Source organism: Trachurus japonicus, chromosome 24, assembly GCF_045865225.1.
Source record: "Trachurus japonicus isolate A0001 chromosome 24, Traja_1.0".
Lineage (NCBI taxonomy): Eukaryota > Metazoa > Chordata > Actinopteri > Carangiformes > Carangidae > Trachurus > Trachurus japonicus.
The window spans coordinates 12910525-12979193 of NC_140930.1; the positions used below are offsets into that span (position 1 = coordinate 12910525).

A 68669-nucleotide genomic window follows, 5' to 3' on the forward strand; every position below is an offset into this window, starting at 1 on the left:
CCACACTGTCAAGATGAAAATCCCCTTGTTGCCCATCGAGAAGCCTGGCTGAGGAGCAATCCCTCCCACCCTGCTGGATTCTGTTACACACACATGCAAACACACACACACACACACACACACACACACACACACATATGAACACAAACTCACACACACACACACACACACACACCTGCCTGGATCTCTGTGATTGAAGGGGAGAAGAGGAGCTGACAGACAGATGTATCTGGCATATCTGTCAAAGATCTGCCTCTTGGTAGCTTTTGATTTTGAACCGTTGCGAGGAATACCAATTACCTAATCTGCTGTGGCAACTTCTCATCTACCTGTTAAATTCACATGCACACACACACACACACACACATACACACAAGCCTGTAACAGTTCCACTAAATATGTCTTGAGGAAAACCAAAAAAGAAAAAAAAAAACTGCAAAGATGATAAACGATGTTCTGGATGAGTCTTCTTACCTTGCAGCGGGTCTATGTTCCAGAGACATTGGAGCACATATGCGGCGCGTCTTCACACGATGACAGGGAAGCGGCGGACAGTCATGCAGAGGTGTTTCACATCTGAGAACGGAGGGGGAAAGCAGGATTTCTCCTCTGTTTTTCTGTTCCTTTCTTGTTATTTTTTTCAAAGCCCTAAGAGGAATGGAGCACTGACAGAGGAGGAGGAGGAGGAGGAGGAGGTAGAGGAGGAAGAGGAGGTGGAGGTGGAGGAGGAAGAGGAGGAGGTGGAGGTGGAGGAGAAGGAGAAGGAGGAGGAGGAGAGGGAAGGCTGAGGAGGGAGCAGTCTGCCGGGCTGGGCTGCTGAGGATCACCTGGAGCAGTGTTGAGCTCCGCATTTACTCCTCCACTGCAGCAGTGCGAGGCAGCAGCGCGAGCTGCATGTTGCTCCCACAGATCGCCGCAAAACAAGGACACGGAGTCTCCATCTGCTGGATTCAGGATTCTGCAGCTCTGTGGCTCCACGCGCTCCTATCCCCATCAGCATGCACACTCATGCTGCCCCTCTTCCCCTCTGGGTTTTCAAAATACATTTCTCAGTCTTCATGCTTTTGCCTCCATCTCAGGGGATTTTTTACCACGAGTCACAAACGTGTTGCCATGTTATTTGGCCTCTCAGTTTTCCTGCTCTGTGTCCTCACATTGACTGGTGCATGTGGTCATACGTCTGGCGCTCTTGGTAATAAAAGTCAAGCTCAATAAAGCCTCAGCCAACCTCACGCTCTCCTTGCGATGACATCACTCCTCTGAATGAAAGGGAGGGAGTTGCTTCCTGGTCTTGTCAGGACCCAGTTGACGTCACCAAGATCAGACACGTTTGACAAACCATGTGCAGGCGTTTTTTAAATGGCATACGATCCTTAGAGAAAGTTAAACAAAGCTGCACAACAGGAGAATACCAAGGAGTTTCCACCTCGGGTTTAATACACTGCAGCAGATCCGAGAAAAAAAACGCAACATCAGACTTGATCAGATTTCCAGCCTCTCGCGGTCCCAAGACGATCTCTCATCCAAACTAGACCCGCCAATTCCACCAACTAGCAGAACACTTGATCTCCGAGCCTGACGCCCTCTCATTCTCCTCACGTCCTCCCTCCTTCATCAGCCTCTTCTCTGTCCTACAGCAGAGCAGAGCTTCTGAGGCTGAAAGACAATCTGAGGGCTGAATAAATACAGATTTGGAAGGGATCATATTGATTTGAGGCCTAACGTGAGACTTATTGGTATTCTGGAGGAGTAGAGGTGCTACTCAAGAGACGTATGAGTGTTCCTCTTCTTGATGAAAAAGACATCAGCAATACGTAGCTGATGCAGATAGAAAAGGAGAGCCGCTTGAATAAAGGGCAAAAGAACAAAAAGCTAAAAGATGAAAAACTCTGTGTATCGAAGAGCTCAATCCTATGATGGTTTGATAAGTGGAAAAAGTAATATCGTCTGATGACTCATTTATTTGTCCAGTTCTCTACACTTCTTCCGTTCAGGTGAACATTTGGAGGGAGGCAAGTTTTCAACCCACAGACCTCCAACAGTTAAAACTTCATGACGCTTTTCGTAACACTTTAAATTCTTGACTTGCGGGAGTCATTAAGTGTGATTATAATGCGGCAGGAACAGGATAAGGCACAATTATCTTTTTCTTCTCAACTCTGCACAAGAATTTAAAGCTAATGTCTTAAATGTTCTCCATAGTCTGTCAAACCAGCTGCTTTTCTGACATTTTACAACATTATGTATGTAGATTCACAGAAAATCAAATTGTACTTCAACTGTATTTGGTCTGTATTATAGGTTGTGGATTACAGTTTATATTGTTAGTTGTTCCAATAGGCTTTAGTTCAAGGTACATTTTGAAGTTTTCAACTAACAAGACCTCTACTTCTATTCTCTAGACTGCCCCTGTCTTAAATAAAACCAAAATGGAAAGGGAAAAAAAGGATTTCACTTTGCTAGCGTGAAAACAAAGCTCTCTAGAGTTATCCAACACTTTGAGCTCTTACCCTCAGGGAGCCATTAGACACAAGTAGGAGCCATCACAAATGTGTTAAGCCAGTCATTATGGCCAAATGCAATTAAAATAGTGAATGCAGCCTTCTTATAATTTGACGAACGCTGTCATTTAGACAGTTGGGTTCCTGCCGACACTCTGCAGTTGTTCCTTACACATCGCACTGATGCACAAGCATCACGGTCATCACATGTGAGCTGTCAACCACCGTTCCCACTGAACCACTGGCCAGTCGAGCAGCGTCTGTGACCAAAGCTCCCGCCATCCACGCTCTAACTCCTCCAGAGTCACTTCAATCTTTCCTTCTTATCATTGTCACACAAAATCTGAATCAGCTGGGCCTGTTCAGCTTTTTTTTTTCATACCGACCACACATCATTGTTCCATGCTGTGTGGAAGCATCTTCATTCATTCATTCATTCATTTATTCAGGTTTTTCCTTCACATTGTCAAGCCTCTTGATGTGATAGCAGCCCTTGGGTATGTTATCAAAGCAAACAGTCCCACCCAGTGGTGAAACACAGAGCTGCAAGTATTAAAGATTCACACATGAGTGCTAAAATCCCATCATCATCAGATCAAAAACTATATAACAAACACTATAAAAGCTCATTGTGCGCGTTAAAAAGAAAAAGAAAAAACGTAACACCATCACTGCTACTTGTCCTGTTTGAATTCTGTTGCTTAAAACCATTTGGTCTTCTCAATCTTCAACATTGTGCCTCAACCTTGAGAAAATGATGAGTAAGGTGTGATCAAGAGCAAGTTTTGTGGATGACTGATAAAGAAACAATTCTTTAGGTTATGCACGTCAAACAAGTAAAGATGTTCACGCACCCACATTCAGTTCATCAGACGCCTTCGTGCTGACAAAGCCTGTAAAATCACAGTACAGTAGGAACCTACACACGATTAACTCACAGATAATCTCCCGATACGTGGTCGGGCTGAAACTCCACCGTCAGCTCGTTCCTGAAGCTTAAAAAGACAGTGATTAACACGTATGATCACTGCTGTCAAACCTGACATCCAACAGTCTTTATCTGAAGATGGTGTTTGAAGATGTAGAGCAGCATTGCAACAAAAAGCTACTGTAAGAATTAATGTCGGGTTTAAACATGCAAAAATCCACCTGAAAAACATAACATATTCTTCAATTTATTCTCATTCAAAGGTTTTTCTGTGGTATTTATAACCCCCCTACCATTAAAATTCATCAAATTAAAATTTAAGATACCTCTGTCATGATTTCGTCTTGAACTTTGGCTTCAAAAGCATCACAGGAACAGCGATAGTATTTGAGGTTTGTGCTGATGCGAGCCAGTTTTTGATCATCTGCTATGCCCAAAAAATGCCAAGAGAAAGGCAGCAGACCCCTGCAGTGCTTTTTTCCTTGGACGGCTTTCTGTGCTCTGACCTCTGCTGAGTGGAGGAGCCGTGCAGAGTTTAACTAATTAACGACTATCTCCTTTTTTATGCTCTGCGCTCAAACTCTCCACATATCAACAACAGCCAACACTTTCACTGCGGTTGATTCACCTTTTTTTTTTTTTTTACCTGCCGATGCATTTAGGGGATAGCAGGGTCGTCCTCAGTCGTATCAAATGCATCACATAAAACATGCTCAGCAAAAATACCCTAAAGCAGAAAAACAGTGTGCGTCGCTCATCATGCGACAGTGCTAACAACTGGGCTTGAACTGTATTGTGGTTCAAAGCTGCACTTGTCAATATTTTTAAATTATCAATGGACCAAATGAGAAATATGCCACGTTTAGAGAACTCAGAAAACCTAAAGTATCTGTGTCTTTCAGCTCCTTGTTTCGGTTTTGGCCGGCGCCACTTTACTGCTTTGGTTCAGTCTCGTAGGCTCACCATCATAGGTTCACACTGAAACAGAACCAGCATATAATTTAACAGAGCTGCAGGAGACGGAAAGAGACAAAGCAAAATAGATAAATAAATAAATAAAATAAAAGCAGCCAAAGTGAGAAGACGCTGAACTTACCTTTGATTGAATGCTTATGTTGCTCTGTGTCTGATGAATGTGTAAATAATCAAATTTCAACTGTATATCAGCTTTATAAGGTTATATTTACAAAAATAAATATTTACAATTCAGATACAGTAAATAGCGTTATATATTTATCTAACACCCTATATGCCATAAAATAACAGTGAGAGCCACTTAAATATGCATGGGTATTAGATGTATTGCTCATGATTTTGTGTTATTTTTTAGTAATGTTAAATTTTTTTGTATAGTTTTACTAAACAGTGAATTAATTATTAAAGGAGTGTGCAAAAAATATGTTCATATTTAGTATTATTATGACATAACATTTTCCTAATATGTAGAGCAAAGTGCAAACTGGGTGATATTGGTCTGATAGCTTTTAATACAGAATATAACATCAAGAACTTGTGCAAGATGCAAATTCTTCTTCTTGATGTATTTTTAATAGTTTTCTTACATGAAATTGAGACATCAGACTTTGGCTACAGGGTAAAACTTAGCTTCTGGGATGAATACGGTCTTATTATGGGATTTATTGATGATGCAAAAATATAGAATAGCCTAAAGTCAACGCTGCCACCACTACAGAGTCGTTGCTTTAGATCCAGTCCTACTGTAAAGCCATTATGCAGCATGTGATGCCGTTCCTCATTATTGTGTATCCTGAATGTATTTTATTTGATGTCCTCCTATGTCTTTTTTTTTTTTTTTGCTCAGCTACATTGTAAATGAGGTTGTTATACCTCTAAATAAAGGTTGATGAATTATGTTTGACACAGCCGCCCCTCCCACCTCTTACCTGGATCCTTCTCAAAGAAAAGACAGCAGTGAGTCTGTAGTAGCCATGGTAACACCTGTGACAGATGAAAAGATGGATGACAGATAGAGTACAATACAGCTGAGTCACTCCAAGCACAAACACACACACACATATACACATTTATACACACATACACATTGACTGAATAGAGGGGAGTAGCACAATGGGAACATGTGGGCATTTTAACAGACAGAAGAAACTTGAGGGAAGGAGCTGTGGGTCACCTCCATCCACAATGACACCCCCAACCCTAACCAACCCACGAGTTCAGCCCACCCTCCACGTCCTCTAAACACATGTAGGTTCCTGGCCACAGTCACTCCACAGCTCACCCACACACCAAACCAAACCAAACCAAACCAAACCACGCCATGCATGCATACAGCTTAGTGCTATTGACTGATATTTGGAGGGAAGACAAGGAGCGGTGAATAATCAATCAGTCAGTCAGTGACTCATTCATGCTGGGGAGAACTTCTTCTGACATTTTCCAGGTGTGATCAGCTGCTTCACATTCAGATCCCCCCACACCACACCACCCCCACTCCCACCATCACAGAAAAAAACCCCACAAAAAAAACAACAACCTTATGAAGGTGCGTTTGATATCTTGTCCACTAAAAAAACAGCAATCACAGGCATCTGCAGGCTCATGTTCATGCACAAACAACACGACAACACTGAGCGTCTTCCTCCTCCGTCCCTGCTGTACCTACCTTTTTCAGCGCTGACATCTTCCGCCTCAGAGAAGGTCACTTCTTCCTCTTCTTCTTCGATAGTGAACGGGCGATAAACAAGCGAAAGGCGATCATGTCCCCTGGCATCCGTGAAGATGTTCATTGCTTCGTTCGCTGGAAACATCTGCAGCAGAGCGGTCGTAGTTTCCCATGTTGTTGATGATGAGGATGATGATGGTGATGGAGGCGGCTCGCGTGTGTTTTCTTGTCCAACAACGCAAGTCCCGATGCAGCTTCAGACTTCATGCTGTAGAGAGATGACTTATATTGCACGGGTGTTGTTGTGGTCACTGATAGCACAGCTCCGCTTATAAAGGCTGCCTATATCAGACGCCATTTTTACAAAGTCTGCACCTACAGGAACAGACACACACATAATCAAATAAAAAATAACGTAACACGTAACTTGTAAATACGAACTTTTACAGTGGGGGAAAAAAAGTGCTGCAAAGTTAAAGCACTCTTTATTGTGGAGGTTGTGGAAGTTATTAGACATTTGGGTAATAAATTAGCCTATAGGATTATATAATTACTTACATTGAAAATTAATATTATGTGATAGATAAAATATGATCATTTAATATGAAAATATTTTTTCTTCTAGTTTCCTAACGTTCATATTTTGATATGCATACACATTTTATGACCTCAGTTGAAAAAAAAAAACGCACTCATTCATTTTCAAATCCTTCACCCTGTCAATTTATTACATTTCCTGTAACATTTAATCAGAACTTAACCTCAGAGTTCAGTAGCAAAGGGCTTTACAGTACAGTGAAGGCCTAAAAAAAGTTAAACAACAGAGTAAAACAATTACAATAAACTGTTTAGTGTTAATGAAGAGAAAAGTGTTTGATAGAAACTTCATTTTGTGCAGCCATGTTATTAGAGCACCAAATATCTGTGAAATTCTCTGCTGAAATAACTTTTCTATTTATGGGATGTGAATGATGAACACCACTCTGTTCTGTCCTTCAAGTGCTGCTGTTAAAAGCGCTCCGGGGGAAAGGCACTTCACTTCATCAGAGCTTCATGACAGGCCGGTGCAGGTAGACTGCTGTGTCACTGGACAGCTCCTGGAGGGAGGGGGGGTCAGCAGTGTACCAGCAAAACACAAGCTCAGCACATACTTCTGTAAAATAATGTAAAAGAATAAAAAAATAAATAAAACGACTGAGATCCAGGGGGTAAAGTCACACCTGAACTGCACCTGCACGTCCAATCTTGACTTATATTCACTGCCATATAGCCTAGATCTGTCGTCTTTTACTTGCACCTATCTAAGACAGAGCCAAATTAACAAATTATAATAAAACTGAACTGTTGTGATGGTGTAGTTTGTTAGTTTATGTTTTTTAAATGGAGACTTGCCTTAGGCTTTGCAGACAATGTTTATTATGGGTGTATATAGCGGGGAGTGGGAAGACGCACGGAGAGATTGATTTCAAAGGAACAGATTTTGCAGTGAGGTGTAAGGTCACCGAGAAATCATGTGGGTACATTTCATAAAATAGCCAGAAGCTGAAAAGCATCTCCAGATCTCTGCAAACACACAAATAGAAACAAATAGATTTGACACTGTCCGAATCAATCTGTGCTAACAATATTACAAAGCAATGATAATATAACCTTGACAACGATAAGAATAACACCCTGGTACTGATCTGTGCAAGTCAATTGTAGTTAAATTAAATCGTCTGGGAGTCTGGGAAGAAGAATTATATCTGTCTGAAAGGTAAAAGAAACACAGTAAAGGGTCTGAAAAAACACTAAAATAACGACATATTTTGCATAATTAGACAAATAAATCACAACAAAAACACAGCTGTGGTACATTATAGCTCACAAAACATAGTGTTACAGGGGCGGCGTTTAGCTCACTGGGTAGAGCTGCCGCCCCATGTTGAGGCTCAGTCCTCGGTGCAGGCGGCCCCGGTTCGAGTCCCGCATCGGACGGCCCTTTCCTGCGTGTCATTCCCCCGCTCTCTGCCTCCTCATTTCCTGTCTCTCTCGACTGCACTATCAATTAAAGGCAATAAAAGCCCAAAAAATATACTTTAAAATAAAAAAAAAAAAAAAAAAACATAGTGTTACAATTTGAACGATTTTCCACAATCAAGAGTTTGTGCTTTTGTTTGTCTCTTTGGTTTTCTTTCTTCCATTTCATTCATGGAAAGCTTTACAAATTGTTACATACTTAAGAATAAATCCAAATTTAATTGTTTCATTAATAGTAATAATCTAGCAGCATCAAATTTGGACAGGAGAGGGCGCCAGATCTTTCTCTCTCTTTCTCTTTCACTGATGCTCTGTCCTTGGTCCTGAAACATTAAACTCTACAGTCAAATCACAAACTACACAACAACAGTAGCTACACAACAGTCGGGTCTCACTCTGCCCCTCTCACTGCTGCTGAGGTCCCTGGTCCCAGATCGCCTGGTTGTATCAATGGTCCTGAAACAGTTAACTCTAGTTTCTTCCCACTGGCGTCTGTCTTCCTCCATCCAATTCGCTGCATATGAATTGCTTAATTTTCTGTCTTTTTCACTGCAGCAATTTTCTTTTTGTTTGTATCCCTGTTTCATTAGTCAGACTATAACACAGCCCAACAGACTAACACAGTGAGCCTCCATCTCTCTTTTTCTTTTTCTTTACTTTCTACCCGACACACAACTTCTGCATCTACCATGTTGATCATAACTCCATTTGAATTAACTGCCTTGTCTGTTAATTTTTTTCATTTCATGTCTTTTTTGTTGTTGTTGTTCCATGCATGGACATTTTCAATTTATACATTATTGACAAAATGATTGATGATTGTAAATGCGGTGTGCATTAGTCAGGAGGTATTATGGGCTGCCCTCGTCAGCCTCCCTGACCGGGAGAGTGTTGGCCTACCAAATCGGAACTGGGTCACCAACAGGAAGCCTAAATCAAAAAATTAAAGCAGAAGCAAGCAGAATGTTTGTGTTAATATAAGTCTTAAATAGTTATATCTTCCGACAGCAATCACTTATATAGAGTGTTTGGTCCGAAACACGGGTCTGTCAGTCACTCTGCTCTGCTGTAAGCCGAGGAGAAAACTTTCCTTGTATCCTACAACCTTTATCCAATGAGGAGAGAGAACGGCATGAAGGGGCGGTCCTCTCTGTGTGTGCAGCCAAGGGATGCGCGTGAATGTGGTGACGTAGGGACGAGGACCAATAGATCCATGACGAGGGCGGGGACTGCTAACTCCATCGGCTGACAAGAAGTTAGCCAAAACGACCGGATCGCTTACTTCTGCTTCAACCCGTGATCATAGAATCCCGTGATCGTCTTTCCCCTTTTCATTGGAAATTGCAACCAAACGCAGCACAATGTGGCATCGTGATGATACTACCGGAAGGTAAACATACGCCGGCGCCAACGGCTCTTCTCCCTAGTGCAAACTTTTTACATCACTGCCCCCAGGGTGCATTGCGGAGGTAGAATAATGGCTGCCTCCGTAGGTAAAAATATGTACTAAACAATGAGGATTTTTAAAGCAATGACAATAGTTTATCTGTTTCTAAAAACATATTCATGTAGAAGAGAACAATCAGATTTATCCAGGCTTATAAGTCATCATAGTCTGGAGTTCCTTTTAAGAAGGTGAATTAAAAAAAAAAAGTATGTAAAAATAGATAAAATGGCCTTAGACCTCAGAGGGTTAACACATAAACATGTCTTGTGTGTCTGTTCATTCAGTTGTAAGCAGCTGTGTGATTTGGTGTTTACGCTTGGAGTGTTTTGGGGGCCACAAACAAAATCTTGATAGGGCCACCAAAATCTCAGGGCCGGCCCTGAATAAGGGGTACCGGAAGCTGGTTGCTTGTTTTGTTTGTTTATTTTTTGCGAAATTGCAGTCCTGAAACTGCAGACCTTGGTGTGCAGTCCTTAAAGTGTGGTCCGAAGAGTAGCTACAATCCTCAAACTGCGGTCCACTTTGACCCACTCGTGCTTTCCTTGGGCGAGTAAATTCACTCCCAACTGTAATAACTCCCTCCTTTTATGGTAACAACTTAGATCCTGTCTGTCACTCCACAGTCAGTGAAACCTGAATAACCAAATAACACAAGTTCATTCATTCATTATAAATACAGAATGCCATACCTTGTCGCCCGGGGCGGGTTTTTTTTTTTTTTGCCTCACTTGTTGTGAGCTGTGACAGATATGCTATGCCGCGTGACAAACCGTCAGACCGTCAGTCCGAGGCGACACGGTAAGTTACCTGGCTGCCAAACACACCTGCAGTTAACTACAGGTAATTACCCTCCAGCTGGTGGTGGGACCGCTTTCCTCCTCGCTGCTTTCCCATCGCTCCCTCTCTCGGCAACAACACACACACTTACACAGTATTTCTATTTCTCTGGCCTTTTAAAACGTGACTTTGTGAAAAACACTGCTTCATACCACTTCTATTTAACAACAGTCATGTCGGTGCTAAAACGTGGAGCTGCTGCGCAACCGGTTTATTTCTGCCTTCGCCCTTTGTCGCATTGGATTTAAAGGAGAAGTGTGCGGTGCTGGGAATTGGACTTAACTTATAGATACTGTAATGGTTGTCGGGATGTGCGAGGGAGGGAAGAAAAAAAATGATTGTCTCTAATCCCAGTCGTGTCCTGCGGTGAATTTTTTGGAGACGGGACTCACAACTCACCCCCCCGGCAGCGGAGGAAGTCTGTGCAGAGACCCGGAGAAGGAGCCCGCCGGACGGCTGAGAAGCGAACTGGAAGTCGTCCAGCTGGCAGGCTGAGCAGGTAGGATGAATGAAACCGTGGGGTAGCACAGCAGCGATGTGCGCAGTGTGTGGGGTGTGCAATTTAAACAGCGTGTGTGATATAAAGCCAGACCAGTTAGTATAAGATAAAAATCTACTTGCCTCTGATAGGGCGGTTTATTATGGGGAGGAAAATGACATAAAAATGACTTGATTCAAAACTTCATTCACCAAATGGGCGGTTTAAAGTTGCGTGGCTCGTTGAAGACAGCAGTGTTTAGTAGCCTATGTTTAAATTTCGATATATACGGCATACCATTCATCAAGCTGCGCATATATCTCTAAATAAATAAATAACAGCTCAGACTGCAGATTTAAGTTATCATCCAGCCCAATCCTCAATACTGAGGAAATCTGCGGTGATGACTCAGTAGTAAAAAATGAAATCATTATGAAACATCATTGTATCATGGGACATCATGGGTATGCCAGATTTGTCTGGGGACAACACCGGCGTCTTATCGGTGGGTTAATTATGACTTTTAATGTTTGTGTGTTATTTATAGCCACGTCAACCTTAAATCACTACATTGTCCAATGGGGTTTGGTGTAGACAATTGATACCTGGGAATCGGCCATGTGTGATAATAACGTCCCAGCTGTACTGCAGGGGAAGTGTCTGCACCTTCCTTCTTTCTCTTTTTTGCATGGATGTCACTATTTTAACACGTCTGCTCTTTTTTAAGACTTATATTTTTGTTACTTAATGTTGTATCTTGTGAAAACTTAAACTGACACTTTGATTTTTGTGTTGTATTTGTTTTTTAATCAGAACATATAGCCAAATCTTATTCCTGCTGTTTTTTCTAGCTTGTTGTCATATCATGGAGCTCATTAAAGACTTCCTGAAAAGAAGTCTTGAGGCTCTTTTCTAGACATGTTGCACTCCTTATTTTCTTCTGGAGCAAAAGTTCAGTGGTGAGTCATACTCACTGAGGATGTATGTTTACCCCCCCCCCCCCCCTCCCCCCTTGTCCAGGCAGCAGTGGGCTTCACAAATCAGAGGACACAGTGAAGGACACTGGGGCAGCCGGTCCACACGTCTCCTCCTGTTGGATCATGGGTAACCACACTGGCAAAGACAGTCATGGCCCCACAGGTACCACAGCAACACAAACCCTCACACAGGTGTTTCTGTTCTGAATGGCAATGATGGATTTAATATTCTTTTATACTTTTTTACTGTAAAAGCTCTTCTTCAAAGTCCAGGTGACTGAAAATATTGTCCTTAGTTTGTTGCACAGCTCCTGCCCAGTTTTCTCTCACGATCTTCAACTGATACATATTTTATATACTGTATAGCTACTCGACTATTTTTAGGCATCGTCTTCCTGGCGGCAAGATAGAAGATAGTTTTTTTGTTTGTTTGCGTGTTTCATTATGTGTAATTCCAAGTGACAACAAACTGACTCACACTTGGATCAAAAGTCCTGTGAAGATTTTATTCTTTTGTGATGTGGAAGAGTAACAGGACATTTTACACTGAGGACGGCATCAGCTGAAACTAGTGACTGCAGTAATATCATCCTAGGCTACTTGTAGATGAGAGGGGGGGAAAAAAACTTCCTCCAGTGAGCTTCTGTAGATTTACCCAGTTTGTCCAAATGAAATCCTGGCATGAGGGGCTGTATGATGACAGAAACATCTCTTGGCACATGGGAAGTGTTGAATCAGAGCTTTCAAAGGATTCAGTGAATGTTGAATCAGCTACGTCATATTTTTTTTTGGCTCCTCTCTTGGTTCAAAGCATCGCAGCCCAGCTGTCACTGGTTTAATGTGTGAAATTGCCGCTGTGCAGCATTAGACGGCCTGTTTTCTAACCGGAGACGTTCAGTCTTCCGGCCGCTCTGGCTAATTCTCACTTACAGCTGTTTAAAATGCTGCTCCTGCCTTTGATCTCGGGGCTGTCAGTGCACAGGAAGTGGGCTCAAACCGGAGGATGAGAATAGCTCCTCTGCCGTAGCTGAACAGACTACATAATGCTGCTGCTGCTGCTGCTGCTGCTGCTGCTGCTGCTGCTACCGGGGAAATGATGAGGCTGCAGAATCCTGCAGCAAAACACAAGGGCAAGGAGGGGAAGCAGGGAAAAGATCAGAGTGGGAGCAGGTGGAGATCCGTGTAGCCCGCCGAAGTCTGCACGAGTTAATCAGTGCACACCGTGAACAGCATCCTGTCGGCAACATACAGGAACCACATCACGCTGACATTAGTTGTCAAGGTGAAACTTTAGAGACTGCATCACCACCTAGAGACCGAGAGAAACTGATAATAATGATAATAAAAATAATGCAGCAACATTACGCTTAATCTTTGAATATATATTTAGAAAGATGATGATGGATGTTTTTGCCTGGTGGAAACAGAGAGAGCAGCTGTTGGATAGTAGATCTGGGTAAATTTGCCTTTCTTCCTGGACCTTGCCACATGGGAGCTGTGTGTGTGTGTGTGTGTGTGTGTGTGCCAAGACATTGGCAGGACAGGAGAGGGTTTTTGCTGCATCAGTCAGCCCAGGACAGTAAATAAGGGAGTGGACACTGAGGGCTTACATCTGCATCGAGGGAAAGAAGAAGGAGGGGGGTGGGGGGCTTTGAACTCAGCACATTTTTCATTTTGTAGTAGATGATTTTTAAAGCTTAGAGCTGTGGTCCTTTTTTTTTTCTTTCACTTTGATGCCTTTTCTCTTTCTCCTGCTCCTCTTCTGTTGTACTATTTTTCCCCCCTCTCAGGTTCTCCTCTAGATTTCTTTCACACGCCTCCCACCACGCCCTCGGAGGCAGAGCTGAATGCCATGGCCTCCTCTAATAAGCCACAGACGCCACCACCGGCCGACAGCAGCACCACCCCCTCCTCCGCCACTCCGGTCGGAGAGTGGACGCAGAAACCGTCCGCTCCCGCAGAATGGGCTGTGATAAGCGTAGACAGCGCCACGTCCTCGGAGGCGAATGTGAGCGATGCAGCAGCAGCAGGGAGGCTGGCGAAGGCGGCGGCGGTCAGCCCGGGCAGCCCAGCATCTCTGCCCCCGTCCAGAGGATCGCCCTCGGAGCAGAGCTGGCAGGAGAGGGACAGCGGACTGGAGCCGCAGCCTGCAGCAGAGAGAGTCGGAGAGGAGATAACTCTGGTGCTACTCAGTCTGATGGAGCACTACAGGGCCTCCGTGGGCCTGACCCCCACCGCCGACGTGACCACCGGAGCTGTCGGTAGGCCGTCTGTTGTCGTTGGTGTCCTCTGCACCTTTTTAAAAAACTATTGACTTCTTCTGTCTGAGGAAATCAAAAGCAGCACCATCTGTGTCCTGCTCCCACTTAAATATAAATGAACGGTCTCCTCAGAGAGACATGCTTTAAAAAAAATGTTAACTTGTACTTACTTAAAGCAGAAGTAAGTGATATTTTTGTGTTAATATAAGTCTTAAATAGTTATATCTTCCGACAGCAATCACTTACATGTGTGTTTGGACTGAAACACGGGTCTGTCAGTCACTCTGCTCTGCTCTGAGCCGAAGAGAAAACATTTATCGTATCCTACAGTTTTTATCCAATGAGGAGAGAGAACGGCATGCAGGGCTGTGTGTGCAGCCAAGGAACGCCGTGAATGTGGCGACGTAGCGACGAGGACTGTTATGGTGCGTTCCAGGAAACTCGTATTTTTCCGACCGTGAAGTGGTACCAGTTCGATCTGGTACGAGTTCACCGGTCGGAAGTTACGAGTGGCCGTTATAGTGACTTTCACCGGTAAAACAGGTCGGAAAAACACGAGTGGGTTGCCTGAAACGCTACAAAGTCGTAAGTTGTGACTTGAAGCTGTAATTTACGATTTCAAAAGCCTGCCTGGAACGCAGCATTAGCGAAAACGACTGGACCACTTACTTCTGCTTTAATGTCCCTTTGCACTCAAAAGTGTATTTAGTTTTTGTCACTTCACTTTGTGTTCGAGCTTCACTGTGCAGAAAGATGTGGAGTTTGACAGTAAAAGGCATTTTTTCATTTATCTACTGAAGAAGAAGGGTTTTCTTTAAAGTGTTTTTTAAGTCGCTATTGAGCCGTTAACCCACAGATGAATTTAAAAGCATTAAAAGTCTTTGAATTTTATAGTTTTTATGAACTGGGTGTGTGTGGTTTGCCTCAAGGGTCACAACAACAATTCAGGTTCAAAAACAAACCTGCTAAACCATTTTACCTCTTAATGTGATGAGAACGTCCTGTCAAAAAAAAAAACTATTTAACCTGTTGTGAAATGGTGCTATATGATAGTAACAGTGATTAATATAGTGATTATAGATGTCAGCCTTTGATTTCACTCAAACTTTCTTGCTGTTTTGTTTGTCAGAGCTGCTCAGGAAGTTGATCACAGAGAGAGATGAGCTGGTTGAGGAAGTGGACACACTGAAGGACACACTGAGGGTGAGATGTTACTCCACATCACATGGTACTTTCACCTCTAGACATAACATTTCTTGAACCTCGTTTTTTTCCCATGTAGCTTAATATTAGCTTTATTTTAACTTTGAAGATAAAGGACAGTAAATTGCTTTTGTGTTGGAGTAATAATGAAATTAATAATAAATGTCTAATTCAGTTTAATTTGCATTTTTAGTCACTGAAGCAGACTTATTCAAGTAGCTGAAAAAAACGTTGATTACTTGCTTGTGCCTTGAGTGTTGCATTTTCACAGTGTATATAGAATAAGAGATCAGAGGTATCAAAAACTACAAAGGACACAGAGAGCCTCTCTGAGAAATATCATCTGTTAAATTCATCTAGCAGTGTTTCTTTTCTCCTCCACAGATGGAGAGGCTGGAGTGGCATCAGTTCCAGTGTGACCTGCAGGTCGCCGTGTCGGTGGCCGACCGGCTGCGGGGGGAGGCGGAGCAGGCTCTGGGTTCGCTCCAGCAGAGCCACAGGGCCGTGGAGGAGCAGCTCGCCCGGGCCCTCGGCAGACAGGAGGAGAGCGACAGAGAGCTGGAGAGTCTGCGAGCCGAGCACGGCGACGTCTGCAGAGAGCTAAGTGAACTCACCCTGCAGCAGCGGCAGGAGCGAGCCGAGCTGGACGCCCTGAGGAACGCACGCGGGGTGAAAGACGCAACAGATGGCGATGGTAAACGGGCGGAGAGACGAGACTCTGTGGAAGAGCAGGGGAAGGAAACAATGTGCAATGTTGTGGAGGAAACTGAAGCAGAGACCGAAACTACAGATGCGGAAACACAAGAGGAGCATGCGGAGAGTACAGACGTGGAAAGTGAAGGTGCAGGTCAGGACGACCCTGAGGACGGATCGGGGAACATGCAGCTGACGGGGAAGGGGGTCGCCGAGGGATACCTTCGTAGTTTAGCTGCACTGGAGAAAAGGAAAGAGGAGGGACGTGGGCAGAGAGATCCCAGGAGGATTGTGATGCTGTCTGAAAGATCTTGGTGAGTCTACTTTTACGTACATGAACGTTCAGCCTCGCCACTTCACAGCAGCATCTTATGAAACAGGCGCTTTTTTTTTTTTTTTTTTTTGTCTTTCAGGAGTTTGTCTCGTCTTCCGCTGCCCACCGACTCCTCCAGTCAAAATGGGACCTTAAGAAACACAAGCACAACACTGCCACTATGCAAGGTGCAACAGCCGCTGATGAACAACATGTTTCATTACATCACCACAATAACACGTCATCTTTATACGTAATCATAATGTATCTTGTTTCTAAATGACTTTACTCCAGAAAGAGGCGCCAACAAAAGGGAGAAGGATGGACCGGATCTTACAGCGGCAGGACAGTTGGTCCAGCTTTTATACAGGTGAGTTTAAGTCAACCAGTGCACTATTGTTTAAATGTATGTCTGTTTGTTTGTTTTTTTTACAGCTGAATAATAATATGTAGATGTATAATATGTATTTGTGTCCTGCAGGAAAACAGGATGAAGACCAAAGTTCAGATTCCTTCAAGTATGTCACTGCTAGCTCCTTTTTATTTATTTATTTACATTTCATCAAGTCACATTCAAACCAAGCCACAATCTTAGCACACTTGAATCTGCAGAAAGTTTTTTTTCTTGCAGTTCTTAAGTTTTGATTTGCATTAAACTAACTTGCATGACTCCTCATCTCCTTATTATCATTTAAAATCTCATTATATCGGGTTTTACAATGTCATTTTACTACTGTTAATTTGTTTTTTTAGGAGTCTGTAGTTGCTGTAAACTGATCCTTAGTTGAAATGTTTTTCTCGACCCTCAGACCTCAGGATGGTTTCAGTGCTCTGCTGCGGCGACACGGCGGCTCCAGAAGAAACTCCCTCCTGCGCTGGTGCCAGAATCGGACACAAGGTTATAAGGTGAGAAAAGTGTAATTTTTTAACATCAGTGGGATCTTATTGAGATAAATGTCAGAAATCCATTTTACACATAAAATCTGATTATCATCATCATCATCAAATGTGTTTTTATAACAGAATATTGACATCACCAACTTCAGTAGCAGCTGGGAAGACGGTTTGGCGTTCTGTGCTGTTTATCACACATATTTACCAAATCACATCCCGTATGACGGCCTCAACCCAGAAGACAAGGTAAAACTGCTGGTGGCTCTCCAAGCAAAAACATGTAATATACAGATCAAAACCATATCAGCAACCCAGGCATAAATATTGATCGCATCTAAAGTTGTGAAATGAGGCATACAAGTGTAACAAGTTCATCAAACCTCATTACCAGATTATATTATTCAAGCCAGTGCAAAACAGGAGTTCAAAACACTGTTAAGGCAGTAGCTTATAATATTTTATGAACTGTGATTGGTTTGTGTGTGACCAAATTATATGAAACACCCTTTTCTTTTTCATTATGAAATACTGTTAACTTGTATTTTCTTATATATTTTCCTGGGTGGATGTATTTGAGAACTTTGTAGGCGAACTATTGTGTCCATTGTATGTTGTGTAAGTGGTTTGTATTGGACCCCAGGAAGAAAATCCACGCCATTGGGCAAGTGTATAAGAAAGATCCAAAAAAATCAATAACTCACTGCAAAACTACTCCAGATGTGTTGGATCCTAAACTCAAAGAATAAAATGAAACATCACACTGTTGATCATTTGTTGAAGACCAAACACTGTTAACAGAGTGAGAACTGATGATTGACTGTGCAGGTTTGTTTGGTTCTTTTACAATAATCCACACCTGAACGGTACGTCTCCAGAAATGTGAATGTGAGTCGATACCAAAGCTGCTTCTGACTTAACGTTAACGTTGTTTCCACAGAAGGAAAATTTGGACCTCGCTTTTAAGACAGGAGAGACTGTGGGAATCACAGCCGCACTGGTGAGACTTCGGATTATCTAAAAATATATACATATTTGGGAAATTACAAATTGTGCAGTTTAGTAAAATGTAACACTAGTCATCCGTTCCGTATGAACAGAATATTTACTCACAGTTTTGTGCGCTCTGTTCTTCTGACCTTTTATCTTTCCGTGTTCACTGTGACAGACAGTGGAGGAGATGCTGAAGGCGGACGGACCGGACTGGCAGCGGGTACTGGGTTATGTTGAAAGCATTTTCCGTCACTTTGAGATGTGAAGTCGACTCCTCTCCTCTTTGCTCTTGGTTCTTTTTTCTTTCTTTTTCTTTTTTTATAATAATGACTGATTTAACTGGAAGGACTAAACCACTGTTGACCACGAGAGGGAGCTCTCTTCATCTCGAGCTCACCAGCCAGGATTTCCACTGTAGCAGCAATATTATTAGACTTTATATGATTTTATGTGTTGATACTGTCTCCTCCTCCACAAACACACAGTAATGGCTGTTGTGTAATACTTAGATGAAGGAAGCTGGACTGTGTTTTGGACTTTAAATAATTTTATATTTCTACAAACTGTACATTACAGTCACACTGGATTCAAATGCTGCTGGGTGAATATCCACAGAGGACAAACAACTGTTTTCACATTTGCTACTGGGTGCTGGGTACACTGGTTTTTGCACTTTGCCTTTAGGGGGAAAAAATAGCACTTTATGATGTATATTTAAGTGAATGATTTCATAATCTGGGACACTTGTGTTGTATTTATCTTGACTAATAAAATACTTAGTTTTAGTCATTAACCTCTCCTGCCATGATGCAGTGCCGTCATATCCGCATGCACCCAAAGTTAAACAAACAAAAACAAAGGGAGGGGGAGGACGTGAAACCATGAATTTTTATATGCTGTAATGATATTTTAACCTTAAAAACTACAGAATGTGTAAAGAAAGTTGCCTTTGAGTAAATGTATATATGTAAATGTGTGTAATCGCTTCAGTATTTTTAAAACATATGACGTTGTTGCTGCCAAAGTCTGATTGCAATAATAAAGTTCTGTATAATGTAAAAATGTTTTTAACTCCATTATTAACACACAGGTTCACAGAAAATCTTTCAATTTTAATATACAACAAAAATGACATTTGACAACATTTGACAGAATATAAAAATGGTATAAAAGAATGATATAAAAGATGGCATTAAAGGAAATGTTTAATGTTCAATGACAAATGTAACCGTGTTACATAACAAATAAATATTGAAACATTTCAAAGGCAATAATTTAACAAGTTTTACAAGGATGCTTTAAATGAAACCATGGTTTAGATAAAGTATGTGTTTAATCCTCGCTGGAACGCATTAGTGTGATGAGTTTTCCTAAATCTCTAAGACACGGTAATGGTCACACAGATCCAACGCAATAAAAGAAAAGTAACCCTGCAATTGAAACAGTGCATGTAAATAGTTTCTATGAAGCTGGAATGGCGCCTCCTATAGGCGGCGTTGACAGAGGAGGCAGGAGGAGAGACTTGAGCTTCACTGACATGGCTGCAATTTCAGGGTCCTGGGTTTCATACATCTTCACCAGTCTGGCAAATTTTAGGACGCCTGGAAGTAAAGCAGAGGCGAGATGATAAACTGTGTGTCATCTGTCTTTAAAGGGATAGTTCACCCAAAATTCAAATTTCACTCATTATCTACTCACCCTCATGTCGACACAGGCCTGGGAGAAGTTTCAGACACAGGCAGAGCACTAAACTGAGATACTGGGAGCTTCCGCTACAAACAAGCTTAAAATATAGACTTATTCAATTTTTTTCGGAACAATTTCTCATGTTGGGGCTTCAATACAAGAGGGACATTACAGACGGGTACTATGGAGGTATTTGGATGTTTTTTGGTGTGTCTTTTTGGACGAAGAAAAGTGAGCCCCGTTCGCTACCATCATATGGACATGCGGTGCTGCACGGAGCCCCGCTGTAACTCAGAGAAGGCACGGAGGACTCTGAAACTTCTCCCAACCCTTAGTCGACATGAGGGTGAGTAGATAATGAGTAGTTCTGGCTTTGCTCTCACACGAAAAAACTATGGGCAGACCTTAGCAAATTTATTATTGACTCTTTTACAATAGATTTTATTTTACTTTGGGAAAATGTTGTTTTTGGTTTCCATAAGTATCCCAAGAAAGAAGGAAAATGTTACTTTTTAATAAATCTGTTTTTATTTTTTGCAAAATTTCATATTCATGAAAGTAAATTTTCTAAGAAAACCCCTTGCTTTTATGTTTTTCAAAAAGAAATGGAACTTTATTTTAAGCTAATCACCAAATCAGCAAATGAAAAGGCTATTAAAACCATAGACCGTTGTAATATGTATAACCTTGTTGTATAATGAACATCACCCCTGGCACATGTTCTTTGTATTTTCATTGTATACTGTTCCCTGTATACTATTTGTACCTGTCAACTTCTTTTAAATAAAGCTAGAAACAAAAAAAAATTGAATTTTGGGTGAACTATCCCTTTAATGCAGTCCATTTATCAATATTGTTTATTTCACTGTGATACACAAGCTCCTAAAGTTATGTGATTGAACTGTACTGCAGTATTTATGACCCACTTCCTAGGAGTAAATAATATCCCCCTTTTCAGAGTGGTGTTTATGCAAAAGGATTTATCTGCATAACACACAGTCGTATAAATTAATGACTTGGCACCAGAATCTACAGGTCAGAGCTGAGAAACTGCTGCTTTACCCTCTCCCTCGTTGTTGAATCCGTAGGCTTTGATGACCTCCTGCTGAATCTGCGTGGCCACAGGAAGCACGAGCTGCAGCATCTTGCCCATGTCGTTGCAGGCGCTCTCTCGAGCCTCCTCCATCCTCGCAGCGTTTTCTGGCACCGAGAAGGCCTGGATCACCTCACTCAGCACCACTGTGAAGCAAGAACAACATCAGGTACTCCGGGTCTACACTGTTTATATATTATACAGTATAACTGTTAGGCTATTTAAAGGGATAGTTCAACATTTTGGGAAAATTTGCCTATTGCCATAATCCGTATTGTCATAGGAGTCATAGTTCATTACCTTTTATTGTTGGTGCAATGGAGGTGAATGGTACAGGTTCCCTTTCCCTCATCAAACTCATCAAATACACAATCCAACAACTCCAAAACACTCTCATGGAGAAGTTGTGACCTGCACATTCGTCACGCTATGAAATAATCATGTATAATTACGTAACATTACGACACGCAAAGCAAATACGCTTTTGAAATCACTCCGCCCAGCAGCCGTGTCTGAAATGTAGTTCCGGCTACGCATTTGCCTTGAAAACAACTCGTAATAAATGTTACATGATTATTTCATAGCTCGGTGAATGTGCGGGTCACAACTTGTCCACAAGAGCGTTTTGGAGTTGTTGGATTGTGTATTTGATGAGTATTGAGCTGCCATTGTGTTCACTGAGCAGCTCACGTCTCTGCCCCGCAGATCTCAAAACAACATGCACTGATAATTGAAGGTAATGAACCTACTGCTATTACTATGGGGATTATGGCAATAGGCGAATTTGCCAAAATGTTGAACTAACTATCCCTTTAATATTACATAAGAAACAGACTTGGTGTGCCTTACAATAAATGCAACCTACACAAAGACAATCATAAGCCCACATCATTGCACAGAGGTCAAACTAAATCATCAACACACACGTTCATTTCAAGCATTAAAAAACTCCAAAGATGTACTGCAACGAATTAAATCTTGACAGTTAAAAACACCAAATGCCTGAACATTTATTCACAATCAAGCACCACCTCAGAGAGAAAGAGAAAAAGGGAAACTTGCTCTTCTTACCTCTGGTCTGCTCAACCGTCAGGGTCGGCTGCTGCGCTGGAGCTGAGGCCATGTCTGTAGAGGAACAAGCGACAAAACAACAAGATATTTATACAGTGATCAAAACAAATGAACCCAATCTGCTGCTGTTGGTGGCCAGCTGGATTAGTAGAAAATCTCAATAATACTGTACAAACATAATACTCGTCATTCTCGGAAAACATTTCCCAAATGTTCACTAGTTCCCGTTTTGCACAAATAATTTGCTGCTGAATTCAAACTTAAATTTCAAAATTATCTGTAGGTCTTGTACTGTTACGGACATTATGTTGAGCTCTGACAAACTGTGACTCACATTTTTCAGCTGACTTGTTGATATCTTTGTTAAATTAAGCGATTGATCTGTCAATCCAGAATATCACTGCAGGTTAATCAATAACAAAAATGACTGTAACAAGCTGTATTTTCTATTTTTCAGATATATAAACAACGCTGGAAACAGTGTGGCACTGGCAACAAGAGTTACATTAGAGTTAAAGATACTTTGTTGTTACAGCAGCAACAAACAAAAGACCACATACACACAACATACACAGAATACACAAACACAAACATATTATACGACTCATTCAAAGCATGAATAAATAGATAAAAGCAGTAATAAAGATTAAAAAAGGGCAGTGCCACAGATAAAAGGAAACACAGGTTACTGTAAGTTAAAAAACCAAGAGGTGAACCTGGATCCAGCTGTTACACAGTGCTGTCAGGTACTGTAATTAAGTAGTAGTACTCCTAGGTTACTTAAGTATATTCATCTTCTTAACCAAACGTGAACTAATGATCCACAATAACGAGGCAGCATAAAGGAGACGTGGTGTCGTTGGTGTCAGACGCTGTTTACGAGCTTTCATCGTTTACTTCCCTTATTTATAGATTACAAACTAATCTAATCTATTGTTCGCTTAAAAAGACAGATACACACATCGATACGATCCACGCCCACGTATATTTATAAGATGAATTATCAGCCACTGACAGATTAAAGTGTGAAGGTGAAGAAACTCACCGGTGATGATGAAAACAACCTAGCTTGTAGCACAGCGGTGGAAACCAAACGACGCCTTTTACGACAGCGGAAAGCGGGTTTACGACAGACGAAACATTTTTTTTTACGACATGACCTCCCTCCTTCCGGTAAACGCTGACGTAGAAGGTAAACAAGCTAGTAGAACGTGGAAGTGGTGTAAAATGTAGTAATTTAAAGTTAAATACAGTCGATATAAGCGTATTGGATGTGTTTTAAATCTCATCTAAAGCGAAGGGGGTTTTATTTTAATGAGCTCTTTTGAACTGACGACAGGGAATATTTATTAGTGTCGATGGAGCAGAAACTTGCAGACTTCAGAGCTCGACGAAAGGCAGAAAATGTTCCTAAAAAGGACGAGGAAGCTGATTCACAGCTCAGTGAACCGACAGGAGCTGCTCAGCCCGAAACAACACCAACAACAACAACAACGACAGCCGAGAGACAAGAGGCAGAAAACAACCGAGCTGCACCTCCGAGCTCCACAAAACAGGTAAGATGAACGACAACACTGTGAATCAAGTAGGAAGTTGGTTATATGATTGATCATTGTAATTTGCTCCAGTGCATCTGTGTGTTCAGATTTTAAACTTGGCAGTGGAGAATCAAGCCATAATTTAAGAACTAATAACTCCACCTACAATATGGTTTTGGAGGCAGCTGTCAATCGTAACAATGTAATGACTCAAAAAGCACAAGGTGTAGTGAAATAGTTAAATATGTGCTCCAAATTTAAAGTGTTTTTATAATCTTAATAACCCCTGGCATTGTATTTGCCCCTTTTTTAATCATTATTTTATTTATGTATTGTTTATTTGTGTTATTTCCCTTTCTAATGTTATTCCAGCACATTACTAATAATGTCATCTCAGCACTGTTATGATATTTGTGTAAATGATGTGCAACAAATAACGTTGAAGTATGTTGGAGAAAAAGTAACTTTGCTGATTGTTTTGTTTTTTTAATTTGTATTTGTATTTTATTTTCATTTGAAGACATACAACAATAAACACAGAATCAACAATAACACATGACAGCAACAAGAACAACAATCACAACGCTGCTGATTCATCAGTTATTCTGATTCATAACTATTTGTTTAACTTTTTTTTTTCTCTATCTCTTTCCTGTCCTCTTAGTTGTTGTTTGTTGTTTTTTTTATACCTTTAATTACACCATACCACTTCATAGGGGTCCTCATCCCAAGTACTGAGCCGGATCATGAACTTTACATTATTTCCCCTCCAGGACGGGACCGACTGGCTGCTGGACAGCGCTCTGGGAAGGTGGCTGGCATCGAAACAATCTGTGATCTCAAACGTTATCTTGCTCAAAGTGCTGCTGTGGCTGGTCCTGCTTGGCCTGTTTGTTGAGCTGGAGTTCGGCCTGCCCTTCTTCGTCATCTCCCTCTTCTACTGGCTCTACGAAGGCCTCCGCAGCCCAGCGGCCCGGGAGCCCGGAGAGCTGAGCGCTTACTCGGTCTTCAACCCAGACTGTCAGCCGCTGCTGGGCGCCCTCACTGCCGAGCAGCTGGAGGGAGAGATGGGATACAGACCTCTGGCAAACAGGAGATGAAGTGCTTGTGATATGGACATTTATATGAAATAATCAGGGATGTTTTTTTCACCTGAATGTTCAACTTGGATTGACTTCAAATGTTAACATCAACTACTCTTTGTATCACATAAAATTTTACACTTACCACTACTCCATGCTTCATCATGAAATATTGGTTTAAATTAAGATTTTTACACTTAACCCTTCACCCATGTTTCTCTTTTGAAGCAGTCTAATAAAGTCTAATTTGAGGCATGAAAGTTGGAGGTGACAAAACACTGATGATAAGATGCTGTTAATTTAAATGAGAAAATACTGTTTACCTGACAATAAGGTAAATGTAAAATGTAAATGGTTAATAAATTATTTTTGAAACTGCCAGCATTTGGCTTCTAGACTGATATGTTTTTTACATCTTGTTTGGCAGTGATATTTTCACTTCTCTACTTGTTGAAATGAGTGTTGTGTTAATTAACATTAATTAAACAAACAGACGTTTCTAAATAAAAATGTAAGGATTTGGGCTTCAGATGAAAGTGTTGTAGTTGCTCTTCATCCTCGCCAGCCAAACACAGCGGGCGCTTGGACCCATTAGCCGCTTTTTCACAAAGAGTAACTGTTGAACTGAACGAAGCGAGATGGTTCCCTCCTCGTACTTCCGCATTTGCTTCAAAGCTGCCAAGCCTAGCTTTCATTATGTAGTCTAAAATTAGCCCACTTAAATGTTAAATGTATCGGTTTTACCAAAGCTAAGACACGAGAATAGCGGTTTAAAGTCTAAGTTTGTGTAAAATGTACAGTGTTTTAGTATTTCTTAATAAATACCAGAAGAAGCGATCTTATGAGCCAACACTTTAGCTTCGGTAGCGGAGTGAGAGAACTATCTTGTCGGTGCATTTATGGTCTTTGGAGGTCGAAGTTTACGTTTCCCACTTCTCCCAATTTCAAGTTGACTGAAGCCGGTGTCTGTGCGTGTGTTTGTTTCTGCCGCTCAGTAAGTAATGACCACTGGTCACCACTTTATATGACTCTGTAGATTATATTTTGACATTTGCTAAGTGATATTTCTGCTTCAGCTAGCTACCATCAGTAGCATGTGAGCTAATTAGCCAGAGTTGTTGAACGGTTTCAGTTCATTCAGTCTTTACAGGCTGTTTATTTTTATTCACCTCTGGCCCCATTGCTGTAAAACACAACAGTATCTACTCCATGCTTATGATGACAATTGCATTAGCGACACATTTAGTTAAGTTAATTAAAAGAGAGAGAGAGAAGCTAAAATTCTTGTTTTATTTGAGTATTTGCAAAAGAGATGATGACATTTGTATGTTCAGCACATGCAGTGGTGTAGTTTATGTGATTAATGTTTCAGTATACCTACTACAGCAAAACTATCTAACTATAGTCTGTGATGTGATACAGGTATGAACAACTACAAAGCAGTAAACCCACTACAACAAATTAGACTACATGATCATATCAGCTTCATTAACAACCATTACATTATAGTGCAAAAGGGTATTAGTGATGTGCTTGAATGTGCTGGTTAAATGTCTGTCTCTCACAGTAATGTCTGGGAGTCCTGCTGCTGTGATGCGGCTGGTGGCCTCTGCCTACTGTGTGGCTGAGAAGGCCGGGGCCATTGTGAGGAGGGTCCTCCACAGTGGAGACCTTGGCATCGTGGAAAAGGTAGTTAAACTCCTCTATGCACACAGCCTGTTGGCCATAATGCTCTCTGCCTTGTATGTTATTGTATTAACCTTTCTTCTTTCACCATGAACCCATGCACAGACAGGAGCTAATGACCTGCAGACACTGGCGGACAGACTCGCACAGCAGAGCATCTGTGCCTCACTGTCCAGACGCTTCCCAAAAATCACCATCATTGGAGAGGAGGTGGGTCGAAAGAGGACACTGGGAATTATTCTGGCTTTTAATGCTGAAGATCAGGGGTGTCGAACTCCTGATGGGCCCAAATCCGCCAACCAATCGGGCCCCGCAGGATGAATGAGACAAGAGACATAATATTATTTAAATTGTACATAAGTTTTCTCAAGGAATTCAAAGTCAAAGTGCCTTTATTGTCATTATATTGTGAACAATACAACAAAATTAAAAGTGCTGCTCCGTTAGGGGCCACAAATAACAGATTCACACATCACAACAATCACACTACTCAAATTTCAGGTTGTTCCCAATGTTTTGTAAAAGGATGGTTCATTAATAATGTACTTGGACTTCTTTGCACTAAAACAAAGGTAAAAATAAAAAGTTCTTGTTATTTATTGGTTAATATGCTGTTGTTTTACTGGTCGGGTGCCAACTGGAGATGAAATTGCACCGTATGAGGCTCCTGAACTAAAAATGAGTTTGACCCCCCATCTTCAGATCGGACAGTGAGGACAATGGCAGGTGGTGATTGAACGTGTCATGTTGTTCATGCAGGAGCTTCCGTTTGAGGAGGTAAAGGAGGACATGATTGAGAGCGGCCAGTCGGAGGAAATCCTCCAGAAGAGCTGTCCAGCAGAATACAGTGGACTGAAAGAGGAGGAGGTACGTACCTGTATATCCTCAGGAACAGTCAGAGGGGATATCTGAATAACTTAATCGAATAAACACATTACAAAATGCAGATTTTAATGTATCAATATGACTGAACTGGTGCAGCACAGTTGTTTAAGGCATATTGTTGTGTTCACTTTCACTGTGTTTGCTTCTGAATCTCAGCTCGTGGTGTGGGTCGATCCCCTCGATGGCACGAAGGAGTATACTGAAGGTAGGCTCTCCAATGTGCTACGTGTGTGTGTGTGTGTGGGCATTACAACTGCTTGCATCTTGTTTTCTGCACTGTGGGCTGAGGCTTCATCGTGAGCTATCCAGATATCTAACTGAACAAGTATATGCAAACATCCAAGTTCCTCCACCTGCTTTTCAACTCTGCTGCATGCCGTCGCTGCCACTCCAACTAAACTAATATTTGACCATGGAAGTTAACACGTAACAGTGTGGTTGTTACAAAGCAATAACCAATGAAAGGTGCATTTACAATCTTTTCCTTAGCATGAATTAAAACCACAAGCAGCTTCTAATTTAACTCTCAGGCAAAAATCTGTCAGAAATGTTATGGCATTGAAACTAGTCTCTATTGCCATGAAAGTATCTTTTCTGGGCAAACTGAATCGTAGGCAACTGGACCTGTATTTGTCCATTTCCCAGACAAATACAGGTCCAGTTGCCTACGATTCAATTTGCCCAGAAAAGAACGATGACCTGGATGAATGAGAATATCCATAGACATGAAAGTATCGTAACATACTTTAATAATGAGTTGATCATTTTTAGTAACATTCTCTGTTTTTTTTTTGCTATTACTCGGTATTATAACAATATATCATGAAAATCAATGATTAAAGGAAGAGTTACGGTAGTTCATTTAGCAAATATGTACTAATGCACAATGGAGCATTAAAGTACACTGTAGATGACCTATGTCATTTTTTTTATTTTATTTTGGAACATCTTGCACATTAATCACTTCTTTGTTTGGCTGATAAAACATAGTTATTATTATAGTTATTCCATGTTGTTATTCAGTTGCAAAAAGCTTCTTGTGCATCAGTTTCTTTCTAGCTCTCGTTGCTTCACTGTCACTTTCACCTTTTTCTTTCCTTTCTTTGTGTGTCCCTGCTTCTGCTGCTTCCCTCTCTCTCTCTCTCTTCCTCTTTCACCCTTTCACTCTCTTTCTCCCTCTCTCTCTCTCTGCTGACCCCAGCGTCGAGGTGTCTCCATCACCAAGCTGCGGTCCAGACACCACACAAAGACTTGACCAGCACAGCTCTGTGTATGGGTGACAGATAAAAGGCAGCAGCAGGAAAATGACAGAAAAAATTGCTCTGTTGAATATTAATTAATCTAAACCACGTTCTCTGCATAAACATTTACACATCAACTCTTGATTAGCCCCAGAGCAGTTTAGTTTTTTTTTTAAGTTTACTTTGTGAATTAACAGTAAAAGATCTGACTGTGTTAAGCTAACATCCTGCTGTTGTATCGGCTTCAGGGCTCCTGGATAACGTGACGGTGCTCATAGGTATTGCATACGGAGGCAGAGCTATCGCAGGAGTCATCAACCAGCCTTTCTACAACTACCAGGTACAGACCAGACTAAGTGATGACGTCATACAGTACATCTGTGTTGTGTTACAGTGGAAATCTCCCGCTCACTGTCTTAACCTGCATGATATTTAATAAGATCACTGGGACCTTCATCAGGTAATGTTACGGTGTGATAGAGGAAGCATGTTAAATACACTCCCACACCATAACACATCACAATCAAAAATACAACTCGATCATATAAATATACATAGATGGGCAATTAAAGCAGAAGTAAGCGATCCGGTCGTTTTCGCTAATGCTGCGTTCCAGGCAGGCTTTTGAAATCGTAAATTACAGCTTCAAGTCACAACTTACGACTTTGTAGCGTTCCAGGCAACCCACTCGTGTTTTTCCGACCTGTTTTACCGGTGAAAGTCACTATAACGGCCACTCGTAACTTCCGACCGGTGAACTCGTACCAGATCGAACTGGTACGACTTTACGGTCGGAAAAATACGAGTTTCCTTGAACGCACCATAACAGTCCTCGTCCCTACGTCACCACATTCACGGCGTCCCTTGGCTGCACACACAGCCCTGCATGCCGTTCTCTCTCCTCATTGGATAAAAACTGTAGGATACGATAAATGTTTTCTCCTCGGCTCAGAGCAGAGCAGAGGGACTGACAGACCCGTGTTTCAGACCAAACACTCTATGTAAGTGATTGCTGTCGGAAGATATAACTATTTAAGACTTATATTAACACAAATATATCACTTACTTCTGCTTTAAGTAAATTAGAGTCCATCAAAACAACTGTAAATACAAGACATGTATATATACAGGTGCATCTCAATAAAATATAATATCATTGAAAAGTGTATTTATGTCAGTAATTCAATTCAAAAGGTGAAACTAATACATTATATAGATCCATTACACACAGCATGAAATAGTTAATATCTTAATTTATTTAATTTCTCTTATTTGTAACGATTATGGCTTACATTTAAAGCAGATATCAGTGGAATGTTTTTGTTAATATAAGTCCTAAATAGTCCTATTTTCCGTCAGCAATCACTTACATGAAGTATTTCAGCCTAAACACGAGTCTCTCCGTCACTCTGCTCTGCTGTAACCCGAGGAGAAAATTTTCCTTGTGGGATACAAGTGTTATCCAATGAGGGGAGAGAACGGCATGAAGGGCTGTGTGTGCAGCCAAGGGATGCGCGTGAATGTGGTGACATAGCACGAGGACCAATTGATGCCTGACAAGGGCGGGGGCTGCTAACTCATGGTGCGTTCAAGGAAACTCGTACTTTGTGTTTTTCCTTCCTGTGAAGTCATACCAGTTCGATCTGGTACGAGTTCACGGGTCGGAAGTTACGAGTGGCCGTTATAGGGAACTTTCACAGACAACAGGACGGTAAAAACACGAGCTACGGGTTACCTGGAACGCTACCAAGTCGTAGTTGTGACTTGAAGCTGTAACTTACGGTTTCAAAAGCCTGCCTTGAACACAGCATTAGCCGAAACGGCCGTGCAGATGATATCTGCTTTAAGGAAGACCTAAAATTTAGTATCTCAAAAAAATTTGAATATTACAAAAAACCAATAAAAAAAAGCATTTTTTAACATGCAAATGTTGGCCTTCTGAAAAGTATGTTCATCTATATGCACTCAATACTTGGGGCTATTTGACTTGAACTACTGGGAATTTACTTTTCCATGATATTCTAATTTATTGAGATGCAGATGCACCAGCAGTACGTCTTGTATTTACAGTTATTTATAGTTCTGTTGCACGTCGTCGGCTGTTCTGGTCCACTCCCACGCACCCGTCTGCCTCTGAGGGTGTGTGCATAAGTTTTGAGTGTTTGATACGTCTGTGTGTTAATGGTCGACGCTCTGGTTAATCCGGTCTTTTTCAGCTCGGAGCGGGAGCGGACTTGGGGAGGACGATGTGGGGGATGCTGGGACTGGGCGCCTTCGGGTTTCAGCTGAAGGAAGTTCCAGGTGACAGACGGATCGTCACCACCACCCGTTCCCATAGCAACAAGGTGGTAACAGACTGCGTGGACGCCATGGAGCCGCATGAAGTTATAAGAGTGGGCGGCGCTGGAAATAAGGTGAGATGGATTTTAGTTTCAGCGCTGCCTGTGAAAACAGCACGTGGGCTGTTGTTGTTGTTGTTGTTGGTCGTCCAAAAGCTGCGTCATGTGTTTTTGTGATTTGTGCATGAAATATTTATCAGATGCATTTGTTTTATCTGATCCTCACACAATCAGACATGTGGACTGTGCTGCTCTTTGTAAAAGTAAATGCTGTGTTTATAGCAACTGACCACGGCATCTTAATGCTTCAAAATAATTCATTTTAGATTGATGGAAAAAAATCTGTTTATTTGTAATCAGCATTTCTATGGTTATCATGTCGAATTTATTCTCTTTTCAAAGCCACGTGAATGCAATTTAATACAAGTTTGACACGACTTCACACTGTATTGATCTTTTCTGTACTGTACAGCAGTTTGTAGCAATAGTTCCTCACAATGTAGTTAATTAAATTAGTGCACATAATGTAGCCATATAAGCAGCAGAAAAAAAGTTTAAAAATAAAAAATTGCAAACATCTTCGTACAGCCCACAACCTGATACAAGTATTTTTACGTGCTATATTGTAATATTACTGTATAGAGCAGGTGAGGTGACCAAATTCAATGTTTTTCAACACCTGCAGATAATCTAAAAATCACTTTATCTTCCTCGAAGTTACACAACACAACATTTTAGAATTTGATGTTAGCAAACTATCAGATGTAAAGTAGTTTTACCGTAACTTAATTATCTCTGTTAATGGTCCAGTCGATTAACTGGAATGATATTGTTTTTAATGGTTTGTTTCAGCAAGTATTTCTGTAGAGAGACGTGTCTTGTGAGCGAAACTGAGCTGGGAACTTAAATTGCAGAACAAGAATGAAGCCATTTTGGCACAAAAACAAGCAGAGGGCCAGTTGATGTGTGAGGAACAGCTGTTCATCCACTCGTCTCTCTGCAGATAATCCAGCTTGTTGAGGGAAAGGCGTCCGCTTATGTGTTCGCTAGTCCAGGATGCAAGAAGTGGGACACCTGTGCACCTGAAGCCATCCTGCACGCAGTTGGAGGTAACAACTGTTCCCTTCATCTTGTTAATAAAACTAGCAGAATATATTTGGTAACCCTTTCATTTACAGGCCGCTAATTGCGTGATAATTACGGGATAATGTCAAGAAATAGCCAAGAAATAACGGTCAATTTCATAGTAATGTCATGTTTTTCATAAAGGCAAAAGATTCACATGCTTTTCATGCTTTGAATTTTTTGGGAAAGGCCAGAAGTTTTCTCCACCAAGTCCTTGCAATTGACCAATTTCTACGCAATCAATCGTTATTACAATTGATGGTTATTTCTGGGCTATTTCTATGAATATATCTTTTCTATGATTTCTATTTCAATCGTTACTTCCCTGTTATTTTTCTCGACATTACGATGAAATTGACCATTATGTCTAGGCTATTTCTAGACATTATGACGCAATTACTTGTTATTTCTTGGCTATTTTTTGACATTATGACGCAATTACTTGTTATTTCCTGCCTATCTTGACATTATCACGTAATTAGCGGCCTGTAAATTAAAGGGTTACTGAATATAAACTGGCTGAACACTTCACCTCACTGCTTTCCTCCTTTTTGTCCTCTACAGGTAAACTGACCGACATGTACGGCAATGCATATTGCTACGATGCCAACGTTAAGCACATGAATTCTGCCGGTGTTCTCGCTACGCTTCGCAACCACGAGTACTACGTCGGCAGGGTGCCTCAGTCGGTGCTGCAAGCCCTCAAGTCTGACTGAGGTCTGTGTGTATCGGGAAACACTAATGCTCCTCCGCACAAAAACCAGCACATATCAGTTTCAGATCCATCCAAAGACAGGGAGGGTCCTGTTTGTCTGAACACGTCATAAAATCAATTTTTTCTTTTTTACATTGAAGCTACTTTTTTGTACTTCCTTAATACAGGGGTGTGTAATTTCAACCGAGGGTAAATGTTATGTTCATAGACTATAATGACACTGTGTTTATTGTCCTGTTGAAGATTGAAGATGGCGATTTGAACACACAACACTTAATTTAGCAGAAAGAGGCAGGAACCAGGCTCAACAGCACTTCCATTTATTTCACTCGTTTGAAACAAGCTCGTACGAATCTCAAAACGTCTTCACACACCGTTTCCAACTCGAAGACCAAAAGATGTACAAGGCAAAAGGCAAGATCCAAAATAAATAAAAAATACATCGGTTAAATGTTCATTAAGTGGAAATGATTTACTGTACTTCATTCAATAACCACTAAGTCAGAACGGTGTGATATAACTAGCATAATGCCAACAACGAACATTACTGTATTGTATTGATGATGAGTTTGACCTCGTTACAAAGTCATGCGACGACTGGAAGAGCAACATGAGAGAGAGGTCCACGATTACTGATGCGAAGAGCTAACGGGTTTCCAAGTTGTAAAAATGAATTTACTGATAATAATTGGTTTTTAGTCTTCATCACTTCATCTCACTTCCCTCTCTTGTATCGGCACATATTCATCTCTACGTTTCTACACAACTACTGAACTCACCAGACTAAAGGACACAAACTCAAAGTTCTCACTGATGTTTGGTTCCCACGTTTCCACATACATTTAATTTACACCAGAACAAAAATAAAAAATAAAAAAGAGGAACCTTTTACACTACTGCATTGTTTTTTTCCCCCTACGTCATACCAATAATGGAAACTCTGCTCTTCAGCAATCACAAATGCCTGTTCGTAGATGTGAGAGGTAAAAATAAACGTTGAGAGCTGAGGCTGGAAACACTTATATAATGCAGATAACCTGTTATCTATGAATGCCCTTGTAAAGAAACAGTAAGAATCGTCAGCTGTGACAAGTTTTTAAAGTTCAAATAGGCTTTAACGGCCTTTACAAATGGTTTTTCTTGCCTTAAGCAAGATGTCTGGTGTTATTTATTGCACTTTTATCATCAAAATCTCAGGATTTTAGTGATATCTCCATGTGGAGGAATAACATTCTTAAGTCGAAGCAAAAGCAAATTAGCTCATTTCCCCAAATGTCAAACTATTCGTTTTCTCGTGCCGGCCAATATAGTAGAGAACAGTGGCAGTAATTAGGTAAATTACATGGATATTAGACGAGTAAATAGCTTGTTTTTTTGGGAGGAATTTACATTAGCTATGGCAGAGAGCCCATCTCAGTCTCATACATGTGCATGCATTCACAAAATCACAATGGAAGTTGTTAATCTAAAAGGCAGAGAATCATCTTTTCTGAACACCGTGTCCACTCCACAAAGGGTTTGGTTTTAATATCATATGAATGGACGAGAGTAGTAGAAATGAGAGCTGAGTTGATACATACCATGGCGTCAAAAAATAGCAGAAAAAAAGAAGAAAAAGAATACCACTTGGTTCATAAAAATACCCACAGAACAAGCAAAATACACTCCTGGAGTTTCTGTTTACATGAACAAGCTTACTGAGAGAAGGCTGGAGTGTTTGAGGCAGCCTGGAGGGACGAGGGCCAGAGACCAGCCAGCAGGGCGGGGGTGCAGGGGGGGGAGAGCAGGAGGGTCTGGCCCAGTCGCTCACCTCTTCTTAGGTGCCTGAGCGGTGCGAGGTGGGGTGACTGGGCGTCCTGAAGTCACCCCTCCGTACTGGTACTTTGCTTTTTTTTCTGACGGCTTCAGAATCTGACAGACAGGAACGACGGCAGTGATAAAATACACTAGACAGACACATAAATCAGAATTAATGCGCCGCAACGACAAATAACCGAGGCGTGTTACCTGAAAGGAGCACATGAGGGACTCGTCCACACTCATCATGCCGCCCGCGTTGTCAAACTCCCCGCAATAGTTTGGGGCAGAAAACAGCGTCACCAGCTGTCGCTTGGCAAAGAACTCGTATCCGTCTTCTACGACCTGTAGCGGGAAAGATTAGAGCTGAAATGATCAGTGTATCTAGAGAGAATTCATTAACAAAAACTTTAATTAACTATATTTTAAAGCAAAAATAAACAGAATATCATAACGATTTGGACTGGATCATAGACCATTTCAGGTCTGGCCTCAGAGCTGACTTCTCTATCTTGTTATTTTATCACAATTTGTCTGGAACAGAACTGTGAAAATGAATTTCCCCTCGAGGACAATAAATCATGAACCTGATTCTGAATCTGAATTCCTCATCCATCTAAGAGAAATGCATGTGTATTTTAAATGAACAGAAGACTGCCTTCATTGATGTTCCTGTTGAAAACCTGCATTAAAATGTGTGTCTTTTTATCACATGTAATCAAATCCATTAAACCAAACTCAGTCATTATGAACACTATTTCTTCTATATGTTTCTGTATGTGCTGTGAATGTATTCTTCAAGTTATTTGCCTTAAAGAAGTAATAATAAAGTTGAATTTTCCACAGTATCATGTTGAAGTCATAGTCATAATAAATCGCGAGGCAGCAGGAGTGTTACCTGATGTGCTCGACAGATGAGATCCAGGTCGTGGCGGTTGAGGAACTTGCTGACCACGTCGGCCCCGAAGGTGAAGGAAACTCCCCGATCGTTCTCCCCCCATCCCTGCACGTCTTTGTCTGGGTCCGACCACAGCAGGTCACACAGCAAGCCTGGAATCAATCAGGCACTGGTGAGCCAAAAACTCAATACTCAATGACCAACTCCAGGTATCCCACTAACACTGATGCATCCAAACAAAAGGCCTCTCAAACTAAAAGGTACCATTTATTGTCATATGCTAGAAACCCCTAATATTAAAGCAGAAGTAAGCAGAATGTTTGTGTTAATACAAGTCTTAAATAGTTATATCTTCCGACGGCAATCACTTATATACAGTAGAGTGTTTGGTCTGAAACACGGGTCTGTCAGTCACTCTGCTCTGCTGTAAGCCGAGGAGAAAACTTTCCTTGTATCCTACAACCTTTATCCAATGAGGAGAGAGAACGGCATAAAGGGGCGGTCCTCTCTGTGTGTGCAGCCAAGGGATGCGCGTGAATGTGGTGACATAGGGACGAGGGCGGGGGCTGCTAACTCCATCGGTTGACAGGAAGTTAGCCAAGACCACCGGATCACTTACTTCTGCTTTAAAAGATATATACCAATTCAAGTAATTCATGTAAAAGAAAGAAACAGAAGAACAGACCTGTGTCAGGAACATCAGTGGGTCTCATAATGCGTCTAATTTGTTCCATGGACTGTAGATCAGGTGAGAGTCCTGAGGAGAACAGTGATATGTATTATTATCAGCGACAACACACTGTAAAATGAAGCAAAGATATAAAATTAAATGGCTTTAAAATACATTTTGACAAGCAAAATGACAATGTAGATGATATAATGTGATAATAACACCTGAAGTACTTTTAACAGATTATGTTTTACCAATGTGGAAAAATAATAAAATATTAATAATTACTAATCATTCTCTTAAATACAAATGATTCAACATTTTTATTACACAAAACATTACACCCTGTTATCAACATTGTAAATGGTGATATGTGCGAAGGTAATATCAGATTTTAATCATCAGATTTTTTGGCAGCACACTTCCATCACATAGATAATATACCACATTTTCTGAGCAGTTATAAAACAGAGAGGTATGTCACAAACCTCCATGGCAACAGAAGATCTTCTCATCAATAATCGCAGCGATGGGCAGGCAGTTAAAACAGTCTGTGAACGTCTTCCAGAGCTTTATGTTGAACCTGCGCTTGCCTGAGGAAAGAGAAATGAAAGGCTATTCAAATATATCAGCAGATTCTCAGTTTCCTAACTAAAGAACATTTTTTAACATTTGCAGATAATCACAGATCTCCCCTTTGTTAAATGCAAAACTAATAAGGACTTCAAGGTGAATTATATACTAAAAAAACAGGCATGGTTTTCAATTTACACTCATCGTAGAAGCCATAGATGCGATTGATGGAGGCACACTCATGGTTCCCCCTGAGCAGGAAGAAGTTTTCTGGGTATTTGATCTTGTAGGCGAGCAGCAGGCAGATGGTCTCCAGCGACTGTTTCCCTCTGTCCACATAATCCCCCAGGAACAGATAGTTGGCCTCTGGAGGGAAACCTCCATACTCGAATAACCTCAGCAAGTCTGTGTACTGTCCATGGATATCACCTGCAATTATATGTGCAGGTATCGTGTTATACTACATGTTCAAGTGTCACCATCATTTCAATAACGACTGTATTGTTGCAAATATGTTCTTACCACAGATTTTGAGTGGAGCCTCCAGTTCTAGCAGGATCGGCTGACTTAGGAAAATCTCTCTGGATTTGATGCAGAGCCCCCGCACCTCCGTCTCTGACATCTGTACAATCTTCCCTGGACGGCATCCTCTCACTGCAAGGTAAAGTACAACGAGGTCGAGGTCAGTACCCATTATGTGTTAATCTTTTAACAGGGATGAGTAAGTATTAACCACCAGATTCATGCATGAAATTCAACACACAGTAACAACAAGTGAATCTTCTGATTGCAGGCTAATTCAGCATCTTTTAGGCTGTATAAAATGTGTAGTCAAATATATAATCAAGGTTTGTGTTCAGCATTTTGGGCATTTCTCAACATACATACATATCGCAATTATTATGAAAGTGATAGCAGTTTCCAATTGTGTTTTGGTGTTAGCTAGCTACCCCTTTGTTTACATTTGCATCACATTCAAGAGAGCTGACTATTGCATCTGCTTTGCTACCGGCCAGACATGTCATTTACTCCAGTCAACACGAGTTGTTGTGAACTGGCAAGTAAAGGAATGGACAGCTTGTTGGCTCAGCTGGAAGTGTGTGAACATGGGCGGTGGGGTCCAGGAAGGACACAAAGTCTAGAGGACAGATCTATGTATAAAGAATAAACAACAAGCTTGTCGAGTCATGTGGTAGCTGTGGGCATAACTTCATGCTGCTTATCTTTTAGATACTTAGAAACAATTAAAGCAGAAGTAAGTGATATATTTGTGTTAATATAAGTCTTAAATAGTTATATCTTCCGACAGCAATCACTTACATAGAGTGTTTGGTCTGAAACACGGGTCTCTCAGTCCCTCTGCTCTGCTCTGAGCCGAAGAGAAAACATTTATCGTATCCTACAGTTTTTATCCAATGAGGAGAGAGAACGGCATGCAGGGCTGTGTGTGCAGCCAAGTGAATGTGGCGACGTAGGTACGAGGACTGTTATGGTGCGTTCAAGGAAACTCGTATTTTTCCGACCGTGAAGTGGTACCAGTTCGATCTGGTACGAGTTTACCGGTCGGAAGTTACGAGTGGCCGTTATAGTGACTTTCACCAGTAAAACAGGTCGGAAAAACACGAGTGGGTTGCCTGGAACGCTACAGAGTCGTAAGTTGTGACTTGAAGCTGTAATTTACGATTTCAAAAGCCTGCCTGGAACGCAGCATTAGCGAAAACGACCGGATCACTCACTTCTGCTTTAATTTTCAAATTGTTAGGGTCATCATCACAACAGCAATGGTTGCAAAGGAAAAGAAATTAGAATTGAACTAACATTTAATAATGAAAAATATTACAAAAAATGTTATAAAATAGATTCATACTATTCTAAAAAAAAAATAGCAACAAATACAGATAAAAAGTCATAATAATGCAAAGTGAATAAAATAACTAGTTCTGCCAAGAGAGCAATGTTTTTTATCCTGTTTGTTTCTAACATGCTATTGATAAAACTATCAATAAGAAAAACATAGAGTACCTCACGTAAAATAAACAGCCCTATTTAAATAAAATGTTTCACGATTCAGTTTGTTCAATACATTCAGATTTTCAACCCATACATTCAGGTTATGAAATGTTTAAATTGCTCTTCCATATAAGGGGGTGTGTCCGGCCGAGGGAATCTACTAGCAACCTGCCATGCCAACGAGAACAGTTAATGTTACTTAGCAACAAACAGCGTTCCAGAATTCTTTCTCGTTTCATTGCATTTCGTCGAGAAGCGAGAGAGAGAAATTAACGAAATTACTCGAAAACTTTCATTGTCACGACGTTACGGTTTTTTTTTAACTACTTAACGTAGTTAGCTCTCTTTGTAGGGAAGCAGTGAGATGATTTTTTTGTTGTTGTAGTTGTTTTCTTCCATTTTTCGACATCATAGGTCGAGAATAACGTTAGAATTCAAGCATAAAAGCCGTGGTCGCTCCTAGTTACACACTGTGACATCACTGTAACGTTTACATCCAGAGTGCAGAGCTTTGAACGCGACGGTTAGCTTCACTGGTCGCTGCTGATAGATAGACACACATACACACACACATAGCTAGCGATGCAAAAATGGCGAGATTATATTTTATTTTCAACACGTCGTAAAGTTACTGGTTACATAGAAAAACGCAAAAGTCGGTCGTTTTCTCTACGAAGCAACACACAACAAGACACAATAACACAAAGCTCTCCAACCTTCAAGTAATCGAGAGATGAGGCTGTCAACGTTCAACTCGCTCTCCGCCATGTTTCTCATACTCGAGCAGGCAGAGACGTTGTTGTGGGCGAAGTTGGCCCCGCTAGTTGACTTGAAGGCTCACAGGAGTGCCAGCCTTCGGGTGTGTGCACCATACATATAGCAGTGATATTACGAACCATCTGGGTAAACGATGGTGGATATATTATTTTTCTCTCTTTTTTTCAATTTAAAAGTATTTTCTTCTTTTTCTTTGCTAACTCCCTAAATTTAAAGAGGAACTAGGGTTTGGAGATCCTATTCTGGAGCATTTTTTTTTGCTTTATTGCTTGAAATCCTCTTAAAGCAGAAGTAAGTGGAATGTTTGTGTTAATAGTTATATCTTCCGACAGCAATCACTTATATAGAGTGTTTGGTCTGAAACACGGGTCTGTCAGTCACTCTGCTCTGCTGTAAGCCGAGGAGAAAACTTTCCTTGTATCCTACAACCTTTATCCAATGAGGAGAGAGAACGGCATAAAGGGGCGGTCCTCTCTGTGTGTGCAGCCAAGGGATGCGCGTGAATGTGGTGACGTAGGGACGAGGGCGGGGACTGCTAACTCCATCGGCTGACAGGAAGTTAGCCAAAACGACCGGATCGCTTACTTCTGCTTTAACACTCCAACTGCAACCAATTAATTGAACCCTTTTTAACAAAAATGATAAAAGTCAGTCACCTGTGGAATGGACATTGGTTCTTGATGTGTCAGTCAAACTGCCATCTCGGTTCCTCCCTCCCTCCTCTGCGTAAACTGCTCTAGAGCACTAATGGCATGAGTGATCAGTGTCTAGAGGAGTTATGACCGCAAAATAGACCATGCCAGTAATCCAATGTACCACACTTAAGTCTGGTGGCAATGTACCTCTAAGATGGATGCTGGGTGGTTTATTATGATGTTAGGTGTTTTCTTTCACGTGAATAAGCCATGAGAAAAAGCTGGCGATGGAAAGTTAGCGATGCTGTGCAGTGACACGCGACAGTATCGCGGATAGCCGCTGAAGTATTATCCTCTTATTTTGAGTATTATTCTCATATCTTGTTTGAGAATGTTATCTTGAGTATATTATCTTCTTATCTCCTTTGAGACTGTTATACCTTCTTTGAACCCATGTTTTAGGGTTACGGTTAGTGTGTATTTTCAGATCTAATTTCTGCGAACCGCGACACAAACTCGCCCCGTAACCCGTAATCTCTGGTTTATGACAGATAAGACTATACAAATATTGTATGATATATAACGTTATGTACCTCTATGGATTGATTTCTCGCCAGCGTCCTTGTAAATAAATGCACATGGCCAGGAGGAGGGTTAGCAAAACAGCGGAAAAGCGACCAGACTTGCATAGTTCCCCTTTAATTGTAAAAAATGTTGTTTTTTACTCTTTGACAGCTATAGTAAACTTTACTATTTTATTTGTAGAAGTTGAAAATGTAAGCAGACTGAAAAAACACACAACCATAATAGTAGAAAAAAATAAAGAATTCATAATAACCATTAAAATATAAATTTATATTTATTTATATTTAGCAATTTTATTTTTTGTTCATAAATAAAAACTGATTGGAGAGAAATGTACATCATCTATGGATTCACAGACATTGACCAATTACACATAGAACATTTCACAATTTTCGCACAGTACAAAAAAGTACAAATATTTTACATAGTTGTGTTGTGTTTTAGAAATATTTTCCTAGAATTTAATTGAGCACCTGCAATGCAGAAAGGTTACTTAGGTTACTGCCAGTCTTGCCAATTATCTCCATCCCAGCCTGAAGCACTTTGCAGATTTTATTATTTCTGTTTTATTGGTGCTTGACCTGGATAATTTAAGTAAGTGCTGGGCTCAAATAAAATTGTGAACAGCTGCTCCTGCTATGCAGACAAGCTGTTTACTGCTTGTCTTGAAACAACAGACAGTCGACAAGCAGCTTGTGAAGAAAGTCAAGCATCAGGCAAAACAAAGAAACCCACATGTGTTTGTTAAGGACTGGTGGACCAAACCCTGGCTACAGAACGACAGAACACCTGCATTCAACAGGTGGCAAGAAAGAGGACTCTGGGTTGGTTGTTACGTACTTCTTGAGCTTTCTGCTCTCTGCCCTCTAGTGTTCAGATTTTGCCAGATGGGGCTTTAAAGCTTAAATATACAGTTGACAATAAGAACAACTGCATTAAAAATGAGTCCCTTTCGTGTTTTCTTCTCCACTCTTTTTCCTACGTTGAGTGCAGGAGAGAAGACACCAGGCGGCGGCAATGCCAACCAGCAGACTGACAACTCCCACAACCACTGGCACCCATACAGGTAAAGGAGTGGGACACTTGGGCACAGGTGTAGGTGTTGTGGGTTTCGTGGTGGAGACTGTGGTGGAGACTGTGGTGGAGACTGTGGTGGAGACTGTGGTGGGGGGAGTGGTTACTGGTGGAGCTGGAAGGCTGTTCCCCTTAGTGAAGATGAAGGGACTGGCCTGTGGAAAAGATAATATAGTTAGAAATCTAAAAATGTTATTAAAGAAAACATGAGAATATAAATGAGACAAATAATATAACATGTTTGATATTAAATAGATAAGATATTCTGAAAAAACTGTATTAAAAAAACTGAAAATATACAACCAGTATTGTTTTAAATATACCCAATATTTATTCATTGTTATATCGTCCTCTTTTTTTATCCACCAAAAAATAATATGGTATATGAGGCAAAGTGGCAAAGCACAAAGCTGGATAGACTAAAGCCTTTGTATTTATTGAAGCAGAAGTAAGCGGAATGTTTGTGTTAACATAAATCTTAAATAGTTATATCTAACGACGGCAATCACTTATATAGAGTGTTTGGTCTGAAACACGGGTCTGTCAGTCACTCTGCTCTGCTGTAAGCCGAGGAGAAAACTTTCCTTGTATCCTACAACCTTTATCCAATGAGGAGAGAGAACGGCATAAAGGGGCGGTCCTCTCTGTGTGTGCAGCCAAGGGATGCGCGTGAATGTGGTGACGTAGGGACGAGGGCGGGGACTGCTAACTCCATTGGCTGACAGGAAGTTAGCCAAAACCACCGGATTGCTTACTTCTGCTTTAATTGTTGTTTAAAAACAAATAGTTCTCGTTGACTGATCTCCATACTTACCTCAGAGGGACAGTGAATTTTGGAGCGATCATAGGTGAAGTTGTTGTAGGCCTGTTTCCTGCCCACAGGCTCCAACTGTTCAGAAAGAAAGAAAAAATATATAAGACCAGAAAAAAACTAACAAACCAAAACAACACTTTTGGTCCACTGTTTCCCATTTCTCACCATGTTATTCCAGAGGGCAATAGCCATCTCTGCATGAGTCCGCTCACTGATGTGGAAACAGTCGACAGAGAAGAAACTCGTGTCAGCTTCACCTTCCTGGTAAAAACATCAGAGTTTCAACTTGGTTACATGTCATTATTTGTATACCGATGCTTGGTGCTTTGATACATTTCTGTCTATAACTTACTCCAGTACGAGGGATAAAAGAGTTGTGTAGAAACGGTTGGAGGACAACAGAAAAATCTTCTTTTCCATCATAACGGTCTCCAGAAATAAGATGCTGGAGCTCAGCCTAAGAAAATAGACCGGATTAAGAAATAAGACAAATGACAAAGGAGGGATCAAAGCATCTTTCCAAGTTGGATATTTAGAAAGTCCTTTACCTGGTACTCAAGATTGACTCGTTTTATTTCTTCAAGTTCTGGGGAGTCTTCCGAGGGGTTGATAACACAGGGGCATCTGGTCCTGCAAATACAGAATCCCATTGTAAAGGTTATTGAAAATGGAAAACTAGAACTCCAAGTATTAAGATTTGTGCTTTGCCAGATATGATTAGTAGTAGAAGTGTGTAAAAGTCCCATTTCGTTTTTTTTTTAAATTACTTAAACGTTGTTTTAAAACATTATAACTATACAATACACAGATATATCCTCAATAAACATGTACATGACAAACCTCTGCAGCAGAGAACAGCCTATTGTGTTCTTCTTAACTGTTTTCAATGGATAGATTTGCATGATCTCCACAACATTGACCAAAACCCGTGGTACCTATAGACACAGAGAAACAGTCAGAAAAATATGATCCACCTCTCACAAAGTCAGATTAGATACATTTTTCATACTTTGTTAATATACTGTAACTCACCTCTTTGTAAAGCATGTCCAAGCTGAGCATAAGATTGTGACTGTAATTCTTTGGTGACAGGTTGTTCTGCAAAGATAAGTAAAGCATGTTTTTTTTATTATAATTCTAGTGCATAGAGAAATGTATGTACCGGTATGAGTACATGGCTTTAGAGAAACACTTACTTGGTCTGTGCAATAATGGCAAAGATCATTTCCTCCTACAAATATCGTCACAAGTTTCCAATCCTTTTCAAAATTCACCTCCTGTGTAACAGGCATAGAAAACAGCATTAAGATTGAATTGCTGTTTCGGTTAGACATGAAGGGAAAAACATAAATCATATAGGCTAGATTTGAGATTGAAGTCTCACCTTATGGTTTCTCATGGCCTCGATGAGAGCCTGCACTTGTGCTGGGATATCTCTGTAGCAGAACAAATCCAGACAGGAGATGTTAGAGAATAAACGGCTGGAGGTTCAAAAGTATTTCTCAGGTGGAGCAACCAAAAAGAAATGTGCACTCACGAGGTCTTAGCTCCAGCTGCAGCCATGTTGAAGCCCTTCTTTTTAAACAGACCATCTTTAGAGAAGCCCTTTAGACCAGAGTTGAACTTCCTCAAGATGTCTGCGGAGGTAGAAATGAGAAACAACCAACTTAGAAAGATCACACTGCAGTGGTCTATTAACGCTTCCTGTTGTGATCAATCTACCCTCAGTGGAAAGGAGTCATCATTTCTGTATTAGTCTCTAATGCCAGAAATCAGTAGTTTAAAACAATGTATTTTAAAGCATAGCAGTCCATGAATTACAAAAGACAGAGACCTTCACACATTATATAATAGTAGTAGTAGCAATTAAAGGGCTGGGGTGAGGGTTGGGTGCAGGAAACAAGGAAGCACTGGGACCATTTTTATGGGTTCTATGATTCCTGTCAGCCCTTTGCTTACTGTAGGGTTAGGGTTATTTTTCCAAAACTAGAGAGGGGCAGACTGTCTTAAAATTATGCAAATTACATGGCTGGATGTTTGTGAACTTGCTTCATGAAAATATGAGGAATTATAGGGACAGTAATGATTCACTAAAGGATTATTCAGCCCCATAAATGGCCCACAATTAAGATAACACATTCCCACAATAGGGTCAAGAACATCTTGCAGATTTCCAGCATCCAATATTAAACTAAACTCTTCTGCAGACTTCAAATGAATATTCTGAGTACTTGGCAGGAGAAATTGTAATTTCTGTGAGATATAATGACTCAGATAAATTAGGTTTTGCCAAACAAGCAGCATGAACTCACTTGGTAGTGTTGTGACCTTCTCAAGAACATTATCCCCTCCGATGCTGCAAGAAAAACCAAGCAAACATTGGTGTCGTTTGCAAAATCTAAGAGTTACTGTAACCTGTACTGATTTCCTCTAAAGGCGTGTTTTACCTCCAGGACACTCCTTTATAGTCGTTGAAAAACAACGGATTATTTGTTTTGGCGCCAGTGCCCGTCTGCAAGCAAAGAACAAACAGGCCACATTAGACTATGAAGAATAATACTTATTACAGATAGTTAGACACAGACCAAGATAACTCTCACATCAAAGACCAAATACCAGAACATAAAAGAGGTGACCATTTATCATGCAACTATCTGGCTGATAACAAATTGATTAGAGAGAGTTCATAGTTCAATGACTTCAAATAACTGATAAAAAAAAAAAAAAAAACAGGTTCACAGTTGGGCCAAATGCCACAAATGTATCATATTATATGAAAATACATAATTATTACTTGTTATTTATTTATTTATAGATATGTGATTTTCCAGTATCATCTGTACCGTTATGGAGTCTCCCAGTGCCGCCACAACCATGATGTCTGCTGGCCTCAGCTTGTGAACTACAGATAAAAGACATAAAACAGACTCAACTCATTGATAAATTAGAATAAATCACAAACATGCATATTTAACTCTATTTCAGGGAGCATATTATGTTTTTGTCTGTAGGAAATTGAGACAATGCAGGTGACAAATGTCTGATGGCGTACTTTATATAGTTGTCTAGACTTTGTGTATTTGTTTCTACTTCTGTCTGTAACATAGGACACAGAATCTCATCTCTCATCTCATTGTCTGTCTGCTGATAATGAAGTGATGACTGTGGTCTCACCTGATGTTGGCACAGTATTGGATGGACCAAGGTTCACACAGGAGAAGTCACTTCCCCAGTTCTGGAGTAAAAGAGAGTAAAGATAGAAATTGGTAATGAATGGGATTAATCCTATTCTTACTGATACTGCTCAGTATGTTTTTTTCTGTCAGTTACTCCCTCATTAGTAATAATATTACAAAGTGGATTAAAAAATTACCTTTGAACCTACTGTTATAGATTTGGGAATTTTTCTGTGATAATTTAAGTTAAATGTGTATTATTATCAGCTGATGATTTCTTTCGGGAGATAAACCTGGATATTAATCACTTTATTAGTAAATCATTTCATTACTTTTTGAGTTTCTATGAAAGTCTTGCTTTATTCAGATCTTCAGTTGTGAAATGTATATTTTACTTCGACTGTCACCTCCCAGCTACACTCACAGACATGAGATACTTACTGTAATAGGTGCCGGTGTTGCAGGGGGACCACCATATATGTAGTCGCTGTTGTTATAAGTGCGGATATATGGTGAAGCCTGTGGAAAAAGAGAAGAACCCACAGCAGTCAGCAACTACACAGCTTCCGTCCATTTTCAATATTTTCTTTCTTCAAAAATTTAGAGACAATAATATAATTTTCATAGCAGTGATTTTCAACAGGCCTATAATTACCTCGGTTGGACATTTCAGATCGATGTCTTTCATAAAATCCTGTGTGGACGTCTTTTTGCCCAGAGGTTCCAACTGGGAAAACAGAAGTCATAGATGCCATCATTATTGGTAATATCATTTACAGTAATAATTTTACACAAGTGTGATGAGTATTTCCATCACATCGTACCAAAACTTTGTCATTGTCATTCAGTAAAAATTGAGCCACTGAGCAAGTTGAACATTCTGTTGCCATAGCAACCACTGCCAGCAAAATTCCACAGCTAACTGACAGCAAAGCTATTACTATCGGTTTCTACGGTTTCTTGCGGTTTCTAAACCGTCTTTGCTGACAGTTACATCCCCATTTTGTCTGATGTTGTGTGACTAAGCAAAAATATCACCCTCATTATGTTATCTGTAGGTCCTCTTTTGTTTCATCCTCTTTTAGTCATTTGCTAATTTAAAAGCTAACAATTATACTAGCCTTTTGAAGCTAATACAACATTCTACTGCTAGCTACTACTACTTTACTAGCTGTTCTGTCCTGTTTTGGTCTTTTTTCATGATACAGACCAGTATTTCCAGGGAGAAAGTAGTTTACCGACAAAACATCAAGTTATGTATCCACAAACGATTAAAAAAAAAACCCCACAGATGCTGAAAACACTGTATAAAATATTCTTTTGTCTGTCAGACACCACGCACCATGTTGTTCCAGAGTGAGCGAGCCATCTGTGTCTGGGCCCTCTGGCTGAGATGGAAGCAGTCAGCACTGAAGAAGGAGCGATCAGGACGGCCATCCTATGGTAAAGATAAAGTAATCAATCAGGGCATTTAGAGAGAGAATTACTATTATCTACTATTTTGACAAATTTGTTATGTTTTAGGCTGCAATAGCTGCCAGAGTGTTATTAATAGGACAGAAAAAGAACAACTGTAGTTTGTCCTTAGTGGTCATCACTACAGCTGTAAAATGCATTTATTCTGATAAATTCCAAATTACACAGTATTAAACCCTATTCTGGTGATAATCCTTTGGATATGAGTAAGATGACTAATGGCACGGTTTCCCATGGAGCCTTTGTGTAGTGTTTTTATTGTTACTGACCGGCAGCTTGGGTACAACGATATCTCTGAAGAAAGGCTGGACTACCACGGTGAAGTCTGAGCGAGTGTCATATCGGCCTGTCTCCACAAGCTCATGCAGTAAACGCTTAAAGAAGAAAGCAGGAAGGGTCAGGTCAATTGATCCGTTACTTTTTATCAGTACTGCGCCTTCTGTCCGTCCTACCTGATAGTTTCTATTGATGTCCTCAACCATCTGAAGAGCTTTAGACCCGCTCTTCGGCAAGACAACACAAGGACACAGGATACTACCAAAGGAGAGATAACATGGTATGAAATCAGTGTTTATGATTATTTATCAGACAGTAACTGGAGGAACATGGAGTGACAATTGCAGCAGCATATGAGCTGGATTTAAACCCATTGACCCCCAATTCCTCTGTAGAAATTACAGCACATGTTTCAAGACAGAGTTTAAAGTGTCACTCACTTCACCAGCCAAGTTGGGCATTTCAATGAAGGGTCCACATGCATCTCTCTCAGGGGGGTAATATGCAGAGGCTCTATTAAGTTTACCAGAGCTCGAGGCACCTGACAGGGAGAAGCTCAGTTAATGCCAACAAAAATCAACCAAATGATCATACATCTGATGTAGCAGCCTCTCTGCAGCAGGTTTATTTACTTTACCTCTTTGTGTAGATAATCCAGGCTTTCACGGACATTACGAACATAATTCGCTTCTGAATAGAGGAGCTGTGAAGAAAATGAAAGGTTTTCATGTTGTATCTCTGATTGTCTCAAAAATGACTTTCAATAACTATGTTTCAGTATTAGTAGACTACTCACAGAGTTGTAGCAGTGGTCACAGATGTCATTTCCACCAATGAACAGTGTGATCATCTTCCAATCTGATTCAAAATTGATTCTCTGCACAAGAAAGACAAATGTTAGAGAATGTGAGAAATCCATAGACTTAAAATATACAGTATGCTTAAAATTTTGAAAGGCCATTTTCACAATCAAAACAAGATGTATCCTAACATATTTAAGTGCTGGAGGTTTTCATAGCTGAATTGGCAGTTTAGAAAATAAATGAAGAACAAATGTCCATAAACTTACAGAGTCGTTCTTCATCCTCGCCACCAGTGCTCGCACCTGTTTTGGTACATTCCTTAAAAGACAGATGAAATTAAAGATGGGTGATTGGAAGCCCACATTTCCAAGTTTGTGAATAAAAACTAGTTTTCAAAACTCACATGCTTTTGGCTCCGGCCACAGCCTGGTTGAGGAAAGCCTGAGGAGTGTGTTCTTTGCCCATACCAACAGAGAAGCCAGTCAGGTTCTGACTGAAATACTTCAAGATGTCTGTGAAAACAAAAACAGGTGTAGTTAGATAATGAAGTGTGTTGTGTTCAAATGTGACCTCACAGTGACAAAAACAACAGTTTTCATTTATATATACATGAAGTTATGAAGAAGGAGACTCACTGGGCACAGTGGTGACAGTGGAGAGGTTTCCATCTCCACCAACACTGGGAAAAAACACACGTTTAAATTACTTCCTGACTAAATTTGACAGTGCTGCATTAATACCAAGACTATAAGATGTTTCAGTGGTATCGAGCAACGTTGTGTAATGATTGTGTTGTGTTGAATGGTGTTGAACTCACCTCCAGGATAAACCTCTGTACTGACTCAGGACGTCCAGGATGTTGCTTTGGCTGGATGCAATACCGTTCCCTGCCTGATACAAATAGGACAGTGTTGTAGTTACATGATAGTTACATGAAGATGCAGCGCTGCAGCTTTGTTACAGTTCATAACATCCCCCCAAATATATAAGTGCTTGTAGTTATTATTCTTAAATGTCCGAGGACAATCCTTCAGCAAACTGAACAAAATATAACATTTTATATTGTACAGTGCGTGTTTTGTTCTAACAGTTATCTCATGTAATCATCTACTTATCTAAAACAAAAAGAAAACAAGGACAAAGTGACTCACTGTCAGAGAGTCTCCCACAGCAGCCACGACTTTGATATCTCCCGGCCTGAGTTCATGGACTGTGAAAATACAGAGGACAGCAGAATTGTATCAGCACCAGACTTCACATCAAAGTCAGAGCAACTAAATAATGATGTTAAACTTAAAATACATGTAAATAGCCTGTAATATAGTAACACAACATATTAGAAAAACTGTAAAGCAAATTTAAAGTCTTTGGAAAGTTTCTGAAATGTGATAAAATGATAAGGTTAATGTAACTTAAACAAAAGTAGGAACAAGAGATTGAGCAGATACCAATTCCAATACCAATAGTGTCATTGATTAGGGGATTTAACAGTTTCAAATCAGTTGTTTTGGATGTAATATGTGGTATGTATTTCATGTGTGCTAATGTGTCTTTTATATTGATATGTGATGTAAATGAGATTTGGGTAACCCTTTAATTTACAGGACGTTAATTACATGATTATGTCAAGAAATAGCCAAGAAATAACAATTAATTGCGTAGTAATGTTAAGAAATAGCCTAGAAATAATGGTCAATATCATAGTAATCTCATGTTTTTCGTAAAGGCAAAAGATTACACATGCTTTTCATCCTTTGAATTTTTTGGGAAAGGCCAGAATTTTTCTCCACCAGTCCTTGAAATTGAAAGATATTTCTGGGCTATTTCTACGCAATCAATCATTATTTCTTGGCTATATTTTTTGTCGATTTTTCTCGACATTACTATGAATTTGACCATTATTTCAACGCTATTTCTGGACATTATGGCACAATTTTTTGTTATTTCTTGGCTATTTCTTGACATTATCACATAAGTAACGTCCTGTAAATTAAAGGGTTACCGAGATTTGCAGTATCTCATCAATCACATTCAACCAGCTGGTGTTGTAACAATTCTTGCAAAAAATGACACATTGATTAAGCGTTATTTGACTGACGAGCCTCGAGTCCTACCTGAGGTGGGTGTGGAGTCGGAGGGGCTGAGGTCCTCGCAGGGCATCTCTGTCCCTGTGAACTGGGTGGACACACAGAGGACATCCACAGTCAGGACTAAACAGGAGGCGAATAAAGCGGCTGCCATCGATCTGACACCAGACAACAATACTCACGAAGGGAAGGGGAGGAGAAACATCGCTGTGGTGATATGATGGAGAGTTTCCCTCTGTCCTGAGGAAGGGCCGGTCCTTAGGGAGGGACACAGACAAACAGAGGAGGAGGAGGAAGAGGAAGAGGAAGAGGAAGATCAATTATTCACTACTGAATATTAGTGTGGCACATGATTATTATAATATTTTCAATTATCGCACTGTCACGCTGACTTATCTGTTGGTTTTTTTAGGAAACTTTCTCACCTCAGTCGGACACGGCAACATGACGGTCTGTCCATTGTCCTGTGTGTTTTCTTGGCCAACTGCGGGCTGCAGCTGAAAGACAGAAACCCCATTGTGTTCATGTTTGCCAGAGAGAGAACAACAACAGCAGCTACTCATGTATGTGCCATGTCTGTGTGTCTGTATTAGAGAGACGGAGAGAAGAGAGCGGGAGCTTGCTGTACTAAGGCCTCACCAGGTTCGTCCACATCTGCACCGTCAGTTCATCCGTTTGCTGCGTAGAGAGAGACTTCCCACTCTGTTAGGAAGAAACGGTAACAATATTGTTGTGTACTGTATGTTAGATACCAGAAAGTACAGTATATCTTCACTTTCCTGCACTGTGATAATAACTAGGACACCGTGTCTGTTACTGTCTTTGGGGATAGCATCATCTCAGGAGAGACAGAAAGCACTAAAACACATAGACTGTCGTTCAGCAGCTCTGCATCTGTGCACTTTTCTCAGATTATCTGTTTGTTTTTTTACTCACAGTCATGTCATGTATGTAGCATGTGGATGTGGAGTACAGGGTTGATTGTGGGAACAGGTTTTCAATTTGATTAGCCACCAACATAACTGCTGTAATCCTGAGTTACCAGTAAATTCAGTATTGCTGCTTTTCTCTGCTGCCCGCTTTATTTTATTTCTAATTGTGTTGTTTTGTATTTGAAATCCAGTCGTCTGCTTCTAAGCAAACCTTTAGTTTTCCTTTCAGCACTGTGCACAGTGGCATCGGCTCCTACAGTACTATACAACCCTTTCCCCTTGAAATGATTGTGTGTAAGTAAACTGCAAGAGTTTTTTAAAAGGAAATATAATTGGGACTGGATCACCATGACAACTCTTGCTCTGAAAAAACATACTCTCTAGTCTGTAGTCATGTTCACCATGGTGATTTCTCATTAACCGGGAGTCGAAGACCGGCTGCAAGACTTTGACTCATGTTTAAAACGTAGGAAAAATAAGTTCCCATCAATGACCGCTGCAGCACTGATGGAAAATAACTGGCTACCTGAGTCCATTGTGAAAAATGATGGAAGTGAAGTGAAGTGAAGTCTGAGAGCTGAATGTAACTCACGGTGAGAGACGACAGGTCTGTGATGAAAGGTTTGTCCTGCAGAGTGACAGTGAAGTCGTCTCTGTCTCCGTACCAGTGTCTCTTCACCATGAGCTCGGTCAAGGACTCCTGGTCCATAAGAAGAAAGAGTTTGAGAGTTAGTGCTCCACCATCACTGGTCAAAATGTCACAGCAGCTGAAGTAATCAATGGAATCAAATGAAGTATCGCACTATGTGTACATGTGCATGTGAGGGTGGATGATAACAAACCTGCAGAGCATGAGTCAGCGTGGCCCTCAGAAGTCTGATTTCTCCTTCGCTGTTTGTTTTCATACACGGGCACATCCTGCCAGGAAAATAAGATTCACTATCTGCACTTTACCAGCCAACACAGTGTGAGGGATGATTTTAGGGACGATGTGAAAGAGGCCAACAGCAGAGAACTGCAGGCAGTTTACAGCCTCATAATACACGTCAATGGTAAAAGGTCATTTGTTAAATGTGACATTATCAAGCATATAAAATGGAATAAAAGATAACTTAAAATGACAGCTGAATCAAAATAGAAGATAAAAGATAACAGAAAATCAAATATGAGTTGGTCATGGTTCTTGATATGAGAATTAAATGTCACATTTGCAGAATAGTATCTGTAAGTTCATAGTTACATTACACAGTATTAGTTAGATGCTATGCTACTAAATCTGAACAGGTTTTTCACACACTTTCCAAATCTTGTTTTCAGTTAACTCTCCTTTCCCCCTTCGTGTTAAACTCGAGACATTGTCGAGTATGAACTTACTTGTGCTGGAAAGCGTTGTGCTCTCCATCCCACAATACAACACTGACAATGGTCCGCTTTAGCTGCAGCACAGAGAAGTGAAACACAGTGTAAAGTTTGTCAGTATACTGCAAAAAAAATAGTTGCGATAGTGAAGGAAGAAAAAATACTGTGCGTTATGTGAATTATACCTGAGAGTGCAGTAACTGAAGAGCATCATCCACCTCTTTAACCGCTGCCTGGATGCCAGAGTGAACCTGCACAAACACATCAATCTGAGGCTGCAAATAACCGTCTATTTATCTCTCTAACAGCAGTGTTTCTTATAACTAAATGTCTCCACAAGCAGATACTAAAACACTCGAGCTCTGTAACTTCATAGAGTTTAGAGAAACATAGAAGAACAAGTGAATTTGAGACATCATACTGTCCGATGTCTTTATCTTTCTATATTTGTGACTTCATAATGACATCACATATTTACCTGCTGTTGATCGCAGGCACAGAGTTGATCCGCCTGAACAAAGAGAAGCACCAGCTTCCAGTCGCTGTCCATACTGAAAACCTGGAGAGGGAGAAACAACTTCATATAACTACCACAACTGTTTATTTGACAGGTTCCTGTTTTATTTTCTGTTAATTCTGTGATTTTGTTTCCTTTAAAGACCTTTTTAATTAAGTACTAATTATAAAGACATTAGAGAGAATTGACTGGTCCAGTTGTAGTTAATTAGGTCCAAGTGTAACATCATCAAGTCTTTTAATCAGTGCACAAGAAATTATTTATTACGTTTAACTGCCCATAATTTAGGGCAGTTAAATGTAATATTAAAGCAGAAGTAAGTGGTCCGGTCGTTTTGGCTAATGCTGCGTTCCAGGCAGGCTTTTGAAATCGTAAATTACAGCTTCAAGTCACAACTTACGACTTTGTAGCGTTTCAGGCAACCCACTCGTGTTTTTCCGACCTGTTTTACCGGTGAAAGTCACTATAACGGCCACTCGTAACTTCCGACCGGTGAACTCGTACCAGATCGAACTGGTACGACTTCACGGTCGGAAAAATACGAGTTTCCTTGAACGCACCATAACAGTCCTCGTCGCTACGTCACCACATTCACTGCGTTCCTTGGCTGCACACACAGCCCTTCATGCCGTTCTCTCTCCTCATTGGATAAAGGTTGTAGGATACGATAAATGTTTTCTCCTCGGCTCAGAGCAGAGCAGAGTGACTGACAGACCCGTGTTTCGGTCCAAACACTCTATGTAAGTGATTGCTGTCGGAAGATATAACTATTTAAGACTTATATTAACACAAATATATCACTTACTTCTGCTTTAAGGCTAAAGTCTCTAGCAATACAATATGGGAATTCGCTGTTGGGTTTAAAAAGAGCAACGATTATTTAGTAGCTACAGGAATGAAGTCAAATATAAAGTGTGATCAAGCTGATTTAAAACCGAAGTTAGTTAGCAGCTGTTTTTCCTAAGTCTCACACATGACACTGCCCTGGCCTCCGTGAGCTATTAATGCAATTTAGAGGTAATTTTAGTTCAATCTCAGCACAGAGTTGGACCCAGATGTTACAGTAAAACACCCACCTGACTGTTCTGGAGATGGAGGGAGATCTCCTCCGCCTGCTCCACCAATGTACTGAGAACAGAGAGAAACATGAAAATCACCGGCTGCAGCCTGAGTCGATCGTCAAAAGAGTGAATTTATGTTACATATTTCTGTCGTTACCTCTGCTGAGGAGTGTACAAGTTGGATTCGACTGACTCAGGACCGAGGAGTGCAGGGTTGAACAGGGACATCAGCTCTGCCAAATGCAGATAAACACAAATTTAACTCTTACTCAGTCTGTACATGTCTTCCAGACGTAACTGATCAACAGTACTTCCCCATCTCATTCAATTCTGTTGACTTTATTAATTACATAATGCAGGAAATGACCAACGAGAGTTATCAAGAATGTGATTTGATATCAGCTGCAGTAATAACAAGTTGGATTAGACCATGAACATTATATTTTTGTGAGCTTCACAATAATTCAGAGCAGTTTCTGCTCATCAAAGCTGCTAATCATCATTAGAAAAATCCAGTTGTTTCTTCCACCATTAGATATGAAATAATTCATCATAAGCCACCACCTATTTTATCAATAAAGAAAACCATCATGTGACGAACTAATCTAGTGAATATCTAGATTTAAATCAAGCCAAAGGGTGAATATTACTGGATATTTCAACAAGGCTACAAACATGGGATTAAAAATGTTTAAACCCTTTAATTTACAGGCTGTTAATTACATGATAATGTCAAGAAATAGCCAATAACGAGTAATTGCGTAGTAATGTCAAAAAATAGCCCGGAAATAACAGTCAATTTCATAGTAATGTCATGTTTTTCATAAAGGCAAAAGATTACAAATGCTTTTCATGCTTTGAATTTTTTGGGAAAAGCCAGAATTTTTCTCCACCAAGTCCTTGCAATTGACCAATTTCTACGCAATCAATCGTTATTTCTTGGCTATCATTCTCGACATTACTATGAAATTGACCGTTATTTCTAGGCTATTTAATAATTCATGTAATTTCTAGACATTATAACGCAATTGTTATTTCTGGGCTATTTCTTGACATTATCACATAATTAGCTGCCTGTAAATTAAAGGCTTACCAAATATTTAATCTGGAGAAAATACAAGGTAAATCTCAACTGATCTCAACGCAACCCTGACCTTCCTGCTCCTTGTCTGTTTGAATCACTGACAGTATTTTTTTTTTATTATTTCATGGATGTCTTTAAAAAGACAACAGACCACAGGCCTGATGTAAGAGAAGTGTATTGGGGTTCATTGTTTCCAATTATCACAGTCGGTTGAGATATCAGCGTAGTAAAGATAGTGCACAGTAGTGTAATAGAAGCTCGTATCAACCTCTTTAGATGATTATTGAGACCCGAGGCCAATTCTAATCAAAGTTAACTTTTTATTAAGCATCAGCAAGGACACTGGAGTTTTTCCCTTTAAGCCTTTTGGAAAAAATTAAGAGGAAGCACAAGGAATATGAGGACACCCCAGGAGTGTAGTATAAAGATCTATTGAAGATAACTAAGCACATTAATTAATAAACATTTCGCTTTGGGTCCTGTGAACAAAATAAAAGTGTAAAAACGTACCTGTGAGTCTTGATACCACGGAGGACAGTTCAGTGCTGCAGGAAAAGATAAAAATACACACGATGTGAGTTTATTTCTGAGCTGTGAAGCTGCATGGCTGAAGCTCACCTGGTGACCATGTGCTCACCTGTGCATGTGGAGTCCAACAGAGGAGAGCACGGCCACGTCGGACGGCCTCACTCTGTGAACTATAGAAAAAATATAGTAAATTTTTCTCCATGTTTTTTGTTCATTTACTGTCTTTAATGTGAATCTGGTCTCCATCCGACTCACCTGTTGAAGGAGGCGGCTGAGAGGGAAACATCTGGGCACAGGGCAGTCCACTCACTGAAACCACAACAAGATGATAAACTGTAAATTATTATTACATAACTATATATAGTTTAGATTCAAAGGATTGTATGTGAAGCTTATTGTAACAAACATCTGCACAGAATATTTACGTATACGTATTGTTTCGTTACTAAACACCCAAAAACATCACGTGCCAAATTAAAAAATTATACAAAAGAATTAACATGAGGATATTGGTATTGGTATTGAGCATCTTGTTTTCCTCTTTCATTCAGTTTGTTCTCATCCAGCTTCATGCTCAAAAACCACCATTAGCTACAATTTCAAGGCTCAGTTTTCAACCCTTTGAATACCTGATCATCAAATAAATAAATAAATATAATAAAATCCCCCCAAAAAACTGCAGCTCTGACAGTGGAGCAGTGAAGGACAGAGACCTGTTGTCCACGTTGTCCCCAGCAGTGTGACGAGAACCAGCCGCAGCAGCATCTTGTCTCTGAATCTGCCTGATTTTGTCGTCCTGAATCTGTTCTTCGTCGCTCCGTGGCCTCTCGTCTGTCTGGCAGTCAGACGTCTGTCCTCATGATTATCAGCTTTACCTGGCCAGTAAACTATCACATCATGAATATTTACGGAGGGGAGGGGTCGGTGTCTTTGTCCAAAGGACACGGCCACAACGTTTTATAATGAATCAATGACACTGATAAGATCATAATGACGGGTTACTCCAGGAGATGCTCTGCCTCTGTTCATACACTGTCTGACGTGTTTCTCCAAGTTTATCCCTTAGAATTAATCATATTAAAATAAATTAGGACAACTACAAGTTGCTCATAGAGTTGGAATAATTTTGTTTTCAGACACACTCCTCTTCTTTATTCCTATTTATACACATGAGTAATCACCTTTGACCAGGTGCAATGAGTCCCAATTACCAGTTTTGAGAATATTTACACTTTATCTATCAAGAATAAATCATATTGTCACAATCATTTCATCATCACATCATCGAAAATACATTATGTCCCAACTTTATGGGCAACAGTGTATTAATGAGGTGGTTAAGTGATTGAAGGTTGTCAATTTCACGTTGTTCATATTATATATCTTTTACTTTGAAATGTTAGAAAATAAACTTTCACTGGGTGGCTGAATAAATAGTTGGACAAGCAATTTCAAAATTTCCAGAGTATCTTATGTTCTGTATCAGTGTTATTTAAGTGCATTATTTAAGTTAATCATGCAACAGACATAGTGTAAAAGCAGTTGTAAACTAATTCACTTTAACTCTAACATGAAATAAGTTATTCCATGTTCTTCAATTGTGAAATAGTAGCCTAACTCTTGTCTTAGTGTAAGGATGAGTACGATGGGTCTCACAATATATATATATATGTATATATAGGATGTCATATAAACGTCAGGGATCACGCCACTTTGTTGACTGACTGACTGACTGACTGACTGACTGGTTATTATCGGTGTGACAGGTCAAAGCACCACAAGTGCAGGGGAGAAAAGTTCATCTCAGTTATTAGCACAAGAAGTTGACGCCATCTTTATCTTTACAATTTATGGGTAAGGTGAAGAAAAATATCAGTTTCCTTATAACTGTGCTCCATGTTAGCGCCACATCAAATGAGCCAGTCGGTGAGTGATGCATTAATGTGAAATACAAGCTTGTTTAGGAAAACAGCAACAGCACACGCCACTTAGAAGAGCAATGACAATGTTAAAACGTTTTGGTGCAATGTTGAGAACAGTGTACGGTCTGTATGTTACTGTACATTTAATATGTTGGATAAATATAAGTGGAAATTGTGCTTTTTGTTTTTTTACTTTTAAATCATAAGGTGAATGAAGAAATATTTAAAATCAGCATTATGTCACCGCTGCACTAACTTACAGCTAAAGAAAGAGGGGCTTCAGTTATAAACCTTATCATCTCTTATCTCTACTGATTACAGAGGTGAGGGTCTTCGCTAACACTGTTAAGAAAACAACTAACCAGATGTTCACTACTGTCTTCACTCTCATGGACATTCATTCTGCCTCTCGTCCTGCGGACACTGCAGAGTCAAACCACGTGGACAGTTTTACACACAATCAAAGATGCTCAAGGTCGATATCCCGAGCTTTTAAAGGAACCGTCCAGCTGACAACAAATATACAGTCATGGTCTCTCCTGAACGCCGCAGAACTGCGAACACTCTCACTAACCACCAATCAAGATTACTGTAACACTGATATGCGGTCGTGCTGCCTTTATAGTCCGTTATCTCACCTCAAGGACATTAACTCTGCATGAACCTCCTGCTGAAGCATGGCTTTTATCTCCCTGATCAACACTAATCTTTGAACAGGCTCAGCTGGGCTGAACAATTTGTTCTGTGGTCACACTCCACCATATGTAACAGCGGAAGGACATTTCCTCCTCTGCACAATTTTAAATTGACTGACCTACTTTGACCTGGGAACTGAAGCACCATCTTCCTTCTTTGTCCCAAGAAATCAGTCTTAAAACACCTTCACCATTTCTTTATGTTAGTTCTCTTACCGAGAGAACAAGATGTTTCAGGTGAAGGTGTTTCAGAAATCTGCACTTGAATAAATGTCGTATTAAACACAGTTTATTTTCCTTTTGCTTCAAAGTCTGTGAATTTCATTTTATTTCAACCCGATTTTCTTATATTTTGGATATATTACTGTTACGTTACAAAATTACAACATAGATGTAATACATTGAACAATATGGCAGGTGATCAAGGTTACTTTTGAATTCAGATAGTAGCCTACATTTATTTTTTAACTAAGTGAAGACTATTTTTCCTTAATAAAATGCCTCGAGGTTTAGTAAAACTGGGCCTTGGGGGCAAAAAAAAAGGCTACACAAAGGAAATAAATAAATATTACTTATAAACTGCAGAACAGAAGGGTGTTGACGTTTTGAATATTGGCTTTGGGATCAAATATGGAGATGAGGTGAAGAACATTTTGGCCACTTTGAGAAAACCAGGAAAATAAGAACTCGTGAAGTTTTTTGTTTGTTTGTTTTTACAAAAAGCACGACAAAACGACTGTCCCTGATTAGTTTCATGGAGAAACAAAGGGAGGGGCCGGAGGAGACGACAAGAAAAAGTGCCTCCACGTATCCCACCAACTGGAGCGACAAACACCAGATGGATGTTACTGATCGCTGCTCCTCTGGCTCCTCGGAGCAGACAAACACGATTTGGCACCAGATGCAGTCAGTCATCCGGGAGGAGAGAGAGAAATCTCTGTGTGGTATTCTGGGAATCTGCTAATGCTCTTGGCCCACCGTCATTACAACTTAAGGTGGAAAGCTTTGGGATTTTTTTTTTTTTGAAAGAATCAGTTGAAACTTACTGAGCTGCTGGTTTATTAATCTGCCGTCTGTACGTTTTCAGGAAGATCACATTATCTTGATTTTGCTGATTGTATAGCCTCAGTTTAATCTGTTACTCGATTGCAGAATTTTTATAATACATGATGATAACTTGTTCAGCCGGCGATGGCCTTGATCAATGCCAGACTGTCATAATTGATAACTGGCACACGACGTGTACTTCCTTAGAAATGGGTAAAAACTTCATCTGTCTGTCTGCACCTGAACTAGACACAAATGAAAGCTGACCAAACATGGACTGATCTGAAGCCTTTCTTAAGATTTCTTTTATCCTCCAGATATAGTTTGTGAATGCAACCATCCAGCTCTGAACTACTTGCACCTGAGTAATGCCATTTTGTGCCACATGTTCCTGTTTGTGGCTTTAGTGGTTCTTCATTACTCCCAAAATTCACATAATAACTGAGTTTATGATGGCTTCAGAAAAGTTATAAAAAAGATTTTTTTTTTAAAACACACAATGTGAGTTTATTTCTGAGCTGTGAAGCTGCATGGCTGAAGCTCACCTGGTGACCATGCATGTGCTCACCTGTATGAAGTGGTTACTGTAAATAGCTCCACCTTATTTTATCGATGAGATATTAAATACTCTGAAAGGGATCGCTCATTTCTTTTAGTTTGTCAGCCTACCTCTGCAGATTAGGACTGCACAAACCCTCTTCTCCTTGGCATTTTAGTTAAGTTTGATACATAGTCACTTTTATTTCATTGTTTTTATTGCATGTTTTTACTGTACATTACCTGTATCCTATTTAGTTTTATGTTTTACTTGTGCAGCACTTTGGTCAACTTGGATTGTTTTTTAAATGTGCTCTATAAATAAATATGTTGTTGTTGTTATTGATACTTTTATTTTATGCAGGGCTTTCACTTATAATGATTTTTTTCTTTTTTTTTTTTACACTTAACCAAATGCAAGTATACATCTTTATAAATGTCTTGGTGTATATCTGCTGCTCCCCTGTGGTCACTACTCTGAACTGCATCAAGCTGCCACAGTTTCATGGGTAACATAGGGAAGGCATGGCTTTCAAAATAAAAGCATAGACCTTGTTATGCAGCAGCGTACCTACTCCACCAAAGACTGTATTCAGATTTTATATTGTATTTGTCAGAGGTTTGTACCACTGATGCGTACAATATCAATCATCGTGGATCCTCTATCCACTGTTTGGGTCTCGTCTGGATTAAAGGCATCATTTGAGTCTAGACTTTTTTATATACAGTCTCTGTTTAAGACCTCCATATTGAGCTTTTAAACATTGTGTCTGGTTATTTTGCTTTTTCTGTGTAAAGCAGTTAACAGAAAAAGAAAAACCCTGGGACAGGCAGCATGACAACACAGTGACTGATCTACAATTATGAAAGTACTAAGGCAGCGACCAAAAATTTCTTAACATAGCTATTATTATTAATTAATCTCTAAATTGGGTCATGATTTATTGAATCTAAATGCCAAAAAGTAATAGAAACTAGATTACCGGTATTATCAAAACCTATGTCACATAATGGGTTCATATCCAGGCTTCAAATGCACTGGCATGTTATCTTGACCCTTTTTGTAAATGCTGTCTCATATGTGCTTTAAATTTATATGTATGATTTGTGACCTCTCCTCTTTATCAACCCCAAAACATCTTCAAACATTCATCCTCATCTCTACAACCATGGACAAAAATATAATTTTAACTCAATTGGAAAGGCAGAACAAAACTATCACCAAAACACTGGGACAATCTGCTGACCAAACACTCAAATTTGGAAAAAAATAACATTCACGAATCACCATTAAAGATAATATCACCTACTACAACAACACCTGGTTGGTCCACATTTATGCAATTTATCCATAGCTGATCTCCCCACACACTACTCCACACTGTTCATCCTTTTTTTTTTGCCTTCTTTTTATTCCCAATGAATTCAACACTCCTCAATATGCCTGCTCCCCGTTCTTTGCTTTGTTCTGTCTTGTCTCATACTGTTCTGTACTTGTCTAACTTGTCTAAGTTCAAATAAATTTGTATTTTTTTATGGCAATGGTAACTTATGGTTAAACAATGTACTTCCTCCCATTCTTTGTGTTGTCTTTTCTTAATTTTCTTAACTATCATATGGACCACAGAAAACAAAACAATGAGAAAACGTCAAATAAATAAAATTCTCCTGTAATGTTTTATTGTTTTCAGTCAGTGGAGGTTTATTTTGAAAGCCCTGAGCGGAAGTCGTCGTCCTCATCTCTTCACATTCACATCAGCTGCTCCGAGTTGGACCACAACAATAACAACAGACGGAAAAAAGCGACTTTTTGTTCAATTATTTCGACAATTAAGACCAAACGACGGATAAAAACACTTTGGTGAGAAACGTCGGTGTTTCTTCGTAAAGATCTTCGACCTCAACAAACGTTTGGTGAGAAAATAAGACCTGATTTTAACCCTTTACTATTTGCCCCCGGTGGTCGTTAGCTGTTGTCCTCTGTGTGCTCGTGGCGAACCTGTTTAACCTTTATTTATTTTTAATAATCTTTATTGAAACCTTTAGTCGTGTTCGTTTATGACGGGAGGTTAAATCACTGTCTGATTTTGTCGAGTAGTTTGTTTTTTTTTTAATCGTTGTTATTAACGCACCAGGCCTGATGATGCGTTCAGGTGCGTCCTAAAGAAAATCCGTTATCCGAGTGCTATCAGTCGTAAATATTTCATTTGCAACCCAGTATAGAAAGAAAATGAGCCCCTTTTAAATTGTTACAGGAGGTTAGTAGGACTGCAACTAATAGCTATTACTTTCAGTATCGATTAACCTGACCCTATGGAAATGTAGCCTAATGATATTGATTATTTTTCTCTCTGAATGACAAACCAAAACCACCACATATTAGGATAATCAATTTATAAACATATCAATCAGAAGAAAAGCAGTAAAAATCTTAACATTGAAGAAGCTACAGTTAGCAAAGGTTGGACACAATTGTTGATGACTTACTGAATGTTATTTATCAATGTTATTTAATATCAACAAAGCTGATTTTACTTATTTTTTGTAGTTGATTGTTATTTTTGTTCAGTGTATGGCCGATTAATTGGCCAGCCTAAATGATTGAGCCCTAATGTTAAATTTTGGTGCAGAGTGAGGAGTAATGCAGAGTCATCCAGCATAGCTTAGCTAGGTGTTAAAAATGTGAACACAAAATACAGTACGTCACTTTGACCACTGATTTTCCACAGAGAGACTGAGACTGAGGTCTCTCATTTTTTCCCATCAAACTCAACCCAAAAATGTCAGAGCTTTTAGAAAATACACTGAAAAAAAAGTCTGAATAAAACTCTCCCTTTTCAAATACAATTTTATATCATCATCATTGTGTTAACAACAAGTGACAGAACAAGTCAGACCTGCTCTTTGATTATGCAACATTACTCTAAATATTAAAGTTGTCACTGCAACACTAAATAGTCCAGCAAAATCTCTCTGACTAATTGATACTGTCTTATTGTGTATAGTGTGATATTTCCCACAGTAATAGAAAATACATCATCAATGCATTATCATCTAACACAGGGGTGTCAAACTCATTTTTAGTTCAGGGGCCACATACAGCGCAATTTGATCTCAAGTGGGCCAGACCACTGAAATAATAGTATAATCACCTATAAACAAGGAGAACTCTAAGTATTTCCTTTGTTTTAGAGCAAATTAACCCTCCTTTTACAAAACATGTTATGATCAACCTAAAATTTCTTGAGAAAAAAACTTGCAATTTCAACAATATTATGCCCCTTCTGGCTTCTATGTGATTTTTAACACGGATTGGACCCTCTGGTGGGCCTTTTGTTTGACACCCCTGATCCAGCAGGATTGCTTCCTTCCTTTCCCTCGCTGCAGGTTGTTTTTACCTGGTGGTCGGTGAAATGGGGCGTATCTTCTTGGATCACATCGGTGGGACTCGCCTCTTCTCCTGCGCCAACTGTGACACCATCCTGACCAACCGAGCTGAGCTCATCTCCACGCGCTTCACCGGGGCCACGGGCCGAGCTTTCCTGTTCAACAAGGTATCTGAACTCCTTAAATCTGGTGGGGGAAAAAAACCTGTCATCATGTAGTAAAACACTTGATTGTAGTTGTTTCCATTGTGGCAGGCTAATCCACAACTTCACCCCAGTCACAGAGATATATGTGCTTTTTAATGTTGTATTTATACTTGGTTGTATTAAGTTAAGTTTCCCTCTTTGCTCATATCTCCCCTCTCATTCCTTAAACATTTTTTTGTATATTGTTAGGGAGAAAATTATTCTTTGTATAGTATCTGTGCAGTTTTAATGTTCTTGCTGGAAATTGTATGGGAAACCTAAAATTTTGACATTAAAATGTTAAGTAACTTAAATTTACAGGCCTCGAATTACGTGATAATGTCAAATAACACTTTATTGCGTAATAATGTCTAGAAATAGCCTAGAAATTACGGTCAGTTTCATAGTAATGTCGAGAAATTTAGCCAAGAAATAACAATTGATTGCTCAGAAATATCAATCAATTGCAAAGACTAACAACAAGCCATGAAAAGCATGTGTAATCTTTTGCTATGAATATGAAATTAAGTGTTATTTCTAGGCTATTTCTTGACATTACGACGCAATTAATTGTTATTTCTTGGCTATTTCTTGACATTATCATGTAATTAGCGGCCTGTAGATTAAAGGGTTACCATGTGCTACCCCCTTCAGGTGGTGAATCTGCAACACAGCGAGGTCCAAGACAGAGTCATGCTGACGGGAAGACACATGGTGCGGGATGTCAGCTGTAAGAACTGCAACAGCAAGCTGGGCTGGATGTATGAGTTCGCCACGGAGGAGAGCCAGCGCTACAAGGAGGGCCGCGTCATCCTGGAGAGGGCGCTGGTGAGGGAGAGCGAAGGCTTTGAGCACGTTCCCTCCGAGAACTCCTGAGTTTCACCTCCGTTGCAGTTGCGATGCTCATTCCATGCAAACTACAGCTTTTCCTCCAGCAGCAGCGCATGGACATGCATAGACAGTGTGCCATTTGTGACTAGAGCTACACCAAAATAATATCACAGGCTGGCTGTTTGTGGGGTATTTAAATTAGAAGTGGTGGATGTTTTTCCCATAAGTTTAAAACGTTTTATCCTAGGAAGGGAAATAACCATTGCTCCTCTACCCATTTAAAACCACCTGCATCTTCCATCTGCGCCCAACAGGCTGTGATGTTTGTTAAATTGTGTTGGCGGCGGGGGGGACTGTGGCCGCTGTCAGAGGGAGAGGATTCGCTCCTGTGTCCCGACAAGAAGCTCAGACAGATAGATGATTATTATGCAAGTTTTAAGTACCCAAAAAACCCCAGCAGTGATGAACGCTGGCGCTGAAGGCGGGAATGTTGGGTGTGACTTAATTAAATGAAATCGTTTTTTTCTTAAAGAGAGAGTGTCTGAGCAAATGTGCTGGAAAATATTCTGTTTCCAGAAAGTGTTAAGTGTGATTTTTTAATTTTTTTTATTATTATTATTATTTCAATACTGTATATTAAGTTACCTTTCTTTAATTTTGGCTGCACCTGAATGAAAGAATAGAGACTAAGAAGGGGGTCATTTGTTTTTTGTCAAAAATAAATACATTCAAACAATATCAATGAAGTGAGTCTGTTTTTTCTTATGTCTGTCCATGTTTACATTATCATACAAATTAACTTTAACAAAGGCAATTTTACTTATGAAATACTTACAAGACTGTTGCTATGGATTATATCACAGCTTCAAGATATTTCTTATTTCTCTGATGAGCTGGAGAGAGTGTTACCTGATTTGACCTCTCTGATACTTCTACACATATGCTTTGTGTCTGTAGGTTTCTAAAGTTTTATTATTGCTCTGTTGCTATTTTCTCCTGAAGGACAGGGTTTTCCTTTTTCTCAGACTGTAGTTGTCATTTTAATAACACTCAACATGAGATTTGTTGTGTGTATCATTAACTACAATAACAGAGAAAGGCTTTCTTGTTAGGGCTGCATGACATGCAAAAATATAATATTGCATACATCGTTATTGGCTAAACTCAACAGTTTAGCCAATAACAATGGCTCCAGTAACAATTTTAGAAAAATTATAAATGTCTGTAAAGGTGATTTTGTAAAATGGTAGCTATTTTATCATTTTAAAGGACAATTTCAGGCAAATTCAACCTGGGGCTATAGCTTCCTAATATTTTAGGTTTAAAAGAATGAATATGAAGATTTTTATTATCTTTTTAATGTCTCCTGTCTGTCCCCGCATCGCCACAGCAGCAGACAGCTGTTACATCCCACAAAATCACTTTTTTTTTTGACAGACAATGTCAGATGTCTATTGAAAAATACACCTTGAGGTTTGTTTACATAAAGAAAGCCGACATGTTTGTAAAAAAAGAGCTGTAACACAAAGTCTCGTGAAGTCTCGCGCAAAAAGTGAGGTTGACGCGATTTCTTGGATGTAAACAACCTAAGCCTAAGATCCGTCCAGTCCCATTATAGCTGCTGTGGCGATGCGGGGACAGACAGAACTACTGCAAAACAGGAGGAATTAAAAAGAAAATCTTCAGATTCCTTCTTTTAGACCTAAAATATTAGGAAACCATAGCTCCAAGTTGAATTTGCCTGGAATTGTCCTTGAAGTACCTATTACACCAAGTACCACTAGGGATGCGAGTAGCCTACTAGTCAGGTGCAAATATGACTTGACCCCAAAAAAATTCTAACAAAAGGTTTCTCTGCTGTTTTTTATAGTATTAGATGAGTACAATTTACATGGAATTTTACCTACATGTTTTCTCAAAATGAGTTTTTCCTCAGACTCTGAGCCCAAAATCTCCACTTCAGCAGCACTTACAGACACCAAACCTTCCAGTTTGATCACTTTCTATATTCTGAAGGTTTTTACAGAGGGGTTTGTTGATATATCATTCATAGCCTGATTTATACAACATTTTACTCCTAAAAACATGGCGATATTTGAATTTTTAAGGCTGGTGACAGTATTTTCTCATTTACAGAGTGATAAAAAGAGATATCCAAAATCCCCTCTGTAAAAACCTCTGGTATGTCAACTAAATAAAACAAGAATTTTGAAAGTAGCTTTATCCATTGCTCAGTTTTCGGTTCTGGAAATGTATGCAAATTAGCGCATATTTAATGAGATATTGCCTAATTTACATATTTAAACATACAATTTGACAAAACTTGTAATACAAAAAATATTTGTCTTAATGTAAGTGATAAACTTGGGAAGTTTCATGGTGATATCTGTTAGTTTAAAATTTTTACCCTATTCACCTCTGGTGTCTCCCCAGGCTTCCTATCCATCTTGGATGCCATCTTGAAAATGACACCTTTGGTAAACTTTTAATATGTTATTAAGGACATCTAATACTATAAAAAACAGCTGAGAAACCTTTTGTTAGAATTTTTTTTGGGTTAGGTGTTTTTTTTTTCATATATGCACCCGCCTATACCCCTGGTTGAGGTGTAGAAAACAAACCCACCACTCTTTGAGTTCATCGATTCCCGCTGCATTGTGGGAAATGGAGGCGGAATGACGGTGGGGAGGAAACTCCAAATCGCACTAGTCGTGTCATTAGTAGTTTCAGGTCCGATCACATTCCTCAGTCATCATCACTAGTGTTTATGCGTGTGTGTGTCTGTGCGTGTGTGTGTGTGTGTGTGTAGGCTTTCATGGCAGATAGCGCTAGCGGAATAACAGACTTCTGTGGGACGCGGACGCAAACAAACCGGAGCAACAATGGCCGGTAAGTATGTCAGTCATCATGGCAACGGCGGCGACACGTTAGCGAGCTAGAAGCGGCTAATAACTGTCCGTTTCTGGCCGTTAAAGAGTCAGATCGAACCGTCAGAAAAGAACGACCGAGCATCGTTCGAGAATGCCGTGCAGCTAGTGACGTGTCATTTACATTCAAAGACAACGGCGTTTGTAACCGTTAGATATGGAATCACGTCGGTCGCGTGCATGCACATGATGATGATCCACCCGTCCAGGCAGGGCCGTTATTATGACTGTTTTTAAGTTTTAACTGTGGTCGCCTTTTTACTTTACTGTACTTGTCTGCACTGTTGCATTATCATTTATAATATGGTTCCAATTTAAATACTATCTATGGAAGAGATAGGTATTTACTCTAAAACAGATAACTTGTAAATACCTGTTCTCAGTGTCATGGCATCTTTGTGTGACAGGATGTACAGTAAATGTTTTGTGATGATTCAATGTAGGAGCTTGATAGATAGATAGATAGATAGATAGATAGATAGATAGATAGATAGATAGATAGATAGATAGATAGATAGATAGATAGATACGTTTATTGTCATTGTCATTTCCACAACAACGAAATTAAAAGTGCATCTCCTGCAGTGCAAAATTTCATAAAAACATTCAGAAAAAAAAAATAAAAAAGCATAAAACACACATTGACCACTCATCATTACTCAGTGTTAAGTGCAGTCACTGCTTTGGGGTAAAAACTGTTCTTAAATCTGTTTGTGGTGGCTTTAATTGTCCTGTATCTCCTGCCAGAGGGGAGTAGCTCAAACCGACAGTGGCCAGGGTGTGTTGTGTCTTTGAGGATTTTCTTTGCCTTTGTGAGGCATCGAGAGCTATACAGTTCATTCAGATATTTAGTGTTCTTCTCAGGTGTGTATTTGTATTTATTAAGTACCGGTATACTGTGTCTTTAGTCACTCATGAAAATGAAAAGACCCCAGGAAGAATAGCTGCTGCTTTGCAAAAGCTAATGGGGGTTTTAATAAACTAATGAAAATGAACTAAACCAAACTTTTTGTCCCCCCGAACAGAAAACGTGAGTGTGTTTTTCAAGCTGTACTGCCTGACAGTGATGACTCTGGTGGCTGCTACCTACACTGTGGCCCTGCGCTACACGAGGACAATCTCATCCGGAGACCTGTACTTCTCCACCACGGCAGTGTGCATCACCGAGGTCATTAAGTTGATACTGAGTCTGGGGATGCTGGCCAAGTAAGTGCTCTGGACTGAACTGAACTGAACTGAACTGCGTTTACTGCCATCCCACCGGAAGCAGTAATGTGTTGATTCATTTGAGGAAGCCACAGGCAGGGACAAATTGTGTGAAATTATCATCTTCATCACTGATTATTCTGCCTGTTATGATGAT

At 40.1% G+C, this 68669-nt stretch overlaps 9 protein-coding genes across 15 annotated transcripts in view; 5 read left to right on the top strand and 4 right to left on the bottom strand.

Annotated features, from left to right (window-relative positions):
- Positions 1–6441, bottom strand: part of dlgap2b (discs, large (Drosophila) homolog-associated protein 2b) — a 101957-nt gene extending 95516 nt beyond the window's left edge. For 2 of the 3 annotated variants that reach the window (XM_085770058.1, XM_085770056.1), the window contains exons 1-2: positions 6071–6441; positions 5334–5388 (exon numbers count right to left, since the gene is read on the bottom strand). In XM_085770058.1, coding sequence (XP_085626184.1) covers positions 5334–5388; positions 6071–6088 — 73 coding nt within the window. In that variant the 5' untranslated portion in view covers positions 6089–6441. Of the gene's footprint in view, positions 1–474; positions 1327–5333; positions 5389–6070 lie in introns of those variants that run through there. The other variant, XM_085770057.1, reaches the window with a different exon arrangement.
- Positions 6442–10425: 3984 nt separating this feature from the next.
- LOC146961462 (uncharacterized) lies at positions 10426–18865 on the top strand. The gene is made up of 12 exons (XM_085770059.1): positions 10426–10872; positions 11872–11991; positions 13619–14089; positions 15219–15292; positions 15677–16299; positions 16399–16486; positions 16593–16668; positions 16780–16816; positions 17108–17204; positions 17322–17438; positions 18130–18189; positions 18358–18865. The coding sequence occupies exons 2-12, from the start codon at positions 11952–11954 to the stop codon at positions 18445–18447; spliced, it is 1773 nt and encodes a 590-aa protein (XP_085626185.1). The 5' UTR covers positions 10426–10872; positions 11872–11951; the 3' UTR covers positions 18448–18865.
- A 507-nt stretch (positions 18866–19372) lies between these two features.
- Positions 19373–23160, bottom strand: grcc10 (gene rich cluster, C10 gene). Of its 2 annotated transcripts, none has more exons than XM_085770062.1 (4): positions 23078–23160; positions 22033–22086; positions 20931–21107; positions 19373–19783 (listed from the first exon to the last, which is right to left on the bottom strand). In XM_085770062.1, exons 2-4 carry the CDS (start codon positions 22082–22084, stop codon positions 19644–19646), a joined length of 369 nt encoding a protein of 122 aa, XP_085626188.1. In that variant the 5' UTR covers positions 22085–22086; positions 23078–23160; the 3' UTR covers positions 19373–19643. The 2 variants fall into 2 exon arrangements, with proteins under 2 accessions (XP_085626188.1, XP_085626187.1); XM_085770061.1 differs by having other exon boundaries at positions 22033–22087; positions 23082–23120.
- Positions 23161–23192: 32 nt separating this feature from the next.
- saysd1 (SAYSVFN motif domain containing 1) lies at positions 23193–24962 on the top strand. The gene is made up of 2 exons (XM_085770060.1): positions 23193–23588; positions 24344–24962. Exons 1-2 carry the CDS (start codon positions 23391–23393, stop codon positions 24668–24670), a joined length of 525 nt encoding a protein of 174 aa, XP_085626186.1. The 5' UTR covers positions 23193–23390; the 3' UTR covers positions 24671–24962.
- Positions 24963–25539: 577 nt separating this feature from the next.
- Positions 25540–33061, top strand: bpnt1 (bisphosphate nucleotidase 1). Of its 2 annotated transcripts, XM_085771045.1 has the most exons (10): positions 25540–25646; positions 26220–26341; positions 26444–26548; positions 27098–27205; positions 27380–27428; positions 28425–28493; positions 28713–28804; positions 30681–30878; positions 31807–31912; positions 32493–32771. In XM_085771045.1, the coding sequence occupies exons 2-10, from the start codon at positions 26222–26224 to the stop codon at positions 32642–32644; spliced, it is 999 nt and encodes a 332-aa protein (XP_085627171.1). In that variant the 5' UTR covers positions 25540–25646; positions 26220–26221; the 3' UTR covers positions 32645–32771. The 2 variants fall into 2 exon arrangements, with proteins under 2 accessions (XP_085627171.1, XP_085627172.1); XM_085771046.1 differs by lacking the exon at positions 28425–28493 and having other exon boundaries at positions 32493–33061.
- On the bottom strand, positions 32948–39467 carry LOC146961466 (serine/threonine-protein phosphatase PP1-beta catalytic subunit-like). Of its 2 annotated transcripts, none has more exons than XM_085771044.1 (8): positions 39308–39467; positions 37104–37235; positions 36780–37010; positions 36497–36601; positions 36024–36095; positions 35339–35490; positions 34651–34785; positions 32948–34554 (listed from the first exon to the last, which is right to left on the bottom strand). In XM_085771044.1, exons 1-8 carry the CDS (start codon positions 39366–39368, stop codon positions 34450–34452), a joined length of 993 nt encoding a protein of 330 aa, XP_085627170.1. In that variant the 5' UTR covers positions 39369–39467; the 3' UTR covers positions 32948–34449. The 2 variants fall into 2 exon arrangements, with proteins under 2 accessions (XP_085627170.1, XP_085627169.1); XM_085771043.1 differs by having other exon boundaries at positions 36497–36623; positions 36760–37010; positions 39308–39368.
- Positions 39468–40868: 1401 nt separating this feature from the next.
- Positions 40869–56631, bottom strand: LOC146961467 (phospholipase B1, membrane-associated-like). Its single transcript, XM_085771047.1, has 42 exons — positions 56489–56631; positions 56031–56084; positions 55885–55945; positions 55758–55792; positions 54321–54396; positions 54179–54230; positions 53064–53144; positions 52771–52836; positions 52601–52662; positions 52069–52144; positions 51819–51926; positions 50934–50996; positions 50720–50791; positions 50477–50551; positions 50322–50382; positions 49359–49417; positions 49025–49098; positions 48843–48886; positions 48611–48719; positions 48474–48525; positions 48201–48281; positions 48042–48107; positions 47845–47945; positions 47581–47662; positions 47398–47502; positions 46995–47090; positions 46308–46379; positions 46094–46171; positions 45651–45711; positions 45320–45378; positions 44924–44988; positions 44789–44832; positions 44014–44113; positions 43861–43912; positions 43673–43753; positions 43509–43574; positions 43317–43411; positions 43025–43106; positions 42829–42933; positions 42642–42737; positions 42477–42551; positions 40869–41817 (listed from the first exon to the last, which is right to left on the bottom strand). Exons 1-42 carry the CDS (start codon positions 56538–56540, stop codon positions 41524–41526), a joined length of 3288 nt encoding a protein of 1095 aa, XP_085627173.1. The 5' UTR covers positions 56541–56631; the 3' UTR covers positions 40869–41523.
- Positions 56632–61694: 5063 nt separating this feature from the next.
- On the top strand, positions 61695–65117 carry LOC146961468 (protein yippee-like 5). Of its 2 annotated transcripts, none has more exons than XM_085771051.1 (3): positions 61695–61890; positions 63364–63530; positions 64203–65117. In XM_085771051.1, the coding sequence occupies exons 2-3, from the start codon at positions 63390–63392 to the stop codon at positions 64422–64424; spliced, it is 363 nt and encodes a 120-aa protein (XP_085627177.1). In that variant the 5' UTR covers positions 61695–61890; positions 63364–63389; the 3' UTR covers positions 64425–65117. The 2 variants fall into 2 exon arrangements, with proteins under 2 accessions (XP_085627177.1, XP_085627178.1); XM_085771052.1 differs by having other exon boundaries at positions 61719–61885.
- A 1925-nt stretch (positions 65118–67042) lies between these two features.
- Positions 67043–68669, top strand: part of slc35a1 (solute carrier family 35 member A1) — a 6283-nt gene continuing 4656 nt past the window's right edge. The window contains exons 1-3 of the mRNA XM_085771054.1: positions 67043–67060; positions 67189–67268; positions 68332–68512. Of these exons, the coding sequence (XP_085627180.1) occupies positions 67262–67268; positions 68332–68512 (188 nt within the window). The 5' untranslated portion in view covers positions 67043–67060; positions 67189–67261. The remainder of the gene's footprint in view (positions 67061–67188; positions 67269–68331; positions 68513–68669) is intronic.

Coding starts and splice junctions, on each gene's coding strand:
- LOC146961462 (XM_085770059.1), top strand. CDS start 11,952: ATGGGTAACCACACTGGCAAAGACAGTCATGGCCCCACAG. Junction 15,293..15,676: donor CACTGAAGGACACACTGAGG/GTGAGATGTTAC, acceptor TCTCCTCCACAG/ATGGAGAGGCTGGAGTGGCA. Junction 16,300..16,398: donor ATGCTGTCTGAAAGATCTTG/GTGAGTCTACTT, acceptor TTTGTCTTTCAG/GAGTTTGTCTCGTCTTCCGC.
- grcc10 (XM_085770062.1), bottom strand. CDS start 22,084: ATGGCCTCAGCTCCAGCGCAGCAGCCGACCCTGACGGTTGAGCAGACC. Junction 21,108..22,032: donor GACGGTTGAGCAGACCAGAG/GTAAGAAGAGCA, acceptor CTTGCTTCACAG/TGGTGCTGAGTGAGGTGATC. Junction 19,784..20,930: donor ATTCAACAACGAGGGAGAGG/GTAAAGCAGCAG, acceptor CTTTACTTCCAG/GCGTCCTAAAATTTGCCAGA.
- saysd1 (XM_085770060.1), top strand. CDS start 23,391: ATGGAGCAGAAACTTGCAGACTTCAGAGCTCGACGAAAGGCAGAAAAT. Junction 23,589..24,343: donor CTCCGAGCTCCACAAAACAG/GTAAGATGAACG, acceptor TTTCCCCTCCAG/GACGGGACCGACTGGCTGCT.
- bpnt1 (XM_085771045.1), top strand. CDS start 26,222: ATGTCTGGGAGTCCTGCTGCTGTGATGCGGCTGGTGGCCTCTGCCTAC. Junction 27,206..27,379: donor GTGGACTGAAAGAGGAGGAG/GTACGTACCTGT, acceptor TCTGAATCTCAG/CTCGTGGTGTGGGTCGATCC. Junction 30,879..31,806: donor TGGGCGGCGCTGGAAATAAG/GTGAGATGGATT, acceptor GTCTCTCTGCAG/ATAATCCAGCTTGTTGAGGG.
- LOC146961466 (XM_085771043.1), bottom strand. CDS start 39,368: ATGAGAAACATGGCGGAGAGCGAGTTGAACGTTGACAGCCTCATCTCT. Junction 37,011..37,103: donor GGCTCCACTCAAAATCTGTG/GTAAGAACATAT, acceptor ATATAATTGCAG/GTGATATCCATGGACAGTAC. Junction 34,555..34,650: donor CCCTCATGTGCTCCTTTCAG/GTAACACGCCTC, acceptor CCTGTCTGTCAG/ATTCTGAAGCCGTCAGAAAA.
- LOC146961467 (XM_085771047.1), bottom strand. CDS start 56,540: ATGCTGCTGCGGCTGGTTCTCGTCACACTGCTGGGGACAACGTGGACA. Junction 55,946..56,030: donor TCAGCCGCCTCCTTCAACAG/GTGAGTCGGATG, acceptor TTTTTTCTATAG/TTCACAGAGTGAGGCCGTCC. Junction 48,526..48,610: donor GTGGCCGGAGCCAAAAGCAT/GTGAGTTTTGAA, acceptor CTGTCTTTTAAG/GAATGTACCAAAACAGGTGC.
- LOC146961468 (XM_085771051.1), top strand. CDS start 63,390: ATGGGGCGTATCTTCTTGGATCACATCGGTGGGACTCGCCTCTTCTCC. Junction 63,531..64,202: donor GAGCTTTCCTGTTCAACAAG/GTATCTGAACTC, acceptor TACCCCCTTCAG/GTGGTGAATCTGCAACACAG.